The sequence below is a fragment of the Schistocerca serialis genome, chromosome 1, assembly GCF_023864345.2.
Source record: "Schistocerca serialis cubense isolate TAMUIC-IGC-003099 chromosome 1, iqSchSeri2.2, whole genome shotgun sequence".
Classification (NCBI taxonomy): Eukaryota; Metazoa; Arthropoda; class Insecta; order Orthoptera; family Acrididae; genus Schistocerca; species Schistocerca serialis.
Window position 1 is genome coordinate 93,902,437 of NC_064638.1, and position 72,089 is coordinate 93,974,525.

The following is a 72,089-nucleotide window of genomic DNA, read 5'->3' on the forward strand; positions in this document are numbered from 1 at the left end:
TTTTGCTTTGCGATCCAGTTTTCATACCTCAGGATAACGCTTCGCCTTCCAACCTACTTATAACACAACCTATTTTCTTTTTGTCATCCCAATGTTCCAGAAAGACACCCTGAAATTGCTGCTTAAAAGCTACAGGATGTACCTGTCCTTTTGCGGAAAAGCTGTGGAATTTGCACACACGCAGATACTAGTAATTTGAGGCTACTTGTTGTTTACTTCTATCTTTGGACATTTCCTGTTCTAACCATATCTCCAATCTCCCTTTTATTTCTGTCTCTACCTGACTAGCATATTCAGATACCTTTTTCAAATCAGTTTCTTGTACCTGCTCTCTTACCTTTCGCAGCTATGAATGAAGCGCTCCTGCATTGCTTTTACATGCTTATTCTGCATCTTGGACTTTCTCCTTAATTTTCTTAATGTTATCAGTTTCTAATACGTGCGCCATTGCGCATTTATCGTTTAAACCATCTACTTGCTTAGTTACCTCCATTACATCTGTCACTAATTGGCCTATCTTTGACTCATGTTTTTTAATCTCGGCAGGATTCTCACTCACCTGCCCCACTATCCCTCCTAGTCTATCTGTCATTTCAGCTTGGAATTCAGTTTTAATTTATTCAATTTTCCTATTGATAATTTTACTAAAACTACCCAGGGATTTGTCAACATATACTATAATATCATCTACCTTTTTGCTATTATCTTCAATTTTCTTATTAAATTGGTTTGCGAATTAGTCAAACTTCTTGTTATTTGACCTAATGTTATCGTCCATTTTCTGCTCAAGAGATTGAAACTTATCAACCATTAGGGATGGCAAATCACTTACACTAGGACTTCTCTTACTCATACTACGTACCGTTACCTCTGTGCTTTCATTCAGTTCCTGTTGACTACCCACAGGAAGAGTGTCTGCTGATGCTATACTATGCAAAACCCTTGACTCTACCAGGTCATTTTCATGATCTGTTCCTTGTATTTGTTCATGTGACAATTACTCCTCCTCCACTACATTACCAGTGTGTTCAGGTTGTAAATGCTGAACAACTTCCTGGCTGTCATCAGCCATATTCGGCTCATTTGCATTAATATCTCTATTCTGATCTAATTCCTTAGTCGCGAGATTTGCCACATTCTCCTCGGAAGTGTCACTGTTATTAATTTCACTTCTCTCTGGAGAATAAATCACGTCTCTGTGAAGCAAGTGAACTATTTTCTTATCTGCCATGGTGTCCAAAATTAATTCTTAACTCTATTTTAATTCTAAGTTAACATAGGATACATAATATAATATCAGCCCTGCTACATTTTAGCTCCTCTCACCTTGAATTATGCACTCTGCAAGAGCTGCTGAAGCGGTGTGATATGCTTCTGCTTGTGCCTCCTCCTGCCACTGGGTCTGGTGGCTTAGGCGCCCCCTATACTGCTGGGCTTAATCTTATGCAAAGCAGCCCATCTACTTCAGTAGTCTCATTGTCTGCGCTGTCTCAGATCGAGCCATCTGGTTACGACCAAGGGCATTGTTACACCTCCCTGCCGATCTCCATGAGCTGCCTCCTCCTTTGCACAAGGTCGATGTGGATGTCTGCTGGTCCCTTGGCCTCTGGGGTGTGTGGTGGCTGGCTGCCTTCGCGTACATTTCCTTGACTGACTTCCGAAACCGGTTACAACCACTTGTTACTGTGCGGCCACTCGCTTTCTGCTGTGTCACGAGTCACAGCTGCCCGAAATTTTTCCTCGTGCCTCCATGCTGCGCCAAGCTTGTTACACATAAACGTCACACACTAATTTTTACTCCTCGCTTTCTCCGCAGCACTGTTCTCTTATAACACCAAGTACATGTTCACTGTCTCATCACTGTTTACGCTATCCAAAATCACTGTTCATTTAATTCTCTTTTCCTACCTCACTGTTCCTCCCATTCACTGTCACAGTTCATGTTCAAGTTCTTTATTCACTGTTCAACACACAGTTCACCTTCATATTCTCCAGGCATATTACTTGCATTCCGTGATTTTTAGTATGCACATTCTTACAATGACTGCTTTGTGCAGACACTGTTGCCCGGCTTAGCAGGACACACCTAAGCTACCTCCGCACCAGGGATACCATGTACAGTGCCCTCTATGGCATTGTAGCGAGAAGGAAGCGACTCTGCCTTACTTCTCTGGTTTCTGTATTACTAACCTGGTGTCTTGCTGTTTCGGTAGTCCCTCGTGGCACAGTAGTAGCGCTCAGGCACCAGATTCAGTGTAGGTTTGTGGTCCTGCTGATGTGGGGTGTGTCGAGATGCCAATTGTTAAATGTTAACAACATTTTGTACTATACTCGGTTTAATAAGGAATACTTTGAAACACACATCACAGAATTTCCAATATGGCGTCTCTTGGCTACGCCATTATATTCAACCCTTTCAACACATTAACACATTTCTCACTTTCCATACTCGTGACAGACACTGCCCACGACACAAAGCATTCACTGATAACTAATACCTTCACCACCTACAGCTGGAATATTTACTCGCGAACGTTGTTTTGGAACCGCCCCTGGTTATTTGACCGTGCGTTTTGAGTGGCACCTCAGTACTGGGTGCCTATTCTCTCCACTATTTTGCCGATCGTTTCAGTACTCAAGAGCACCGAACGGTCTAGTACTCGAATTAGTGCTCCAGCATTATTCAGTATGCATTTCGGAAGCGATACCGTTCGGGTCTAGAGAACCGAAGCACTGTTGTCGGTTCGAGTCGCACAAGCCAATCAAAAGCAAGCTGCCGCAGATCCGTGCATGCGCACTGCAGCGCGCACAGCACCATGAACACAAGGCGGTTAGCAGACGACACAGGCGCGCGATTCTTGCAAGTACCGAAAATTGCGTTTACGTTGCCATAACGCATGACGCCGCGTTCCATCGAGCTGACGTGCCCGCCTTCATCGCCCTTGCCTCCTCCTTAACAGTATCAGGCGCAGTATATCCATTTCCATGATTCTCAGCTGAAATGCATAGAAATTTTTACAGTTTCCATGCACGCATAAAAACACAGCGTATTTGACTGTATTCTGCAGATTGTCGTAAATGCTGCATTATGTCATCTTATTCTCATTCACACTGACATCGTGTTTAGGATTTTACGTTTCGGAAAATGAGTATGTAATACCACATTGTACTAATACATCTATAAAAACACCCGAAAAATTGATTCCGAGAGTTTTAAAGAATAAGAAGATAAACAGAATGTGGTTATGACTCGCTCCTAGAGATCCAAATGATTAAGTAGCCCATTTCCATATATGATATGTCAACGATTTGGGTCTTAAAAACAAATTGGAAAAATGCATTTTCGAGAGCTCCTGCAGTTTGTCGAAGTTTATAACATGCATCTCATGAATGAAAATGTTTTGTATATGGTGCTACAGTCAAAAATTTTAAGGCAGAGGTCTTTCATGTCTGTCTACTGTGGTTGAGGATTCAATAGCAGATAAATACTCGTGAGAAGCAAGATTATGAAGATGGCTGTTGCTAGTTACATTCCCAGTAACGTAAGTTGTGCTCTTAGATTCCTGTCTAACCGCATAATCGGAAGTCGCTACACATTCGGAAAAAAATGGTGAATTATTTCTGACAAGAAAAAATATAAAGGTCACTGTCGGTTGTTTCACTTACAGCAATTTCATCCCCAACAATTTCGTATTTTAAACACACAGAAATCACGAGATCATTACGGAGGAAGTGCGCTCTTACAAGTAAGTAATAACGAATAATGCAGAAAAATCTTGACTTACACGAATAACAATGTCTCAGAACGTGTTGCATATATTAAGAAGAAAAAAAATTTTTTTGCGCCCAACTCGTGTTCTTTGGTATCGCATTCCCGCGCGCTAACCACTTGGCCACACCAAACAAGAGATACACAGTTCTCATTTGTTGTAGTATTATGTAGAGGAACGTAGGCTGACTTTGTTGCCAAACAGTGCTCCGTAAGTCATTAATGGGTGATAGTTTGGAAGATTTCCAATATCAGGCTTCACATAATTGCTTTCCATTGTTACTGGAAAGTTGTAAACATGTTTCGATAATTACTAACCTATTTGTGGGAAAAATTTCACAAAGGCACTAGTAACGTCAGTTCGCACGCATGTAATATGCGTAAGCAGAGCCGATGTCTTGATATTTAATGATCTTTAAACTCTTATTTGCATAAAAATAACACGCATTTTGAGAGAAGATTGACCGAAAACGTTTTTTTATGTAATCATTCACAGTAAAAACCTAACCTAACCATATTTCTAACAAAGGAAAACAGTCTATTACAAACTCACCTTCCAACTGGATGCATCCTCTGGTGATTCTTCAGTAACACAATCACTACATCCAAAGCTAAAACCGCTAAATATGTTTAAAATAACCAATTATAGGTGTACATAAACCACAGCTCACCGACGACAGGGGCAGACCGAAATCCAAAACCTTTCGTTACAATCGTCGTAAAATCGGTGGGAGAACCGTTTGGTAACAAGTCTCAGAAGCTTACTGAATAGGATATTTCGATAAAGAACCGAAAATGACATCACTACCGAGGCTAACCTACTACACCGATCGGTATGAACGATACAGAATAGGACCCATGGATTGTGAACCGGCAAACGGTATGTCCGCGTGAGCAAATCGGATCGTCTGCAGTGTGCTTTCTTCTCGACTATCGATGTATGTATAGTAAGTTGTGATCGATGTTGAAGATAATCACGCATGACTTTTTTGTGCTAATAATCTGATACATTGTTATGTTATGTTCAATGCGTTGACAGTACTGCTTGTATGATCGTATTCTGTTTTGCGAGCGATTGAAATTCTTTGTGGAAGTAAGTTGTTTACATACCTATCGTGTTTTTACGATCTGCGGGCATCAAGTGCTTTCAGCAGTGTTTTAACCAATTTTATCTTTTTGTACAAGTACATACTGCATAACTGCACCCCAATAGTTAATGCAAAGTTTCATGCTGCATTTATAACTAGCTACATTGTACAGTTTCAACATTATGATTTCTCAAACAGATTTTGAAAAATGCCATTGTCTTTAATAATGATACAGAAGGACACAGGCCTTAGTTTTACAACTATATTTCACCCATCGATCTGTTGTGGCGGTGGTGCTGGAAGTTGAGGTGTTGCATCTGTCAGGCGTTGAGCTCTTGACCATAAGGTGGGTGATGCCTCCTTGAAAATGTAAGTCGGCTTCACTCTGCTAAGAGACACTGTGGCCTGTTTGCCATTTTTTATGATGACCATCGTGTGTGTTTGTGTCTCTACACAGGACGCGATGGGGTCCACTATACGGTGGCTGCAGCAGTAGCTTGACGCAGTATGTATGTAATATAACGTGCGAATAACTTTGGAGGTTGTTGTGCACAAACGTTGTTGGGCAACCATGCCTGGAGGCCTTTGTGGGTTTGATTTGGCTTACATGTTCCAATAACTTGTGAAGGAACTCTGGTTGGTCGTTCCTTTCTGAAAGTAGACCTATGTCAACAAACTCCCCTGGTAGGCGCAGAGTCTCGCCATAAGCCAGTTCAGCTGCTGAGGACCCTATATCTGGTTTGTATGTGGCTCGTAGATCCAGCAGGACTATAGGTAGTGCAGACGTCCAAGACGTCCCATGGCACATTAGCGCAGCCTTCAACGTTCAGTGACAACGTTCAAGGATGCCATTGCTGGCCAGAAGATAACTGGTCGTTTTGTGATGGACGTAGCCATAGAACTTCGCCAACTGTGTGAAGAAATCTGTCTCGAACTGTCAGCGTCTGTCGATGGTGATATGGAGTGAACAGACGATTCTCGCCAGCCAGGTTGATGTGAAAGAGATGGTTAGTGTTTCCGTAAAGATGTTGTCCATAGGTACTGCTGCAAGCCATCGCGTATATCTGTCAGTCATTGTGAATATGTACTGCTGGCCATCCGATGCAGGAAGTTGTCCTACCACATCAAGATGAACATGGGCGAAGTGTGAAGAAGTGTCTGGAAACACTCGTATTGGGGTATGAATGTGGGGAGTGATTTTGCAAAGTTGGCACCACTGGCAAGTTCTCGTCCATTCGCAGCAGTCTCTTTCTATCCCTGGCCACACGAATCTTTGAGACACCACCACTAATGCCAGTGGAGCTTCGAGCTTGGGGATCGCCAGCAGTACTGCTTGTGCTAGGCTCTTTTTGTTTACTTCGAAAGCCGCATTCATCTCCTCGGTCCACTGCACAGGAGAACTGCTCTTAACCTTGGGACCAGCCAGTGCTGCGGTCAATGGCGCCTGTTGTTCGACAGTGCGTGGCAAATGATGGCGGTAAAAACTGAGCATTCCTAAGTATCTGCGTAGCTCTTTTAATGTAGATGGCTTGGGTAATTGCAATGTGGCTTTAACCTTCTCAGTGAGTGGTAATGAGCCTGATTAAGATATTCGATGACTCAGGAAATCGACTTGATGTTGGCCAAACACACATTTAGCTGTGTTTAACACCACGCCATACTTCTCAAAACGCTCAAAAACTTCTCTCAGGTGCTGGCGATGTTTCTCCTTCGACGATGAATACACTAACACATCGTCCAGATAGGCAAAACAAAAATTCAACCCGTGCAAGACAGAACCGATGAACCTCTGCCAGGTTTGAGCAGCATTACGCAAGCCAAAGGTCATAAACTTGCTTTCAAACAACCCAAGTGGCGTAATAATAGCGGTCTTTGGAATGTTGTCTGTTGCCACGAGAATCTGGGTATGCGCTTTTGCGCAGTCTATAACACTGATTACGGTGGTTCCATGCAGTACGTGGCTATAGTCTTTTAGTAGTGGCATTGGGTAGCGACCAGGCACAGCCCGTGAGTTGAGCGCTCTGTAATCGCCACATGGGCGCCAGGCTCCTCCCTTATTGGGTACTAAATGCAGTGCAGATGACCATGGACTACTTGAGGGTCGGATGGTATCTTCTCGTAACATCGTGTCGAATTCTGTTTTAGCAATGGCGAGGCGTCCTGGAGCCAATCGCCTCGGCTGGCAAGACACAGTCCGTAGTTTTTATGTGGTGGACCATATCGTGCAAAACTTGCTGTGGCGCGCCTCGAGGCCTCGTTAAGGTCGGGAACTCATGCAGCAGCGAGCAATACTCCTCGTCTGCAACCTGTATAACCTTGATGTATGTTCTGGCATCACGATGGTTCCCAGTGGTTGTTAAGTACGGTAACATTGTCTATTAGGCGGGAATTCGCTACATCCGGCAGGAGTTGATAGTGAGCTAATAAATCGGCACCGATTATTGCTTCGGCCTCGTCTGCTACAGTAAAGTCCCATGTAAATTGACGGCAGAGCCCCAAATTCAATTCTTCACGCCGCGTGCCATACATCGCGATTGCTGGATTATTTGCAGCAGACAAGCTAAATTCAGTGGGTGGCCTGCTACAGTGAAGTGACGCTCTCGCCAGGATACTAAGGTCGGACCCCGTGTCTATTAAATACTTCTGGCCTGATACTCTGTCAGTAATGAATAGGCGCCGGATTGTAGTTGAGTAGTTGGTTGCGCCTACGTCCGACCGCCGTTTGCATTTGGGTCGGCGCAGGTGCCAGTGCACTTTTTAGCCTGCTCACGAAATCTTCTGTGGTACCAACAAGTGGTCGGACCAGCATCTGAAACAGACTGAGTCGAGGAACGGCTCCTAGATCGTTTGCGGCTACGTCCTCTATAGCGACTAGGACCTTCTTGTGACGACAGTGTGCCAATATGTGGGTTCAGTGCATCAAATTTGGCGGACAGGGCGTCGTAGGCTGCTCGTGAAACAGGAAGGGCCACGGACGCGACACCACCAGTACTAACCTGTTGGTTCGGAGGGATGGCATCTTGGATGCTGTCGGCCAGTTCCGCAACAGTGTCCAGGAATATCTCTGTCTGCGATGCGACGATCGCCTTTACCCGCGGCGGCAGACGGCTGCTCCACAGCGTACGCAGAAGATTGTTGGGCACTGTTCCGATGACCACCTTGCTGCGGAGGTGACGCAGGTACTGAGACGGTTTTCTGTCGCCTATATCTTCCTGAGTCAGCACTTGTCTGATACGGTCTTCCTGCGATGCTGCAATAAGCTCAGCCTTTAATCTTTCGTTTGCATTCTCCGTCGGTGGTGCCGTGGTTATATCTTCACTTCGGAAGTGTAGCGTTGCTCGAGCTGACTCACTATTAATGCAAACTTAGTTGTATCCGCTGTAATTCTGGCATAGCAAAAGCTGGCCTCAACCTGAACGAACCATAGAACTAGATTATGTGACCAAAACGGTGGGAGGCGAACAGCCAGTCTCGATACTGCAGGCGCTTCCATTCTGTAATTAGTTTTGTCGCGGGACCGGTTTTCTCGGCGCGGATCACGTCGGGGTCACCACTGACGGGTATATTTTCGTCGTGTCGCACTTATTAAATATTCAAACTCGCACTGAGAATATACTTGAACGGTTTATTACTTGGTATTACAGAAAAAGAAGCACAGTTGCTATATGTAACTTGTAAACAACAAAACAGTAACCAAGGAACAGAATAAACATAAAAACAAAAGTTATAACTTCGAGGAGTAGGCAACAACATTATTCAGTTCTCCAAGCGGCGGATTCAAACTTGGCGGTTTACGCCATTCATTTGTTGTCGTGCAGTCACTGAATTCGCGACACATTACATATCTCGATAGTCGATATCTGTATTTATGGATGGCGCGAACGGAACTAACGTGTAAATACACAGCAGTCTACGTGAGTAGCGGTCGCAACAGTGTGAAAAATTCTCACCGCATTGTAGATAGCTTTCTGAAAAAAAAAAAAAAAGCCCTGCTGTAAATATTGGGAGTAGTGAAGCAGATATGTAATTAGAAGTGAATTTTTTATCTTGGACCCTACTGAATTTTTCAGTAAGGCGCGGACGTAAACATAGGCATTTCTACCAGTCTTTTTCCTACCACAATCAGATTTTATGCTTTCACGTGCAATAGCTTCGTCAGCCCACAACCAAATTGTTGCCTTTCAACCTAACCTGTACCTGGACCTCATGCGGCACTACAGATCATCCTGTTTCCACAACCAATGCTTCAGAGAGAGAGAGAGAGAGAGAGAGAGCCAAAGGTGATTAGCAAAAATTATATGTGTGTGTTAAAATTTGGCTGAAGAATTATCCGTTATTTTAGACATGTTTTCTATTGATGTACCTCCTTAGTGGTTTTGTTTTTAAATTGCTTTGCCAGTGGGGAGGATATTTAGCATGGCATCATTTCTGCTGCAGCTGTTATGTGATAACAACATTTTTATTTGTTTTGTTAATGCACTTTTCACATGTAATGTTTTGTAAATCCTCTGATGGAGAGCCTTCAGGGATGTGGAGCAACTGAAGTAATGAATTAGTAGCTAGAAGTATCCACTCCAGTAGATGCCAATAAATTATACAAACAATACATTGTGACTAATGCTAATCTGCTCACACCAGAAATTACAAGAATTACTGCACCTCTTCGTATACTACTGGACTGTTGTTTATACCAACTTCTACCAATCTTCAAGATTCTCCCAACTCATACGTCTTTAGTTTTGATGAAGTGTGTGCAAATATATGTAAGGGACCAGCATTAACTTTTATTTACCAAGTTCCAGGTCCATCTGTAACTTTGTGTAAGTATGAAAGACATTTTCACAAGGGTCACCCTTTGCAAAATTGGAAGTTCATAAAAAAAAAATCCAAAAGTTTTGCAAGCCATTGTTTCTTGAAATAGTGATGAAGTCCCTGCAACTTACCACCATGACAACTTGTGCATAATACAGAAATGAAGCTCAGTAAACCATGGCCAAAGCACAATTGCTCTTGCCATAAAACTTTGTCATGACAAGTTTTTCTCATATTTGTGACTAAAAGATGATGGAAACCTGAAAACTGCACTGTCTGTTTGCTAATCAGCAAGTTAATGAAACTTTCATATGAATGTCTTCACTATGTTATCAGAATTTAGATATAAAAAAATTACTGTACCAAACTGTGCCCATCATTGACAATGTATGGGATATCAACACCTCTGATTTTATAATTAACGCCACTGAATAAAATCATGTAACTCTTTCAGGAACACATATTTCAGTTCTGGTTTATTTCAGTTAAGGTGCAAAAATATGTCTTTAATTAGTAAGAAATAAACCAATTAATGCTATTAATCCTTGCATTGACCCACATTGGCTGTACCGCTATGTCAGGTAAATTACGATCTGAAATATTCTACCTACACAAGCTGAGTGTGAACCAGCTGCACCTACAGTCGCAAACAACTTTGCATGTAATTCACAAACTTTTGGAAATCAGACTCGAGGTCCATTTCTGTTTTGATAAACAACAAACATTTCTTTTGAAATTCTCACTTGCAAGTGGTTTTGTTTCTGAACTTTTTCTCTGCCTGCTTGAATGGAAAAATAGTGTGTCGCCTAAACAGATTTGACTAATTCTTGTTCTTGAATATATACCTTGCGTTGTCACCCACTTTGTTCCATGCTTACTGTTTTGATGCTTCTTTCACCATACTTTTTGAAAGGTGACCTGCTTCTATATGGACCAGCACTGAGGAATTGGGGCCAAAATGTGAATTATTCCATGCTGATTGGATGTACTCGACGTTTCATTACTTTCTTTGATCAATTGGTAGCAATCAGAATAACCAAGATGATGTTTGCTGTAGGTTACTCCAGTTCATTAGTATCAAGTCTGCCAAATATTGCAGTTTTCTTAATAATGAATCTTTCAGTTTACATAGCCCTTATTTATCTCTTGAACCAGTTAGCTGAAATTTCAGTGGTGAGTTTCCATCTGCTGGTAAGCTCATATTCTGAAATTCAGAAATATTGGTCTTGTGAGCTTCATCTGTTTGAAATGGAACCAACATCTGTGGCGTTTTCTTTGTGGAAGAGCTTTTCCTACTTGGTGGGCATAGTTTTTAGTTTGGTTTTATGTTGGTCATGGAGATGACATGGAAATTTATGTCGTCGCTCTTTGCAGCGGGCGAAGATATGTAATCTGCGGTCAAGTTCCTACAGTTACTTAGAGTGATTAAGCTCATATGTGTTTTTTGGGGTTTTTTGGGGCGGGGGGGGGGGGGGGCGACAGCCCAGATTTGTGATGGTGAATTTGGTTTGTGAGTGTTTTTTGTGATTTTATTTGTTTTGTATTGCAGTATGTATCGTATTGCCTATATTCACATTTGTGTGTGTGTGTGTGTGTGTGTGTGTGTGTGTGTGTATATAATTTTTTTTTTTTTTGGTGTCTATACTTGTAGACACCAACATCTCAGAATCTGTGGTTCTGATTTTGTTTGTCAGGAGAACTGGTATGCAGTACTGGTGTGTATTGTCACAAATCAAACTCTGGTTGTCTGTGTATATCGAAATTGGTGATCTTAGTTTTCATTAGTTGAAGGTTTTTCTTGTTGATGTTTGGTAATTGTGTTGGATTGTGATTGGAAGGTATCATGGATATTGGCTTAGGTCACATTTTTGATAGCAGTTACGTGAGTGAGTTTTGGTTTGTTGTACTGTGGACTTCGTTTTAGACAGATAGGGTAAGTGAAGGTTTGGATAACGGATTTGGTGTATTCAGTGTGATGGTTTTTGGTTCTGCAGGCATCTTTTCAGCTGAAATTTGCACTACCGGGTTCTCAGGTTGTGTATGGGATTCTGGTATTGAGGGCTTGGTAGGAGCTGTATAGGTCAAGTGAAATTTACAATACCAGTGGTTTTTAATTTTTGCCTCTTTTGGTTGTGTTGAATGTTAACAATTTTGTGTGCTTCATTTTTAGATTAATATTTGTTTTGGAATTGTGTCTTTATATTTATTGTTTTTCATTTAGTTTGTCCTTTCACAGCTGTCCTGCTAGTTTCATTCTGTTGCCGGAGGTAAACATTTTATGTGTTATTTATGTTTGCTTTTGTAACAAATGATGTCATGGTCACGATACTGCATATGCTTGAAGAGGGATGTCTATCATCTTGATGGTATCACAGGTTGATGAAACTGCAACTTTCAGTTTTGCACTCTGTAGGAGCTGTGCTTCATAATGAAAGTGGCAGGAGGAACAAGACTTTTGGTCAGGCGAATACAGGATCATAAATACAAAATCAAATAGGGGTAATGCAGGAGTAGCTTTAATAATGTATAGGAAAATAGGAGTGCGGGTAAGCTACTACAAACAGCATAGTGAACGCATTATTGTGGCCAAGATAGACACGAAGTCCACGCCTACTACAGCAGTACAAGTTTATATGCCAACTAGCTCTGCAGATGACGAAGAAATTGAAGAAATGTATGATGAAGTCAAAGAAATTATTCAGATAGTGAAGGGAGACGAAAATCTAATAGTGATGGGTGACTGGAATTCGGTAGTAGGAAAAGGAAGAGAAGGAAACATAGTAGGTGAATATGGATTGGGGCTAAGAAATGAAAAAGGTAGCCGCTTGGTAGAATTTTGCACAGAGCACAACTTAATCATAGCTAACACTTGGTTCAAGAATCATGAAAGAAGGTTGTATACATGGAAGAACCCTGGAGATACTGACAGGTTTCAGGTAGATTATTTAATGGTACGACAGAGATTTAGGAACCAGGTTTTAAATTGTAAGACATTTCCAGGGGCAGATGTGGACTCTGACCACAATCTATTGGTTATGAACTGTAGATTAAAACTAAAGAAACTGCAAAAACGTGGGAATTTAAAGAGATGGGACCTGGATAAACTGACTAAACCAGAGGTTATACAGAGTTTCAGGGAGAGCATAACGGAACAATTGACAGGAATGGGGGAAAGAAATACGTAGAAGAAGAATGGGTAGCTTTGAGGGATGAAGTAGTGAAGGCAGCTGAGGATCAAGTAGGTAAAAAGACAAGGGCTAGTAGAACTCCTTGGGTAACAGAAGAAATATTGAATTTAATTGATGAAAGGAGAAAATATAAAAATGCAGTAAATGAAGCAGGCAAAAAGGAATACAAATGTTTCAAAAATGAGATTGACAGGAAGTGCAAAATGGCTAAGCAGGGAAGGCTGGAGGACAAATGTAAGGTTGTAGAGGCTTATCTCACTAGAGGTAAGATAGATACTGCCTACAGGAAAATTAAAGAGACCTTTCGAGAAAAGAGAACCACTTGTATGAATATCAAGAGCTCAGATGGAAACCTAGTTCTAAGCAAAGAAGGGAAAGCAGAAAGGTGGAAGGAGTATATAGAGGGTCTGTACAAGGGCGATGTACTTGAGGACAATATTATGGAAATGGAAGAGGATGTAGATGAAAATGAAATGGGAGATACGATACTGCGTGAAGAGTTGGACAGAGCACTGAAAGGCCTGAGTTGAAACAAGGTCCCGGGAGTAGACAACATTCCATTAGAACTACTGACGGCCTTGGGAGAGCCAGTCCTGACAAAACTCTACCATCTGGTGAGCAAGATGTATGAGACAGGCGAAATACCCTCAGACTTCAAGAAGAATATAATAATTCCAATCCCAAAGAATGCAGGTGTTGACAGATGTGAAAATTACTGAACAATCACTTTAATAAGCCACAGCTGCAAAATACTAACGTGAATTCTTTACAGACTAATGGAAAAACTGGTAGATGCCGACCTCGGGGATGATCAGTTTGGATTCCGTAGAAATATTGGAACATGTGAGGCAATACTGACCCTACGACTTATCTTAGAAGCTAGATTAAGGAAAGGCAAACCTACGTTTCTAGCTTTTGTAGGCTTAGAGAAAGCGTTTGACAATGTTGACTGGAATATGCTCTTTCAAATTCTGAAGGTGGCAGGGGTAAAATACAGGGAGCGACAGGCTATTTACAATTTGTACAGAAACCAGATGGCAGTTATAAGAGCCGAGGGACATGAAAGGGAAGCAGTGGGTGGGAAGGGAGTGAGACAGGGTTGTAGCCTATCCCCGATGTTATTCAATCTTTATATTGAGCAAGCAGTGAAGGAAACAAAAGAAAAATTCGGAGTAGGTATTAAAATCCATGGAGAAGTAATAAAAACTTTGAGGTTTGCCGATGACATTGTAATTCTGTCAGAGACAGCAAAGGACCTGGAAGAGCAGTTGAACGGAATGGATAGTGTTTTGAAAGGAGGATGTAAGATGAACATCAACAGAAACAAAACGAGGATAATGGAATGTAGTCAAATTAAGTCGGGTGATGCTGAGGGAATTAGATTAGGAAATGAGACACTTAAAGTAGTAAAGGAGTTTTGCTGTTTGGGGAGCAAAATAACTGATGATGGTCGAAGTAGAGAGGATATAAAATGTAGACTGGCAATGGCAAGGAAAGCGTTTCTGAAGAAGAGAAATTTGTTAACATCGAATATAGATTTAAGTGTCAGGAAGTCATTTCTGAAAGTATTTGTATGGAGTGTGGCCATGTATGGAAGTGAAACATGGACGATAAATAGTTTGGACAAGAAGAGAATAGAAGCTTTTGAAATGTGGTGCTACAGAAGAATGCTGAAGATTAGTTGGGTAGATCACATAACTAATGAGGAGGTATTGAAGAGGATTGGGGAGAAGAGAAGTTTGTGGCACAACTTGAATCGGTTGGTAGGACATGTTCTGAGGCATCAAGGGATCACCAATTTAGTATTGGAGGGCAGCGTGGAAGGTAAAAATCGTAGAGGGAGACCAAGAGATGAATACACTAAGAAGATTCAAAAGGATGTAGGTTGCAGTAGGTACTGGGAGATGAAGCAGCTTGCACAGGATAGAGTAGCATGGAGAGCTGCATCAAACCAGTCTCAGGACTGAAGACCACAACAACAACATATGATATGTAAGTGTATATATGCAATGTAAATGGGAATTCTCTTGATGGAATTACTTCATATTTTTACACAGTACTCTAGTAAATATGTAGACTGACATACACAACATTTTTTTAAAATATATGTGGTACACAAACACATATATACTATACAGAAGAGAGACGCTGTTCACCAATTTCTCCAGAAGTTCTCGATCAATTTACTTCAAATTTTTACACAGTACTCTAATAACCTGTTCAGAGAGATGCAGACTACATATTTTTAGTATATAATGCATATGAATCTATACTACTATATAAAAACAAGTTGTCATTTAAATTTGTTACCAAAAATCTTGACTAGTTCTTGACCAATTTATTTCAGATTCTTACACGATACCCTAATAAATGTTCAGATGGACATAGGCCGCATATTTTTTTAAACACATGTTGTGTATAAATATAAATACAAATATCTAATACATAAAGGGGAAACATCGTTAGCAAAAATCTCAAGAAGTTCTTGAATGTTGTACTTTAAATTGTTACACCATACTCTGCTAACATTCAGATGGACATGGATTATGTGTTTTTTAAACAAAAGTGTACAGATTTTTTGGTAAAAAGAACTGTTAGAAAGAAAATGCTGTGCTGTGAAAATTGTGCAGTTTTCTATTCTTTCTAACAGTCAATTTAAAGTCAGATATCAGGGCATTTGAACCATTAGACAAATTGTTTCTTCCACATACATTATTTCTCAAAAATTGTATGTACAACAGTCTGCTGTTTTGTTGTATTTGTTGCAGTCAGTGTTGAGAAGAAAGAGGAATATTGTATTTATGGCTTGTCTGTTTATGATTCGAATATTACTATGGAATGTGAATCATGCAAAACTTTGCAGTTGTTCTCATTTACAAATAAAAACTGCGAGAAATACTGTCATTGAATCTACTGTCCTAACACATCCAGCAGCCAGAGAGGTCTCTCCTCCACCTCTTATATTAATGATCCCAACCAATTTACCCATTCGTTTTAAATGAATTCATTTCCCAATTGAGGATTTGTTTGCAACAACAATAAACAAGGCTCCAGGTCAGAGAGATGAAGAGGAGATGAACAGAACATTTGCTAGTTATTATATAAAGACAAGCCATTTTTTAATATAGTTAGCAAAAATCTCAGAAGTACTTGACTGATTTACTTCAGATTTTTACATGATACTCTAATGAACTTTTGAACAGACATAGGCTATATTTTTTAATATATATAATATAAAAATATATATACACTGAGGTGACAAAAGTCATGGGATAGTGATATGGACATATACAGATGCCGGTAATATCACATACACAAGATATAAGAAAGCCTTGCATTGGTGGAGCTGTCATTTATACTCGGGTGATTTGTATGAAAAGGTTTCCAATATGAAGAGAATTAACAGACTCTGAATGCAGTATGATATTTTGGAAATAGACGAATGGGTCATTACATATCAGAAATTGTTAGGGAAGTCACTATTGTGAGATCCACAGTGTCAAAAGTGTGCTGAGAATACCAAATTTCGGGTGTTAACTCTCACCACAGACAATGCAGTGCCCAGTGGCCTTCACTTAATGACTGAGAGCACTGGCTTTCATGTATAATTGTCAGTGTTGTCAGGCAAGCAACACTACTTGAAATAACTGCAGAAATCAATGTGGGACATATGATGACCATTAGGACAGTGCGGCGAAATTTGGTGTTAATGGGCTATTGTGTATTGGGGGTTTCAGATTGCTTAGGATACTTTATGTCATGTCGCCATGGCCACAGCCCTCCTCGCCTTACAAATGTCAAAGAACTCCACACAAATTTTGGGTAAAATTGCTTACTGTCATAAATTTATTCCAGGTGCAGCCACATTGGCTCATGCCCTCCACAAGTTGCTCCACAAGAACATTATTTTTGAGTGGGTGTTAGCCTGTGAGTGCGTGTTCAAGCTTTTGAAATCTAAATTACATTCAGCGCAATGTTTGGCCACTTTCCATTCAGGCCACCAATAGGTTTTGGCTATACACACTTCTCAGTATGGAATCGGGGCCGTTTCTCACATCGGTATGAGGGTGGTACCCAACACCCAATAGCTTATGTGTCAAAAATGCTCAACTTCGCTGAGCAGCGCTACTCCCAGGTTGAAAAGAAGGTGGTTACTATTATATAAGTCCTCAAAACATTTAATGTGTTCTTGTACGGGTCTAAGTTCCACCTCATTACTGACCACAAGCCCTAATTATCTCTGGGACTGATGACCCTGTGGTTTGGTCCCTTTATAACTCAAACCAACCAACCAACCCTAATTACTTCCATTGTTGGGCCTTGTTTCTGTCTCGCTAAACTATGAAATACATTTTCAACCTAAAGCGTGACGTGCTGATGTTCTGTCCTGGCTTCTAATGGGATTGGATCCTACTTTTGATCAGGATGAACTCATTTGTTTTCACTTTGGTGTTGAGGTGCAACTTACAGTGGAAGTGTTTCCTGTTATGGTTCCCTGGATCACATCAGCTATAATTGCTGTTCCAGTTTTGCTTCAGTTTGTTCACCTTGTTTGGCATGGTTGGGCAGATGGGCCTCCGTGCAAGGCTTCTGATCCTTTGCATAACTATTATGCCCTCTGTTACTGATTTATTTTATACAGGGCCGAGTTTACTATATTCACCACACTTTCTATGACTAGATTCAGTAGTGAACTTAAGATACGTTAATGGGAGTGCTTCTCAGTTAATAATGCAATAAGTGCATACTGTTGTAAGTGTCTGGTATTGGAATATTTTTGTGGCATCCATGGTGCTACAGTGCACAGTTCAGGAAGCTCTACATAGACCCATAAAGTTCTGCTGGGGAAACTACGAAGTTACGTTGTCAAAGGCATTTGTTTTGCATGTTCCAAGTCATATCTTAATAATAGACGAGAGTGTCACATTAACAAATGATATCACAGGAATGAAACTAAATACAGAGAGAGGAAACATAAATATGGTTTATCACAAGATTCAATGCTTAGCATACTACTGTTCTTGATCAACAGAAATGATTTTTACAGAACTCTTCAAAAACAGCCATGTTTTCTGATGACAACTGTTCTGACAGAAGGTCCCATTACATTCACAACAGGGTATAGCCAGGAGATTATTGGAACAGGCTTACAACTGATCGGCAACAAACATCTTGACCCTTAATACAAGGGTGAGTCAAATGAAAACCTTAAAAACTTTTTTAAATATTATTTACTGTGCAGAAATGGTACAAAGCTGTATCACTTTTCAACATAATCTCCCCCACACTCAATGCAAGTCCTCCAGTGCTTACATAGTGCATAAATTCCTTTAGAAAAAAATTCTTTTGGTAGTCCGTGCAACCACTCATGCACCGCGTGTCGTACCTCTTCATCAGAATTGAACTTCTTTCCTCCCATTGCGTCTTTGAGTGGTCCAAACATATGGAAATCACTTGGGGCAAGGTCTGGTGAGTATGGTGGAAGAGGAAGACACTCAAAATGGAGGTCTGTGATTGTTGCAACTGTTGTACAGGCAGTGTGGGGCTTTGCATTGTCATGTTGCAAAAGGACACCTGCTTGCAGCAATCCACGTCGCTTTGATTTGATTACAGGCCGCAGATGATTTTTTAGGACATCTGTGTATGATGCACTGGTGACAGTCATCCCTCTAGGCATGTAATGCTCCAAAATGATGCCTTTTTCGTCCCAAAAGAGAGTCAGCATAACCTTCCCTGCTGATGGTTCTGTTCAAAACTTCTTTGGTTTGGTTGATGAGGAATGGCGCCATTCCTTGCTCGCTCTCTTTGTTTCCGGTTGGTGGAAGTGAACCCAGGTTTCGTCCTTAGTAACGATTCTCGCAAGGAAGCTATCACCTTCTCGTTCAAAGAACCGAAGAAGTTCTTTACAAGCATCAACATGCCGTTCTCTCGTTTCAGGAGTCTGGCACCCATCTTGCAGACACTTTGTGAAACTGGAGCACATCATGCACAATGTGGTGTGCTGACCCATGACTAATCTGTAAACATGCTGCAATGTCATTCAGTGTCACTCGGCAGTTTTCCTTCACTATGGCTTCAACTGCTGCAATGTTCTGTGGAGTCACAACTCATTGTGCCTGACCTGGATGAGGAGCATCTTCCACTGAAGTCACACCATTTGTGAACTTCCTACTTCATTCATAGACTTGCTGCTATGACAAACATGCATCACCGTACTGACCCTTCATTCGTCGATGAATTTCAATAGGTTTCACACCTTCACTACGCAAAAACCGAATAACAGAACGCTGTTCTTCCCTGTTGCAAGTCGCAAGTGGGGCGGCCATCTTTATACTGATACTGCGACGGTACATGTGCATCTGCACTATGCTGCCACCTACAGGCCGTTCTGCATGCTGTTTGTAGCATGCTTACCAACTTACAGGATAACGGCGCGACATTTCGATTTGTTATTACAAATTTAAGGTTTTCATTTGACTCACCCTCCTACTACAAAAACTTATATTACGCAATTCCAAACACACACAAATAACATGCAGGCACTAGAAGTAGAGATCAACCGACACACAAAGTATGAGGTTCCACGTGTGTAGTTCCTTGGCATCCAGATGGATAATAAACTGAGGTTGAGTCGTCATGTAGAAAAGTTATACCAAAAAATCCTGTTCTGACTGCTTTGGACTCAGAAATCACTCTGTGTTTTGATTGCATACAACTTGATACTGTCATGTAGCATAATCTTCTGGAGCAACAACAAAAAAAAAAAAACAACATTTAGTCTACAAAATGGTGGTATCTTGCAGAGGTCTCTTCATCAATCCTGGTAGTCTTACAAGGGAAGACCTCAGATATAAGCAACCAATCTGACTAATATTCAGCAGGTCACTAATGTTCAACCTAAAATGAAAAACCCAAAGATATTGTAGCTTAACAAACCCCCCATTTTTGAGAAGACTGCCCCTAAAGTATACAATGCACAACTGACTCAGAACTGACAGGATCGATAGATAATTGGAAACAGAATATTTTTCATTATTATATATGGGTTCAGAAAATGCATGTTTTCCTTGAAATCAACAAAACAAACTGTGCAATCTTGAACATGACTTGACATTCAGCAACCTTATTTAAGTTTTAATGAAGAGTAAAAAAAGCCAACTGGTTGGACAAATTTTAGTGCATTGACTTGGTTTCAATATCAATTAGGATATGTTTGCGATTTGTACCCTTCACTTAAGAAAACTGTTACAATTTCCACTTATATATCTGTAAAACACAGATCAATGAAATAAAGTGAACAAGATATCTGGCTGAGAAGCAGAGAGCATGGGTTCGCTTCCCAAAAGCATTTTGCATACTTCCTTTTTCGTTTTTATTTTTCCCGTGTCAAAATTGGTAGGAACAGGAGAGTTAATAACTTAAGTAAGACAATAAGGAAAGTAAACTTCCCAAACAACTTGGGTTAGTAAAGAATTAAAATTTTAACCTCATTGTACTGAAATAATTCTGAGTCAGGCTGCTGTGAGTTCATCACAGAGGACCGCAGGTACCCAACTGCATGACATTTGTTTACTGCCAGGTGTGGCACAGAACATTATTTCAAGGCTTGAAAACTGCAATGTACTTCTGGAAACCCAGTAGGAATTGCCCAGATGTAGTGACTGATAGCATAATTCATGATCAACTAACAGCACTGATTTTTCAGGCAGTTTTATCGTATGCATGGTACGCATCAAAATTAATTCTAGGAAAAGAAATATTTTAAACTGTATCATACTGTAAGAGACAAACAACAGTATGGCCACAATGAACCAAAGTTTATTCTTCCTCCACATACAAGCGAACAATAGCTGTGAACACAGACACAAATGTAGAAACAATTCATATATTCATATAAGCAGTTGCTGACAGTAAGTATGAACACAGTATGAGAATATGTCCCAGCTGCACTGCACTTATAAAGAGGAGAGATCCGGTAGACGGCGTGGCGGATGTCTTGTGTGTACATGTCACATGGCCCACCGCATGCGGCCTCAAGTGGCCAGTCCGTCCAGATGCCTTTGGTGGAGTATTTGGAGTACAGACAGCTGCTTGGTGCCACGGTTTCTATCTAAGTATTATACATCAATGGCCTCTGCAGTGATGCCACAGGCAGAGGCAGAAGGAAATTCTGGGTTGGAACCAGTGAATAGGGGTGGAAGTGGCACAGTTGCAGACACCCCCGGGAGCTGCTCCCCCACAAAGTACCATAAGAGAGAACCAGCAACAAGGGCACTCAGTGTCAAGACCCATGACAAACTGTGCTGGCCGCTTGGTCGAGGGTGCTGGTGTTGAAGGATCCAAAAGCACCAGCCTAGCTGGCAGTAAAAATGCTGGTGGCAGTGAAGCATCGTGAGAAGGCTCAGCAGCAGACACCAGGGGGGGCTGGACCACAAAGGAGACATAGGAGGAGGCAACAACTACAAGGAGGGCAGGACCACCACCACCACAGCAGGGATGCCGTGGGAGGCTGGACAGGCAGAGAGAGGAGGTGGACCCACAGCCCTCGCTGTTCCACAGGGACGCAACTGGTCATGGTGGCACACCACCAGCCCATCACTGGCACACACCATACAGCGGCGGCTGACTCAGCAGCTGTGGACCATGGCCGTAATCCACTTGGTTGGCAGCTAAACTCCCAAGCCCAGTAACTAACCACCTTCCACATGGAGCAAGTTCGTATCTCACCATTGACTTCTAGTGTCAGCCGCTCGCAGCTGACGTCATCAAGTGTATGGGCCTGAAGATGATATTGTTACAACGTTGAAACTAGTTGCCAAAATAAAATCAACATCTTAAATACAGCTGGAGGAATTTCTTCATTTTTTATAGAGGGCTTATTGGTTTTCAGTAACCTAAAGGTTGTTGTAATATCTTTGGTAGTTGTTTTGACAAAATTGATTTCTTCTGATAGATTAGGCAATTGGGGTACACCAAAGGAGGAGGAACAGCAGCATCTAAATGGAGGACTACATTTCAACAAGCTATGACATAGGCTAGTCAAAAATAGAAACAATGATCTATCAAGTATAAAATTTGTTTCTTTTATTACATTTTATGACAACAAACTAGTGATTGCAGTCAGTGATGACCATCTTCAGGTCTGTGAAGAGAAAGGGGGAAACCAAGTAAAATCTATGTCTTACAATAAATTATGACATAATAAAAAAAGTATTACTTTAGTACATGTAGAATATGTGCACTTAAAATATGTCAAAGCATGCCTGTGTAAAATATATCGTAATGTGATAAAGTGAAAGTGGCATCGTTAAAAAATACAAACAAAATCAGCTAGATATCTTTCAACATAATTAAAAATACAGTGGGAAATGGGCAACAATGTCAGCAGAGTCATCATGTGAACCTCGGTTCATGAGAAAGTGTGGTACAGTTAGCACAAGAAATGTGTTTCTATTTCATAAAGTGTTGATACTGTTTACAATTTGACCAATATACAATTATACAAAATGCAGTTAAGTGAAAAAGTACAATTAGATAAAAAATTATTCTGGGCTTATAGGGTATATAAGCTTTTACAATAATAAAATGAAGTGTATTAAAACCATGAATGAAATGAAATTTTAAAATTATTACAAAGGGTATGGGCAAGTGACAATATGTAAAATTGAAATATTATAGCAGCAATTTTAGATAACCAGTTATAACATTCCCAAGTTCAAGCTTAAGGAGCAAATAAAATTAATAAAACAACTGGTGAGAAGAAACCATATGGGGTAAGTAACCTGCACCTTTGTTGGTGTGGTCACCAGAGTGTTGCATAGATGAATACTGATAAAAGGAGCACAACTGCCAACATTTCGATATGTCATGTCAAGAAAAGGACCCGAAACCGTTGTGCTAGCAAATTAAGATCATATAGCCAGTGACATACATCATACAGACAGGGAAAAGACAACCAAACAACAGGGTGATGCGAATAGCATAACAAGAATAAAGCATATATCTAATGTGCTGTATACTAGGTTACGACCAGGATAGGTATACATAATAGAGGCATAAGTTATTAATGTAGGATGTTATCAAAGAAGCATTGGGCACAAAATTGCATTATCCATTGAGTACTGTTCCTTACTCACTTTTTATTTTTATAAATTTGGAGCTCTGTGAACAAACTGAGAGCATTACCTTTCGGTGCTCTTTGGAGAACATGCGTACTATTGCTAATGCTTCCTTATTGTATGACGGGTCCCTGGGTCTCTGTTAAATGCATCCCCAAGGTAATTTTGTTATGTGGTGGTTATGTTCCTGTACAGCAGGCTTAAGAAACAAAATCTGAGTAGTTGCCAAACACATTCACCCAGAAAACAGAAACAATTAAGTCAGAGTAACAATTATTCCAATGCATTTTCATGGTAAAATGTCCCTTCAAATACAGACATGTTTTAGAAAATCTAATATTAGATGTGTTTTCCAAGTTAACAGCATACTAAAGTCACATTCCTACATAACACATTAAAACTTCATGTAAAATGTGGGTTGAGAAGCGCATATGACGAATTGTTAACTATGAGGTGTATCAGATTGACACTAATAATTGTGGTAACCAATATACCAGCCAAACTAGCTGATCTTTAATGCAATATTTAAGGAATTACATGCTCAGTCAATTTCCTCTGGATCCTGTTCTGTTTGGGAATCCCTGAGAATAAGTTATTTGATTGTTTAGCCAGTGAGATCACCAAACGGCTGACATTGGTAATAGAGATACAACACTGATATGTCAGCATGAATGAGACTTGTAATTGATCACAATTGTAACTATGAATGGTGGTTTACTGCTACCTCCAATAAATTCCATGTCATCAAGTAGACCGTTATCTAATATTCCTGCTGCTCTCCTGGAAGGAGTCCACTGTCTTATGTTGGTTTCATGTTGGTCATACCTATCTGATTAACAGTTTTATCCTGTGCAGTGAGGCACCCAAGCCCCACTACCACCCCATGTGGCTGCTGTGATGGAGATTTTCATGGAGTACTCCCTCCTACAGGCTCAGACACCTTATTCTCAACATCAACTACTGATGAAATGGCAGCCATTCAGGTTTTTCATTTTACAAGAAAATCTATGTCTACATTCATACTCTGCGAACCACCATGAAGTGAATGGCAGAAGGTACGCTCTATTGTACCAGTTATTAGAGTTCCTTCCCATTCCATTCACATATGAAGTGTGGGAAGAATGATTGTTTGTACGCATCTGTTTGTGTTGTAATGATTTTAATTTTATCCTCGCGACCCCTATGTGGATGATACACAGGAAGTTGTAGTATACTTGTAGCATCATCATTTAAAGCCAGTTCTTGAAACTTTGTCAGACTTTCTTGGAACAGTTTACATCTGTCTTCAAAAGTCCAGCAGTTCAGTTTCTTCAGCAGTTCTGTAACACTGTCCTATGGATCAAATAACAATATGGGTCCCACATATTTGAGCAGTATTCTAGAATGAATCGCACAAGTGATTAGTAAACAATCTCTATTGTATACTCATTGCACTTCCCCAGTATTCTATCAATAAACCGAAGTCTACCATCTGCTTTAGCCACAACTGAGCCTATATGACCATTCCATTTCATATCCCTACAAAGTGTTATACTCAGATATATGTATGAGTTGGCTGATTCCAACTGTGACTCATTGATATTATAGTCATAGGATACTTTTTTTTTTTCATTTTGTAAAGAGCACAGTTGTGCATCACTTTGAAATCTTATCAAGACCTGATTGAATAATGAGGCAGCATCTTTTAGATAGTAGTTCATTATTGACAATTGCAACATCTGCAAACAGTCTGAGGTTAATATTAATATTGTGTTCAAGGTCATTAATATACAACATGAACATCAAGGGTCCCAGTGCACTTTGCCTTCAGGGGCTCAGCATTCGTTTGCTGAGTACGGGCATGGCGACCCCATGGTTCCTGAGCTAGGGACTGGTAAGCACTGCTAGTCTCCTGTTACCATAAGCTCTGGGCATGCTTTAACAACCACCATATGGCACGGCAGTGGAATGGGGATCTTGGCTTGACCACCCAGATCACGACAATGGTAAAAACCTCTACAAAAAAACCTCTCAGTTTCAAGATGTTTTGTGCGCTGATGAGATGCTTGGCTGTTGAGGTGGAACAGTCATTAGCGGGCAACCTCTGGAGAACCTGCCGCACCTCAGTTGTACAAGGCTTACTCAGGCACGTGAGACTCTGTCTGGGTGGACCCTTGTTTCCCTAGCTGCTCATGGGACCGAGATGGAACCCTAGAAATCATCTTCTTCTCTTTCCAGTGGGAAAGGTGTACCGCATGGGTGTATTCACACCCAATCTTCCAAACAAATGAGGGAGGCTAGCCCTCCTGGCAGATTGCATCAGTTGAATTATAATAACAGGGCTCAAGGAGTCATAAATCAAAATGTGTTTTTGGTCATTAAGAGGAAGGAGGGGACATTTGAAAAAGTGTCCCTCTTCTATATCCATAAAGGCTTGGAAGGACTTGCTGGAAGCCTGAAGTCTATTAAGCGGCTGCAGAATGGTTCCCTACTGTTCGAGACTAACAAGGCAAAGCAGGTGCAACTACTTATGAAGACCGAAAAATTTGGGCCAACTGTTGAACTGCATAAATCCCTTAACTCTAGCAAGGGTGTGGTCACATGCCGTGACATTATGGGTATTGACGTAGCCAAACTTATATAGGAATGGGCACCACAGGGGTAGTGGACATAGAGGAAAGGATGTGTAGAAATAATGGAGAAATTGGGAAGACTACCACCTTCATGGTGACCTTTTTTTCTCCATTGTTGCCTGACCACGTCACAGAAGGTTCCCTCCGATTTAGGGTTAGGCCTTATGTACCTAACCCTATGTGGTGCTACAAATGCCAGCGTTTCGGTCACACAGTGCTGAGTTATGGGGGGGTGACGTGACCCTTGGGAAATGTGGAAAGGCAGCCCATGAAGCTGGGATTGACTGTCCATCTCCAGCAGTCTGCATTAACACTCTGAGAGCCACCCAGTGGGGAGCCGAGACTGTCCTGTTTTTGCAGAGGAACGAAAAATTCAGGAACTAAAAGTTACCGAGTGGATTCCCTATGCTGAAGCCAAAAAGGAATATAAGGCTATGAAACCTCCTGTCTTTACCACTTCTTATGTTTCCATGGCGCAGAAACTGTTCCTGAGGCTGATGCCTCAATGCAGACGTCCAGTGAACAACCATCCACCACCAGTACCTGTACTTGCATGTGTACATGCCAAGACAAAATGAGTAAGAATAAAGCAATCCAAGCAGCTGCCACATAAAAGACAGCAACAGTTCTGTAGTGACTGTCAAAAAGGCATATGACAAGCCGTGCCTCTCAATGCCTCCTTTCCCTCATCCTTGAAGGGACAGTGTGAAGTGAAAGGTTCATGACGTTTGGGTCAAAAGCTGTCACGAGTGGCATCAGATGGCATTCTTTCACAACTGACTGATGATTAGGAAATCACAGAGTTAGATGCCTTGGATCCAGCAGCTCCTCCACGCCTCCTCACTGTACAAGTGCTTCACCTCCAGCCCAAAGATAGGGGTAAATTAAAACTACATCGATGAAATGGCTCACATGCTACAGCAGAACTTCTGCACAACAACGGGGTTGTTCTCTGCCACTGATCTCTCACTTTCCTCTCCAGCTCTTGCTCACACTGCTCAATGGAATGTGGTGTATGCTTGAACGGAAGTGATCACTTCCTGATCTGGATTCACCTGCCAGATGAGGTGGAACCCGAAAGGAAACCTCCACGATGGGTGCTTGGTAGAGCTGACTGGACACTTTGTAGCCAGTTGGCCCAGTTCAAACATTGTGTGAATGTTGAGGCTTGGGTGTACCACATTACCAAAGTGATCCACCACACAGCTGCAGCATCCATTCTACAGTCCACAGGACAACAGAAGAGGCAACCTGTCCCTTAATTGAGTGCCGAATGCTACTCTGCAGTTAGGACCAGGCATGCGTCTTTGCGTAGGTTCAAGTGTCGGCCAACTGCAGAGAATCTTGCAGCCTTTTGGGTGGTGTGGCCAAAGTGTTGCTGAATTATTCGAGAGAGCAAGAAGAGATTGTAGCAACAGTTCCTGAAAACCATTAATCATTCCACCAAAAGTTCCATTGTGTGGGAGACCATCAGGAGAATTTCTGGGAGAAGAGGCAGGCGCCCCATGGCTGCTGTAATGGGAACGGCACTCTCCAAAACAATCCGCGAGACATTGCCCAGACTGTGGCGGCATATTTTGCCACAGTTACTGCAACAGCCAAGCAGGATCTAGGTTTCCAGTGCCATAGAGCAGTTGATGAGAGGTGTAGTTTGGACTTCCGGTCCCCCTCTGATGAAGATTATAACTGCCCATTTCCCATGGGGAGCTGGAATCTGCATTGTCGGTGGCTCGTGACACATTCTCTGGTCATGACAGGATCCATTACAGTACGCTGTGGCACCTTACAAGGCAATACAAAGATATCCTCCTTGCACTTTTTAATGTCATTTGTGTGTCAGGTCACTTTCCTGACTCGTGGCATGAGGCAATTTTAATTTCTCCTTTAAAACCTGGGAGAAACCGTATATGCCCAAATAGTGACTGTGGTGTTGCTCTCACTAGGTGCAGGGGGAAGACCTTTGGGCAGATGATCAACCACCACATGTCTGGATCTTAGAATCAAGGCAACTCCTTATTTGATTTCAGTGTGTGTTCAGGAGGTATTGCTCCACCTTTTACAACCTTGCTGTCCTGGAGGCAGCTATACAACAGGCTTTCCTATGCTGGCATCACCGTCTAGGTATATTTTTTAACACTGAGAAGGCTTATGATACTACTTGGAGGCACCTTATCCTGGAGAAACTTCACCAATGGGGTTTTTGTGGTTGTCTTCTCGTTTTTATTCAGTCCCTTCTCTCACCACGATATTTTGGACAGCAAGTCGGTAATGTCCTATCTGATTGCTTTGAGCAGGAGAACGGTGTCCCTCAAGGCAGACTTTTAAGTATGAATGTCTTTGCCGTAGCTATTAATAGCATTCCATCCATCATGAACAGTCCTGTCCAGTGTTCTTTGTTCATGGATGACTTCTCAGTGTTTTGCTCTCCTTCAAGCCATGCAATGACAACTAGTGAGTTGCAGCTAACTCTTCAATGTTTGGATGAATGGGCGCAGAAGAGTGGTTTTAAGTTTTCCACCAAGAAATCTGTGTGTGTTCTTTTTAAGCATTCTTATTCCATTTTAAACTTTCCTGAGTTGTGGATGAGGGACACTGTCCTTATTGTTGAACATGCAGTGAGGTTTCTGGGCCTCATATTTGACACTAAGCTTCTGTGGTTACCACGTCTTAAGGACCTTTTTTTTAAACGGTCACTTAAGACTTTAAGTATTTTAAAATGTCTTAGCCAAAGTACATGGGGAGCAGACAGTACTTGTCTGCCCTGGTTTTACTGGGTATTTGGGCGATCTTGGCTCGATTATGGGTGCACGGTGTATGGGTCTGTGAGACCTTCTTATTTAAAGAGGTTGGACGTCGTGCACCATAAAGGGATTTTGTTAGCTACTGTAGCATTCAGAACAAGCCCCATACCAAGCCTCTATGCAGAGGCTCGTGAGCCACCCCTTCATGCCAGGCGACAGCTACTTACGGTGCACCAGGCAAACACAACATTGTCCACACCATACACACTCGCCTGCCATACCGTTGCTCAGCCTCCACTGGAAAGGCTTTTTTGTAACTGGCAATAGGCAATGAGACCCTATGGGATCAGTGCACAGGATTGCCTTCTAGGGATGGATATGGCTGGTCTTCATGTTTCACATCTCGGTGGGAGCAGATTTCCATCGTGGCTTCTCCAGAGGCCCAGACTTATTTTAGACTTGACGAATTTTCAGAAACATCGTATGTCAAATTGGACATTTCAGTCTCTCTTTTTTAACATTTTAGATACGCATCACGGTCTCACAGTAGTGCACACTATGGCTCCAAACAAGTTAATTCCCTTGGCTGCTCTGTCGTGTTTCCTGACCATGTCACCAGGATTCGCCTTCCTGACAAGTATACCGTTTCCTCAATGGAGCTCCATGCGATCTTGAACACACTTCAGCAGATGCATCGTATTAGGGGCAAACAGTTTCTCATTTGCTCCAATTCCCCTCCCAGAGATCCGAATGGGGGACTATTTTACCTCTGGAATATTTTACCCAAGAGGACACACCACACAATAAAGCTGCATGCCCCAGGGAAAAATTATGGCCCCTTGCTTTCAGCGGTTCATAGTACCAGCACAGCAAGGCCGTTTTGGTTATTGTTACAAGGCCAGATCACTAATCATCCAGACTGTTGCCCATGCAACTACTGAAAAGGCTGCTGCTCCTCTTCAGGAACCACATGTTTGCCTGGCCTCTCAACAGAGACCCCTCTATCATGGCTGTACCTACAGTACGGCCATATGTATTGCTGAGGCACGCAAGCCTCCCCACAAATGGCAAGGTTCATGGGAAAGAATCATAATTAATTGATCATAATTTGAAGAAAGAAATATTGTCTACAGTTATAACGCTAGAAGAAAAAAAATACCTTCATTACTCAACATTAACACTTTCGCTGCAGCATCGGTGCAGACACGCAACTCTCCAGTGCGGCCCGGCAACGTGCGAGTGCGGGCCGGTAACGCTCCGAAATGGCAGGTACCGCTCGTAACTGACGCTCCTAAGCACACCTGAGCTACGGGATGACGTCAAAACCTTGTAAGATCTGTAGGATCGTGTTCTATACCGAATTAATGATGATACCTTAGATGCATTACTTCAAATAAGCTGCGACTGTATTGTGGTCATGTTTTGAAGTCTGTTTGTTGTCTAACACCCATAGGGGTCACACAGGCGTCATTCAAATGTTCATTAGCTGCCATTACGAACAATATAAGTTCGATAACTGACCACACAAAACAGAAGTTTACACGCTGTGATGCTAGCTTAGACACTGCAACTAGACTGAGTAATCCGATAATGAGCGCGGGCGCTTATAAGCGTCAGCTGCACTGGCTCATGGCTTGTTGTGATGCTTATAAGCATCAGCCACAGCGAAAGTGTTAAGCCAGTTACTGATTCAGTAAGGTGTTCAGTATTACCCACGAAAGCCTTATCACATACACAATAGTATAAAATATCTGACAAACAGCAAAATGGATTATGAATGTAAAATGAATTGCTTGTGTTGAACAAATTCTGCCAACTCTATAGACACACTTAAATTGACAACCTGTTGCACAGCAGAGAAACAGATTTATTTTTATTGTTATATTCATCTCACTGAGTGGTGACAGTGTAATTTGAAGCCATTGTGGGGTCATTCTACAGATAGACAGTATTGTGCAGCCACCCACACAAATTGTGTATATTTAAACTTATTTGTTCCATATCTTTTGACAGAAATTGGCAAATGATCTGTGGAAAATGGAATTAACCAAGACTTATGGTTCTGTATGTAAGTCTTTTTCCACTCTTTATTGAGTTTCATATTTTTACAAAACCATGTAAGTACACAATGAAATTTCAATTCTGCTGCTGTGTGTGCCTTAAAATAACACTCCTGATAGGTTAAAACTGTTTGATGGACAAGAATTCAAATTCTAATCTGTGCCTGTTGCAGAAGACAAAAACCTTAGTTGTGTGGACATTGCTTCAAATGGAAGAAAGAAAATTATGGGTTTTGTTCTGGTGTGTTACACCGTTTTAATCTGCATCATGTTTCATATGATTATCCGACCTCCACTATCGGGTGGAGAAATGTAGGGTCCCCCTGAATAGGTCAGGCGTGCACTACATGCCAGAAGCGGCTACAAGGTTAGCGGAGTACGTGTGGAGTGCACATGTGGGTTTTTTAGGTTAGAGAATTCCCTCCCTAGGCCCAACAAGACGCCTCCTGAGACGCGGCAAGGTAGGAGTAGGCAAAATGCAACAGGGAATAACAATATTAATGTGCTAATAGCAAACTGCAGGAGCGTCTATAGAAAGGTCCCAGAACTGCTCTCATTAATAAACGGTCACAATGCCCATATAGTACTAGGGACAGAAAGTTGGCTGAAACCAGACGTAAACAGTAATGAAATCCTAAACTCAGATTGGAATGTATACCGCACAGACAGGCTGGACAGTGAAGGGGGAGGTGTGTTTATAGCGATAAGAAGTGCAATAGTATCGAAGGAAATTGACGGAGATCCGAAATGTGAAATAATTTGGGTGAAGGTCACGGTTAAAGCAGGCTCAGACACGGTAATTGGATGTCTCTATAGGCCCCCTCGCTCAGCAGCTGTTGTGGCTGAGCACCTGAAGGATAATTTGGAAAATATTTCGAGTAGATTTCCCCACCATGTTATAGTTCTGGGTGGAGATTTTAACTTGCCGGATATAGACTGGGTGACTCAAACGTTCATAACGGGTGGCAGGGACAAAGAATCCAGTGAAATTTTTTTAAGCGCTTTATCTGAAAAACTACCTTGAGCAGTCAAACAGAGAACCAACTCGTGGCGATAACATATTAGACCTTCTGGTGACAAACAGACCCGAACTATTTGAAATAGTTAATGCAGAACAGGGAATCAGTGATCATAAAGCGGTTACTGCATCGATGATTTCAGCCATAAATAGAAATATTAAAAAAGGTAGGAAGATTTTTCTGTTTAGCAAAAGTGACAAAAAGCAGATTACAGAGTACCTGACGGCTCAACACAAAAGTTTTGTCTCAGGTACAGATAGTGTTGAGGATCAGTGGACAAAGTTCAAAACCATTGTACAATATGCGTTAGATGAGTATGTGCCAAGCAAGATCGTAAGAGATGGAAAAGAGCCACTGTGGTACAACAACCGAGTTAGAAAACTTCTGCGGAAGCAAAGGGAACTTCACAGCAAACATAAACATAGCCAAAGCCTTGCAGACAAACAAAAATTACGTGAAGCGAAATTTAGTGTGAGGAGGGCTATGCGAGAGGCATTCAATGAATTCGAAAGTAAAATTCTATGTACTGACTTGGCAGAAAATCCTAGCAAATTTTTGTCTTATGTCAAAGCGGTAGGTGGATCAAAACAAAATGTCCAGACACTCTGTGACCAAAATGGTACTGAAACAGAGGATGACAGATAAAGGCCGAAATACTAAATGTCTTTTTCCAAAGCTGTTTCACAGAGGATGGCTGCACTGTAGTTCCTTCTCTAGATTGTCGCACAGATGACAGAATGGTAGATATCGAAATAGACGACAGAGGGATAGAGAAACAATTAAAATTGCTCAAAAGAGGAAAGGCCGCTGGACCTGATGGGATACCAGTTCGATTTTACACAGAGTACGCAAAGGAACTTGCCCCCTTCTTGCAGCAGTGTACCGTAGGTCTCTAGAAGAGCGTAGCGTTCCAAAGGATTGGAAAAGGGCACAGACCATCCCCGTCTTCTAGAAGGTACATCGAACAGATGTGCAGAACTATAGACCCATATCTCTAATGTCGATCAGTTGTAGAATTTTGGTACACGTATTATGTTTGAGTATAATGACTTTTCTGGAGACTAGAAATCTACTCTGTAGGAATCAGCATCGATTTCGAAAAAGACAGTCGTGTGAAACCCAGCTCGCGCTATTTGTCCACAAGACTCAGAGGGCCATAGACACGGGTTCACAGGTAGATGCCGTGTTTCTTGACTTCCGCAAAGCATTTGATACAGTTCCCCACAGTCGTTTAATGAACAAAGTAAGAGCATATGGACTATCAGACCAATTGTGTGATTGGATTGAAGAGTTCCTAGATAACAGAATGCAGCATCTCATTCTCAGTGGAGAGAAGTCTTCCGAAGTAAGAGTGATTTCAGGTGTGCCGCAGGGGAGTGTCATAGGACCGTTGCTATTCACAGTATACATAAATGATCTTGTGGATGACATCGGAAGTTCACTGAGGCTTTTTGCAGATGATGCTGTGGTGTATCGAGAGGTTGTAACAATGGAAAATTGTACTGAAATGCAGGAGGATCTGCAGCGAATTGACGCATGTGCAGGGAATGGCAATTGAATCTCAATGTAGACAAGTGTAATGTGCTGCGAATACATAGAAAGATAGATCCCTTATCATTTAGCTACAAAATAGCAGGTCAGCAACTGGAAGCAGTTAATTCCATAAATTATCTGGGAGTACGCATTAGGAGTGATTTAAAATGGAATGATCATATAAAGTTGATCATTGGTAAAGAAGATGCCAGACTGAGGTTCATTGGAAGAATCCTAAGGAAATGCAATCCGAAAACAAAGGAAGTAGGTTACATTACGCTTGTTCGCCCACTGCTTGAATACTGCTCAGCAGTGTGGGATCTGTACCAGATAGGGTTGACAGAAGAGAGAGAGAAGATCCAACAGAGAGCAGCGTGCTTCGTTACAGGATCATTTAGTAATCGCGAAAGCGTTATGGAGATGATAGATAAACTCCAGTGGAAGACTCTGCAGGAGGGACGCTCAGTAGCTCAGTACGGGCTTTTGTTAAAGTTTCGAGAACATACCTTCACCGAAGAGTCAAGCAGTATATTACTCCCTCCTACGTATATATCGCGAAGAGAACATGAAGATAAAATCAGACAGATTAGAGCCCACACAGAAGCATACCGACAATCCTCCTTTCTACGAACAATATGAGACTGGAATAGAAGGGAGAACCGGTAGAGGTACTCAAGGTACCCTCCGCCACACACCGTTGGGTGGCTTGCGGAGTATGGATGTAGATGTAGATGTAGATAGTTCTAGGTTCACTAATAGAACCTGCAACCAATTGTTGATATCTGTGACAGCACAAATCAGTCAAAATGGCTTCCATCGTTCAGTGGAACATTAATGGGTTAAGGACCCAAGTGAAGGATCTGAAGCTCCTAGCACAGGAACGCCCAATATGTATCTGTTTGCTGCAAATACATTTTAAAGCATTTTATGCTCCTGTCCTACAGGGCTATACAGTCTATCACAAGGATAAACTGACTTGGGAGAGAGCCAATGGAGGTGTTGCTGTGTTTGTAAATCATGCACACCACTCCTGTGCTCTCTCCCTAGTTACTGACCTGCAAGCAGTTGCAGTTGAAATTCACACACATCAGAGGATCACAGTTTGCTTGCTGTATTTACCTCCTTCTGACGCAGTAGACTCTGAAGCTCTCACAGAGCTTCTAGAACAACCACCCTGCCTATTTCTCCTCTTGGGAGTCTTCAATGATCACCATGTCTTGTGGGGCTTGACCTCCACTTACCCTCGGAATCGGGCTACGGAGGGCTTCAGGACATCTCAAGAGCTGTGCATCCTAAACACTGGTACTTCCACTCAGTCCTGTGCTGCAACTGGCTCATTCTCGGCTAGTGACCTCTCTCTCTCTCTCTCTCTCTCTCTCTCTCTCTCTCTCTCTCTCTCTCTGCTCTCCAGCCCTTGCAGACTCCATTCAGTGGGAAGTTGTTGATGATTTTCATTCCAGTGACCACTTCCCACTATACTCCATTCACCGAAACAAGAGTCGTTCTGTAAACATGGCAAGGCGTGTGACCACAGCGCTGCCGTCGAGGGGTGTACAAGGCAGGGGCGTCAGAAATTAAAAAATGAAAGTCGTGTTTTTTATAATTTGGCACCTGAACATGATAAAGTGATCCGAGAACTACCTTCCGACACCTTTTTTTACATTACATTAAAATTTATTGTCACTGAAAAAGAGAAATATTTAAGTTTTCAGGAAAAGTTGTTTTTTCGTGTTACTCTGTATTTATCACGCCGTATCTCCTACACTGTGTGTTGCACAGCAAAATAATTTTATAATTGCCTTCAGTACTATAGTTGATGATGTCTGCAAATTTTCTGACCAATAGAGGCAGTAATAGTGAAGTAATAAATTAAAATCTCACGTCTGATGCAGAACTTTTACCAAATCATCGTCCGAAATATAGTAAGCGACAAACTTTTCCCCTTTAAATTTTTTTGTGGGGGTGTAAAGAAAAGTTTCATAAAGGTTTCAATTTAATTTTCTAGTTTGTTCGAATGCGATGGGTGCAACCGTTTGTCCTTTATGAGCAATGCATTGTGCGGTTCGCAGGTGCGGCGCTCAGTCAGTGTGACCGTCTCAGTTGCAAGTGTGAGCTTGTTAGTGGATGTTGTACAGCGGCGGTTTCAGGATATCTTAAGTTCATCTGTAAGGATGCTTGAAAGACTAGTTGTTGATTATTAGAGTAAGTATATGTGTTTGTAGTCATGCTGATCACTGTTTATGTGCACATCCAATAGCATCGCATGGTTTCTTATTTTTTATATTCACTTATTTCATTAGCATCACATACGGCTGTCCTCATTATGTCATCCACGGATTCAGCGAGCGAGGTCGACGTGTCAGTTCTGAGTCCACCAAAGAAGCGAGCAAAGAAGAAATCATTAAGTTCTTCTGAGAAGCACATGGTGCTTAATGTGTATAAAACGGAAGTGTTCCATCCAGAGCAGTCGATGAGTGACTGTTTCGAAAACAGCTGCAGCTACAGGTGTTAGACGTTCTTCAGTGTATCGTGTGATAAGTGAGTACAAGGCCATACTCTCTTTGAAGTCTCCCAAGAAAGGAAAATTACGACAGGAACTTTCTGAAAGTGTTGATGACTTCGATAGAAATGCGATACGAAGGAAAGTACACGAATTGCCAACAATTGACAAAGTCCTTACAGTCATGAACGAAGATGCAGATCTGGGCAATTTTTGGAGAACTACATTTTATAAGTTATTGAAAGAAATGAATTTTAAATATGTCCGGCATGGGCGCGATAGCATGCTAATAGACGGGGATAACACCATTTTATGGAGGCGGCGTTATCTTTGAACCATTAAACAGTTGAGAGATGACGGCAGACTCATTTATTATTTGGACGAGACATGGGTGAACGCAGGACATACCTGAAGTTACGTCTGGGTAGATAACACTATAAATTCCGCAAAACAAGCGTTTCTGTCCGGATTATCCACCGGAAACAAGGGCCCTCAGGTAAAGGGAAATGTCTGATTATCGCATGCATTGGCAGCAAAGCAGGGTTCGTTGAAGGATGTTTGTGGACTTTCGAATCCAAGAAAAGTGGAGATTATCATGAGGAGATGTGTGCCGAAACCTTTGAGAAGTGGTTTCAAGATGTTCTTCCTCGACTTCAGGAAAATGCAGTTATTGTTCTTGATAATGCGCCGTACCATTCTCAGAGAAAAGAAAAAGTTCCCAATGCGAATCCCAATAAGCGTGAAATATCAGAGTGGCTAAAATCTAAAAACATCGATTTCGAAGACAGTATGTTGAAGAAAGAACTTTTAGATATAGTTAAAAATCACATAACAGCGCACAACGAATACACAATAGATGAAATGGCGAAGAATGCAGGGAAAACTTTTCTCAGAATTCCTCCATCCCACTGTGAATTAAACGCCATGGAGTTAGTGTGGGCCAGAAGCAAAGGCTATGTTGTAGCGAAAAACAAAACATACAAAATGCTGGAAGTTAAAGTACTGCTAGAAGAAGCAGTAAGAACAGTGACTGCAGAGGATTGGAACAAATGCATCCTCCATGTCGTAGAAAAAGTGGAAACTCAAATGCGGAAATTAGACCGGATTATAGAGGAGAGAGAGGAGCGGTTTGTTATAAACCTCAATGAAAACAGTTCAAGATCGACAGAGTGAACCTTGTTTCATCCTTTATCATTATTATTACTGGTATTGTTATTAAAATCAACAATTAATTGTGTTTGAATGGAGCGTTTTGTTAGCAACCTAAGTGAAAATAAATCTGCTCCGACAGAATCAACTCAGTTTAACATTATTGTTAAATTTATTTTCGTATATTGTTTCCCAGGTTTCTCACAGTCCGCTGTGACAGCTCGGCAGCCAGTTGAACGCCGCCAGCTGCAAAGCGTGCGCCAAGGATTTTCCACACCCCTACGTATCACGTGAACATCGAATGCTTTCTCTGGAAATGAGCGTAGTCGCTCATGTGACACTGTTTATGTTTCATCCCAGCTCTCGGTGAATAGACTTTATGTATTCACGTACTGGATGGATCACAACCTGAAGACAAGCCGCCAAAATGGATGGCTGTGTTTGAACACCACAATAGTGTCCAAGGATGGGTGGACCACATCACACGAGTGATACACCATGCCACTGACTTATCCATCCTACAAGTCTTCCGGTCATCTAAGGAGTCGACATGTGCCTTGGTGGACACAATCTCAGGGTCTTTCGAGTTGCGAGCACCAAGGCTTGACGTGTCATTAGAGAGAGTAAGGAAAGGTTATGGCAAATGTTCCTAGAATCCATCAACCATTCCACATCTACTAAAGTATGGGAAGCCATCTGGAAGATTTCCAGTAAATACAGCTGTTTACGAATAGCAGCAGTACTGAAATTGGTGTATCCAAACAACATCCAGCCACATCTCTAAGACACTGGCTGAGCATTTTGCTAAAACTATTGCCAACCAGGATCTGGCATTTCATCGCTACTGTGGGACTGTAGAGAGGGGAAAATTGGACGTCAGATCCATGAATTCTGAGACGTACAACTATCCTTTCTCCATGTGGGAGCTGGAGTCAGTTCTGTATGAGACTTGTGATACTGCACCTGGTCACGACCAAATCCAGTACTGCGTGCTTCAACATTTGCCAGTGGCATCAAAGGAAATCCTCCTCGAATGCTTTAATCTCATATGACAGACAGGTAACTTCACCAACTCATGAAGAGAGGCAATTCTGATACCTCTCCTCAGACCAGGAAAGGACTGAACATGTCCCAGTAATTATCGGAGTTTTACCTTAACGAGGTGTGTAGGAAATACCCTAAAGTGAATGGTTGATTGTCGTCTGGTCTAGTTGTTAGTGACCAGGCAATTCCTTAGCTGCTCTCAATGTGGATTCCGAAGATTTCAGTCCACTGACGACAACCTGACTCTGCTAGAGGTGGCTATTCAACAGACTTTCCTTAGTCAGTATTGCTGCATCGGCATATTCTTTGATATCAGTAAGGTGTATGAGACTACTTGGAGACACTGTATTCTTGCACGGCTGCATCAACGGAGCTTTGTGGCCACCTCCCCATTATTGTACGGTCTTTCCTGTCCCCGCTGTTTTTGGGACCCAAGTTGGTAACATGCTGTCAAATCAATTTGAGCAGGAGAACAGTGTGTCTGAGGGCAGTGTTTTAAGTGTTACCCTCTTTGCCATAGCCATAAACAGTACCATGCCTATGATAAGGAGTCCTGTACAGTGCTCATTATTTGTGGACGATTTTGCTGTTTTCTGTTCCTCCACCAGTGTTGCAACAGTGAGCTGTCAGTTGCAGCTTACATCACTCAGGTTATAGGAGTGGACTGCAAAGGCAGGGTTTCAGTTTTCTGCAGAGAAGTGTGTGCGTGTGTTCATTTGAATAATTCTCATCATCTTTTTAATTTGTCTGACTTGCATATGAGGGACACCGTCCTACACTTTAGAAACTCAGTGAGGTTCCGGGGCCTAATTTTTGACTCAGAATTGTCATGGTTGCCACATCTGAGAGACCTGAAAGCCAGAACCCTCAAGGCACTGAACATAATCAAGCAACTTAGCCACAGGTCTTGGGGAGCACACAGGGCATGTCTGCTCCAGTTTTATAGGGCTTTCTTGCATTCGTGGCTGGACTATGAGTGCGGAGTGTATGAATCAGTGAGGCATTCTTATTCGAAGATGCTGTCCACCATAAGGGGATTCAGATGGGCACAGGTGCTTATAGAAGCAGTCCCTTACCCAGTCTCTGTGCTGAGGTTGGGGAACTGCCACTCACCATCCAGAGACAGCTCCTTATGGTGCAGGAGACATATAAGTTCCTTGCAACCCCGACTTTCACCCACATACCATTCTGTTGCTCATCCATCTCTGGAAAGCCTTTTTTGCAACTGTCCATGGGCCACAGTGCCATTCGGGATCTGTATGCAGCGTGTGTTGGAGTCACTGGGTGTGGAACAAGTACAACCCCAAATCCAAGGTTTTAACCATCTGCCATCCTTGTTACTGCAGAGGTGCAGCGTTGTTTCAGATTTAGTACAGTCCAGGAAAGATCGCACTTCTGCTTCTGATTTTAATTCCCTATTTTCTGACATTTTATTTGAGCACCACAACTATGTAGCTGTGTTTACAGATGGGTCTAAGCAGGGGAACACCGTTGATTGCTCTGTTGTTTTCCCGGATTGTGCACTCAAGATCGGAATGACTCCAGAATTTATGGTCTTTTATGCAGAATTACATGTGGTCTTACAGGTACTGAAGCAGATGCGATGTTCTTCCAGTGCTGAATATGTTGTCTGTTTCAATTCCCTTAGTGCCCTTCACTCTCTCCAACATTTATACCCAGCAGATAAAGTAACCCAGAATATCCAGGATGCTCTCCTCCAACTACAACGACTGGGGAAGAAGGTGTCTTTCTGCTGGGTACCAGGGCACATTAGTATTGCAAGGATCGAAAGGGCGGATCTAGCAGCCAAGGAGGCATGCCATGATCCTCAGGTATTTCATTGTGCTATCCCCCTTCGTACTGTCACCTCCCTGTTGAGGTACAAAGTCGTGTCAATGGGAGGACAAGTGGCTGCAAGTGACTGACAACAAGCTCCGTATCATGAAGTCTACAACTCAAGCCATGGCGTACTTCCTTCCAGCCACATCAATGTGATGAGTTTCTCCTTACTCATATTTGCATAGACCACAGCCGTATGACGCATGGATTCTTACTCCAGCAAGAGAACCCTCCAATGTGTAATGCTTGTGGCGTGCAGATCACGGTGTGCCACATTTAATTGGACTGTGATTTATTTTCAAATCAGTGGGCCGCAGCGGATTTGCCAATGGATCTGCAGTCCATTTTCAGTAATGTTCAAATGAATGCGGTTCAGGTGTTAAAGTTTTGTGAATTGTCCAATATTTTTGATAAGAATTTATGGAGGTGTTTTTAATTTATTAATAGCGTGACTGGCTCACTTAAGTATTTTGTAAGTGGTCAGCCAGTCACACTTCCCTGTGTTTTTCTTTTTGTTCTTCCGTGTTTTAATTTCATGTATAGGTACTTTTCCTCTTTCTAATTTGTTTTCGTGCATGTAAGATGGAATGACTGTGTGCTCACTATGAGTGCAAGAATGTGCAAAACTGAGTTTATCTCCACATTCGTTTGTTTTGATAAGTTTAAGGGCATTGATGACCTTGATGTCGAGTGCCCATAAGGTACACGCACGCGCGCACACACACATTCTGTCATCTGGAGTGTGTGTCTCTACAGCACTCCTATTTGTTACAGAAGCTTAATTTTTTTAACGTGTTCCAGTGCTGCGCGTTTAATTGTAAAATTATGCAGATTTCCCAGCACAAAATGATGATCTAAATATTGACATATTTCATGGAATAGACTGTACTGCTTGATTTCACATATAGATGGTGAAAGGTACTATGGTACTAGAATTCTCCACATCTTGAACAGCAACTTGTACAAGAGCAATATTCAAAAGCATGATAGTGTTGTGTGACATTGTTTTCTCATGGGAGAATTTTCATTACAATACTCTGTTATTTGACATTAAGAAACTGTCACTCTACAAATCAAGAAATGCTCCATGAATTACTATACCTAAGAAGATTAGGAGCATGTGAGTTCAGGCAGAATTGTGTGGTGGATTTATGGATACCTTAACTGTTGTTCTTGGAACAGACCAGTCTCACCAAGCAGGGTGACACAATGGTTAGCAAACTGGACTTTAATTCAAAAAGACCATGGTTCAGTTCCCTACGGAGCCATCTAGTTTTGAATTTTTCATTGTTTTATATGCCATGTTTTAATAAAAATGCTGGAATGTTTCATTTGAAAAGGGCACTGCTGACTTCCCCAATCCATACTAGTACACAGTGTCTAATAAACTTGAGCCACTGCCATGCAATACTTTTTAAAAGAGGAAGCCACCATTTGACTGTGCAGTATTATATTTATCTTTTGTACTATCCAGATTCAGCTGTCATGCCATTATCAAGTACCTACTATCTGCTTTGGATTGCCTTAACAGACATGACTTAATAACGGCATAACAACTTTAATCATTGTACTTGATAATGGCATAAAATCCAAAATCTGTTTTGTACAAAAGCCAAATATAATAATATACAATCAAATTGTCAGTGACAGAGCATGAGACAGTAATCGAACTATTATTAGTCTCAACTGAATGTTGTGTATTTGTTAGTAAACATTTCAATTCAGTAAGACTTTTCCTAAAAATGTGTTACATAATACTGCAAATATACATTTATGCTCTACCTTGAAAACCTATAGTGTTCAGTTAGCTCTCTTCCTGTTCCACAATATGATGATCAGGCTGTGTCCAAGCAGTAAAATTTTGAACTATGTGAGCACCTGACTGAATCCCAACTAGATTTATTGTTGGATCATTGTTTCCTCATCATTTTTACATAGCCAGCTTTCAAGAGTTCATAGATTAGTGGGACTAAGGTATATTTAGGTATAATATAATACTTTTTGTATAGATTCGGGTTCTCACAGCTGTTCACACAATGTACTATGTAAATTTTGTGTTATGGTTGTAAAGTAGCTTACCAAATGCCACATGAGAGGAAAAATTATATACTCATAGCAGTTCTACCTATTCCATGGAATACACAGAGTGTCTGTATAGACAGAACATGATAGTGCAGTGATTAGAATGACATGTTTTATGGATCTTGAAGATAGATTACGTAGCATTGTGCTGAGTCACGTGTAGCAGAGACAAGTTGGTAAATGAGGTCGAGCACTACATGTGGAATGTGTCGAGAGAGATCTATGACAAAGGTATGAGTATGATAAATGGCACAGTACATGCAAAAGTGTATTGATAGCACAGGTGATTATGTCAGGTAGTTGCTAAAAGTCCAGCCTATCCATAAACGTAACATTCATAGTCAATAAACGGGTTTTCTATTTGAAAAAGAAAAAAGAAAACTGGAGGCCTTATTTTTCAGACACACCTCGTAATTTGTAATTTGATGTGGCAGACAGGACAAGTTTCCCAGCTTGTGGAATGAAGGAATTTTGACACCTCTCCTCAAACCAGGAAAGGACTGTATATGTTCCAGCAGAGTACTGGTTGTTGCCTTAATGAGCTGTGTAAGGAAGACATTGGAGGGAGTGGTCAACTGTCATCTAGTCTGGATGCTAGGGACCAGACTCCTCCTTAGCCACCCAGAAGATGTTGATCTACTGTTGACAACCTGACCGGCTTTTGGCAGCTTTTCTAAGTGAACAGCATTGTCTAGGGATATTTTTTGACATCAACAAGGCATACAATAGAATAGTCTCCCAGGGAAGTGTTTTAAGTATCACCCTCTTTCTATAACCATTAATAGTATAATATCTACGGTAAGGAGTCCTGTGTGATGCTCCTGACTTATGGGCGATCTTGCAGTTTTCTGTTCCTCCTCCAGCTTTGCAGTATTGACTTATCAGTCAAAGATTAAAGTGAAGAGGTTGGAGGAGTGGACTGTAAAGATGGTTTCTTTTTTATTTTCTGCAGATAAGTTTGTGTGTGTGTGTGTGTGTGTGTGTGTGTGTGTGTGTGTGTGTGTGTGTGTGTGTGTGTGTGTGTATGTGTTGGATTTTAATCATTTCCATAATATTTTTAATTTACCTAACATTTGAAAGACCATTAATTGAGGTTTCTGGGCCTAATTTTTTATTGCAAACTGTAGTGCTTTCCAGATCTTAACAAATCCAAAGGCAAGGACCCAGAAAGCAAATATTATGTTAAAATGCCTTGGCCATAGTTCTTGCAGAATGGGCAGGGTGCCTCTGCTGCAGTTTTATGGCTTTCATGAGACTGTTGCTAGACTATGGTGCACAGTCTCTGGATCTGCGAGATCATCTTATCTGAAGACTACCTGACATTATCCTCTACAGGAGAGGGGAGGGGAGAAATCAGCTAACCATGGGTGCTTACCAGAGTAGCTCCATACCCAGTCTCCCTGCTGAAGCTGGAGAACTGCCGCTTGCCTTTTGGTGACATCTCATCATGGCATTTCAAGCTCATATGTTCCTCACTGCTGCCAGTTCACTAGCAACTGTAGTGTTGCTTGTCAAGCTATAGAACACCTTTTATCTTAGTGCCCACAAGCAACAAGGCCGTTTGGAATCTGTATGAGGCATTTGCTGGAGTCTCTTGGCGTGGTGCAAGTATAGACCCAAATCCAGGGTCGGAACTGGCTGCCACCCTAGTTATTGCAGAGGTCCAGCGTAATATTAGATTTAGTGCGATGTGGGAGAAGCACCTCAACTATATAGCTGTATTAATGAATGGATTTAAACAGGGGGATTCTTTTGGTTGCTCTGTTGTTTTCCCCAATCATGTCCTCTAGATCGGATTGTCTCAAGAATTCACTGTATTTGATACAGAATCAATACATGATCGTGAGGGCATTGGTGCAGATGAAATGTGTTGCAACTGCTAAATTCCTCATCTGTCTGTCCTGAATGTCCTTAGTTTTCTAAACCAGTTCTACCCTACAGATTAAGTGGTCCAGAGTATCCTGAATGTTCTTTTTGCCAACAAAGGTGTGATAAGGGAGTGTCTTTCTGCTAGGTATTAAGGGAAATGTATGTAAAGGCTGTAGTGGCACCAACGTTAGTATCAGTCCCTAGTGAATGAGACAGGAACTGAAATTGAGGGCAGCACAGCAAAAGCTGAAATGCTGAACTTCACAAAGGAAAACCCAAGAGAATTGCCCCAATCTAATCCTCATACCACTGAAAACATGAGTGAAATCAGTATTAGTGTCAGTGGTGTTGAGAAATAACTCAAATCGTTAAAATTGAACAAAGCTCCAGGCCCCTATGGAATGCCTGTCAGATTCTGTACTGAATTTGTGGTTGGTTTTGCCCCTCTTGTAACTATAATCTGTCATAGATCCCATGAACAAAAAACTGTGCCTAGTTCTTGGAAAAAAGCACAGGTCACACCTGTCTACAAGAAGGCCAGTAGAAGTGTTCCACAAAACTACCATCCAATACACTTTACATCAATTAGTTGTAGAATCTTAGAACATGTTTTGTGCTCAAACTTAATGAGGTTTTCTTGAACACAGTGGCCTCCTCAATGCCAACCAGCACGGATATTGAAAACTTCGACCATGTGAAACCCAACTTGCACTTTTTTCACTTGGCATACTGAAAGCTTTGGATCAAAGCAGACAGGTGGATGCAGTATTTCTTGATTTCTGAAAAGCAAGTGACTCAGCACCACATCTATGGTTATTGTCAAAAATTTGATCATATGAGATATCAAGAAAAATCTGTGACTGGATTGAGGACGTTTTACTAGGGAGTACACAGCACGTAATCTTTGATGGAGTAATTGTCATATGTAGAAGTAACTTCGGATATAACCCAGGGAAGTGTGTTGGGACCCTTGCTATTCATGTTATTTATTAATGACCTTTTAGACAATATTAATAGTAACATTAGGTTTTTTGCAGATGATGCAGGTATCTGTAATGAAGTACTATCTGAAAGAAGCTGCGTAATTATTCAGTCAGATCTTGACAAGATTTCAAAGTGGTGCAAAGATTGGCAACTTGTTTTGAATGTTTAAAAACGTAAAATTGTGCACTTCACAAAATGAAAAACATAGTATCCTATAATTATAATATCACTAACGTAAAATTGTGCACTTCACAAAATGAAAAACATAGTATCCTATAATTATAATATCACTGTTGGAATCGGCCAACTCATAGAAATACCTGAGTGTAATACTCTATAGGGATATGAAATGGAATTATCACATAGGCTCAGTCGTGGGTAAAACGTGTGGTAGACTTGGGTTTATTGGTAGAATGCTGGGGAAGTGCATCAGTCTGTGAAGGAGACCCATCCTAGAATATAGCTCAAGTGTGTGGGACCCGTACAAACAGGACTAAAATGGTATATTGAATGTATACAGGCAAGAGCAGCATGAATGGTCACAGGTTTGTTTATTCTATGGGAGAGTGTCACAGAGATACTGCAAGAACTGAACTGGAAGACTCTTGAAGACAGGCATAAATTGTCACGAGAAAGTCCATTAACAAAGTTTCAAGGCTTTGAATGGCTACTCTAGGAATATGCTACAATTCCCTACATATCAGTCACTAAGGGGTCATGAGAATAAGATTAGAATAATTACCACATGCACAGAGGCATTCAGTCAATCATTCTTCCCACACTCTGTATGTGAATGGAACGGGAAGAAACCCCAATAACTGGTATAGTGGGCATATCCTCAGCCATGTATTGCATGATGGACTGCAAAGTGCAGATATAGATGTAGACATATTTGTGCAGCTTTCTTTCAGTCAGTTCTTCATTGTAGGTAACTGAGTCATCTATCAAAAGTCCAAGTTTGCCATTAATACTACCTGCAAGGTAATATACAACATGAACAACAAGGATTCCAATACACTTTTCTGGTACACACCTAGAGTTACTAATACATCTGTTAAACACTCCATGCCCGAGATAACATACTGTGTCCTCCCTCCCAAGAAATCCTCACTCCACTCACATGTTTCGCTTGTCATAGGATGTACCATATCTACTTATTCAATGCTTGTGCAGCCTGCTTTGAAGGTTGTGGAATCTGATGTGAATATTGGTCTGTACAGAACAGATCAAGAGATATTGCCAGTATTTTAATGATTCCATTTGAGAATGTTTAGAAAATTAAGTAATGTGAATTGCCAGTTGCTTCAGTAATTATTATAATTACCCCTCATAACATTTCTTGCAAAATATGTTTTATTTTGAGTAGTTCAAGAGTGTTTTTCCAGACCCCCTTTGAACTTACAGGTCATGAATATGAAATGATATGAACTGTACTATGCACAGATGATGGACAGTCATTCTTGCAGTACCCCATATGTGAGCGAATGAGCGAAGATTTTAACAAAACGTAATAACGTTTTTGCGATATTATGCAACTTCTAACACACATTCACATTTATATGCTGAATATTGTTAAGACGATATCAGTTTGCAGAGCCACTGCATCTACACTTTTATATTTAGAGAAACTAGTGTGTACAAATTTCTTTTGATTTCATATCAGTGATGTCATTATATAATATTTCATTAAATGGATCACAGTTCTGCGAGTGAACTTGCACTGTCTTAGTGAATCATGTATCTGAAAAATCATTCTCTTGTTTCAGGATCTGGCTTCTGCAGAGATCAGGGCAAGTTAACTTATATGGTTTGAAAAAATGGATCGTGGGAAAACAACAGAAGAAATAGATTCATCAGTGGCTGAATTATTCAACTTGATGAATGATACTTTCACATGCTGCATGAGGAACTATCAAGCCTTACTGCCATACCTTGAGAAAAAGAATACAAGACCCAAAATATATCAAAAATTAGTGCATGTTAATATAATGCTGAACAAGTTGAATGAAGAACTTGTTGGACTTAGAGTTGAATATGTAACTGTGTCGTCACATGAACTAGAAAGTGAGGCCATTGTGTCTGAAAGAGGTAGGAAAAGAAAAACATCTGATGAGTCCATGGTAGGCAGACCTGAGACCAAAAGTATAAAAACAGAAGTACCATTATCCAGTAGCACTAAGTATTCCTCAGAGAATTTTGTATCAAAAGAAACTGAAGAAACAAGATATACCCAGGTGCAGAAGACTGACACACACAGGATGGAAAGTATAAAAACAGAAGTACAAGATTCCAGTGAAGTTGAAGATTTACCTGTTTTCCCCATTATTAATAGTGAGAATCCTACATCTCAGGCATCACTTGATACTAGAGATAATAGAGTGACTGTTTGTTTTGATGGTGGTGAGGACAGTGCATCTGTGGCAGATAGGCTTGTGAGGATTAATACATATTTTAAACCCATTGATACAATTACTCAGACAAAAAATAACGAAATGTGTCTTCCATTGCAAAATTCCAAAAGTGAGACTAGAGATCAAGAGAAATATGAAGACATTGGCAAACTTCTTAGTAAAGATCATAATACTCACAGAGAACTGGAAAGAGAAGTTGGCTGTGCCACTTCTTTCTCTTACCAGGCAGAAAGACCTTTCAACAATAAAGAACCACCTGTTCCTTTCACTGCTTGTGATAAGGAATCTGATATGTTGATGGAAAGGAGAGCAAACAGTTGGAACGAGGTAGAGAAAAGAGCTCATTCTCCTATAAGATATGAAAAAGATTGTGTACCTGTTCAGAGGTCAGTGGAACTGTTTAGTCCAGGACATGAACTTTATGGTGTGATAAGGTACGAGAATCGGAAATTGAAATGCATGTTGTGTGATCGTGAACTTGCCAATTACAAGGTAGTGTATGAGCATGTGAATGGGAAAAGGCATCAACGGAAACAAGCTCCCAAGAAAAACAGCTGTGCTAAAAAGCCTGATGTTTCAAATAATAGCTCTGTAAGTACAACACCTGCTTCTGTGTGTGCTACTGTTCCCTGCTCACTTGCTGATAGTGTTGCTATTGTGGACAAAAGTTATCAGTTAGAAGTAATGGAACACACAGTCAGATTAGACGATATGTGGAAATATTTTTCTGCACCACTTCAAATCAATAGAAAATATTTCTCGATTAATTCCGATGAAGTGATCTGCTCTCTTTGTAATCAACGTGTAGAAGAACGTGTACGCAGTGTAAAGATACATATTGTAAAATGTAGTCATCTGAAACGGATAAAAAGATTAAGAAGCTTAGAAACTGCTTGGAAGTCCTCGAATCAACAAATGTTGAAAGTAGCGGGCATTCTAGATGGCTGTATTCCTAAGACTCAGTTTACTTTGCAAAATGATGGGATTTTTTGTAGAGTGTGTCAATGTTTTTGTGAAAATCATACTGTATTAAATCATTTGACGAGTCAAATGCACTACAGAAAGTCACACAAAATGGAATAAATATAATATAAGAAAACAGAAACAGTAAATGGCAAGAATCTGTGCAGTTATAACATGTTATTTTTAATGTAATTATATTATTTCCTTTGGTTTTATGTTAAGATTCATTGGTTAAGGCATCAGGGCAGAGATTTGAGAAAATAGATAGAACAAATGGCACTTAATTAAAGAACTATTGATGAGGAGATATAAAGGATTTTCAGTCTAAGCTCATAGACAACAGTTTTTAACATATTTGGTCCAATTCATCTTGAATATATTATGTTTAAATGGCTCTTCCCTTGCCCCATAGTTTTTAAGTGCATGTTATTCTTTGTTGGGTAGTTTAAGTTAATTTTTATTTAACTGCTTTTATGTCTCATTGATCATACGTAAGACAATTTGTTATATGAGTTACATCAGGTGTTGAGGTAACCTTTTCTCTTGCTGGTGCACCTACACACCAGTCGACTATTCAAGCATCTTGTATGTATAACTGTTTTGTTTATCTATTCCACATTCTGTTATTGAAGAGAGGAGTTGCTGAATAGGAATGCTTTTATTATTTTTGTTAAGTTATTTGTTTATTTATTTAATTTTAAAGTGGAAAAACTTGAAATTAGTAGGCAGGTGAAGTACTAGGGCTGTTGAAGAAATGTCTGATCTTACTTTTTTAATGTTGAAAAGAAGACTGTTATCAGGGTTTACATTCTCTCTATGTGTGCAGGCATATGTAATGCAGATGCCGCCACCCCCCCCCCCCCCCCTCCACCCCTTCCACTACCACAGAAACAACTGGTCACTGGTTAGCTGTTGATAAGTGAACTGGTGTAAGTAATAGTTGTAGGATTTTAATTGTGGGCAGAATGGCAGAAAAAGGGGAAGAAATTTGCATCAAATTTTGTTTTAAGTTTGACGATTCTCTGATAGATACAATCTGCAAGATTCAAAAAGTGTTTGGGGGCAAAGCAATGGGTACCACATAGGTAAAGGAGTAACTACTTCAAAGACGATGGCCATCAGTGAAGAGTGAAGCATGTTCATGTAGGCCCTCAACACCTGCAAGAGGTTATTAATAATCACGTAAGGACCCTGGTGATGCAGGATAGATGCATCATGATCAGAGCACTTGCAGACAAGGTTAAAATTAGTATTGGATCAATTCAGTCCATTTTAATGGAATATTTATATCTCAGAATACTCTCGGCACAATGTGTGCCGAAATTGCTAAGAACTGAGCAGAAGCAACTTTATTTGGAGATTGCACATGGCATGCTGGATACTGTGAACATTAATATCCAACGTTCTTAACACAGTGGTCACTGGTGATGCATTCTAGGTTCATAGGTATGACCAAGAAACTAAGTTCCAGTCATAGCAATGGAAGCATCCACTGTCCCTAAGACCCAAAAAAGTGAGGCAGGTCTGCAGCAATGTGAAAGTCACGTTGACCAGCTTCTTTGACTCCAGTGGCCTGGTCCATAACAAGTTCAACCTAGAAGTACTAATGTCAATAAGGAGTAGTACAAGGAGGTTTTGCTTCGCCTTCGTGTAGCAGTGAGATGCAAACGGCCGGACTTGTGCGGAGCGGGCAGTTTAAACCTCCAACACAATAATGCACCCACTCATCATTCTCAAATAATTCAAGTGTTTTGGCCAAACACAACATGGCTGTGGCCGTCAGCCTCCATGTTCCCCTGAACTAGCATCTAGTGACTTCTGGCTTTTCCTAAACTGAAAAAGTCCCCAATAAAGTGACCAGATTTCAGAACAAGGAAGACATTACACAGAATTCGATGGAGCAGCTGCGCAACATACTAAAAGAGGGTTTCCAGCAGTGCTTCCAGCAGTGGCAGCAGTGTTAGGAGAGGTATGTACAAGGTGAAGGGGACTGCTTTGAATGTGACTAGTGTCAATTAATTGTATCTGAATAAAGATTCATGTTATAAATAAAAGTGTTATTTTTTGAACAGTCCTCATAAAATTTTATAGCTGGATTCCTTTCTAAAGCAGGTTATGATGGGTACACTACTCCTACTCCTCCTCCTCCTCCTCCTCCTCCCATAGCCTTGGCCATAACATCTATTCACCATCAGTCCACGTCACTCGCATTGTACACATTGAATTGTTATGTCCAGTCATTCATACTGAGTAATGTGGCGCAGAGGTTAAGATGCAAGACTCACATTTGGGGAAAGTGAGGTTCAGATCACCATCAAACTATCCAGGTTTAGATATTAATCACTTGTCCTAAATACAACAATGAATCATTTGAAAAAGCTGTGGAAGATCTACCTCATCATCCTCTTCCAATCAGACACAGCGAGATGGCACAGTGAATAGACACTGAACTCATATTAAAGATGACAGCAGTTGAGATTGTCATCCAGCAATACAGATTTGGTTTTCTGTGCTCACTTACAAAAGGTAACAATCAATTTCTGTAACCAGTATGAGTTTTTTCTCCATGTCGAATGCTGTCATCACTGACTGGCCATTATATCCTGATCATTCTTTCTTCTCATCCTTCCTGCAGTGTTGCCACAGGTCCTGGAAATAAGGGAATTTCAAACACATCAGGGAAATCTGGTAAATAGCAGGGAAATAAAAAAAAAACAACAGTGGAAAAATCTCATTTTTGTCTCAGTAGATGAAATAGTTTGTTTACCGCAGTGTCATGCATCGTCACTGGCTGGGTGCAGCTGAGTACGTGTGCTGCTTCCCTACTCCATCATTACCACTGCTTCTCTCCTTCCTACCACTCCCCTCAGCTTGCAGTTAGTGCTGCCACTTTTGCCACTAGCCTAGCAGCTGCCGACGAGAAGCTGTAAACATGAGGACTGGTTTGTTTGGATCTGATTCTCAGAGACTGTAGACGCAGTGGCCAGAGACGGCGGTCATGTGTGCATGAATTGTGTCTGAGTGATTATGTGAATGTGTGTGCACTCTTGTTTTATGACAAAAGGTGTGGCTGAAAATTTAGTTGTGGGAGAGTGATTGTCTTTTCTGTGTGCCTGTCTGTGGCTTAGCAATCGTCTTTACAGTGAGTTGCTATCGATCATCATTATTGATTCTCAGAGTATTTGAACAAGCTATCTGTTGCATGGATGGTCTCATTTCATCAACATGTTGTCTGTGGCTCGTGAATAGCTGGCCACGCAAGTGGATTTCTGCAATGGGCCAAAACCACAGGCCATTTCTGTGGGTATCTGTAATGGATTGGACCTGCCGATCTGAAGCCATTTGGTTTCCACCAATGTGCAGGTCCTGCCTATCGGATATAGTCTAACCAATCTGCCCACAGGCCAAGTCTGTTTGTGTGTGGTTTAATACAGCAGATTTTCATGGTTTATCCGTGGACCCAGTACAGCATTGCTCCTCAGCTGGCAGGCCAAGGGCAATGGATGTCATGAATTGTAACATGTCTCACTGACTGTATGTAGTACAATGTGGCATTTGATAGACATGTTATTTGTTCTAGTACAGTTTGGCATTTCAAAAGTAGTTTATATGTTAGAGAGTATGAATGGTAAGAAGAAGAAAATTGTGTCAGTTTCTGGTGGTTTGTATGGTATGTACTCACATGTTTATCGAAGGAGAAAAAATCACAAAATACCTGTAAAATAATAAATATAACACAGTGGGTAATAACTGACAATAATGAACGTAATAGAACCAACATTTTATTGGTGGCCATCTATAGTGTTGGTTTACACACTTCTTCCCCACCTTATACACTTCTTTCAAGAGGCCTACTTTTTTGTGAGGTTGTTTCTGAAATCAGTGAAGGTATTTTCAGCCTGTCTTGCGACTCCAAGGAAATGCGTATTTTTGTCCACAAATGTGTTTTGTTTTATTGAAATAAAATAACATCAGTGGTCTGAATGAAACACACATACCATTTGGCTTGCTTTATCCATCTAAAAACTGTTCATTACAAAAGATGTTGATGTTAGTACTTAAAGTTTTTTCTCACAGCAGGAAATGCCATCTGCTTGCAAGATTCAGATATTTCCTTGTTTGCACTGTTGTTTCTTGTACCATAGCTGCAAAGACAGATTGTCAATTTACCCTTGATACATCAAAATTTGTCAGGGAAAAATGCTAAAACTTGTCTGAAAATCAGGGTAATATTAGGGAGTTTCACTTGGGGGAACTTTTGGCAACCCTGTTCCTGCCATTCATACGTTCTATCTTATTTATGTATATTCATCTCTTTGCTGTGTGTGGCCTGTTTCCTTTCTACCTTCTTAAAATTCCTGCCCCCACCTTCATTCTTCTTCACCCACTGTCTTCAGCAGACCTGGCTGCAGGGATTTTGCCACCCCATACGAAAATTTTATGTGCCTCCCCCCCCCCCTCTCCCCCATCTCCACCCTCCCCCTCTACCTGCCACCCTTCCTTGCATTTTCAGACATAGCCAACTTGGTCAATGTTATGATACCTTATTTTCACATATTACACTTACTTGTACATCTTTTTGACATGAATACGGTTTTAAGACCAGAACCAGTTATGGGACACCAGTCAGTGAAACAGAAGTTTACAGTGTAATACATCTTGAGCTATAATTCCAAAATTAATTATGTCAACCACAATTAAGTTATATCACTTCCAGAGTATATAAGTAAAATCTGCTCACTTTTTTTCAATCCCTGAGCAGAGAGGAGCATGTGATGTGGAGGGAGGAGCACCATGACCATCATGAGGGGAGTAACAAGCAGGGAGTAGTTTTTGCAGTACTTTCAGAGCGCCCACAGTTTGCACTTCATACCAATTGCTCATTGTCGCGTAACCAATACGTGAGAAAGACAGGTTTTGTGAAAGTGTGTTTATCTTTGTGTGCAATATATATTTGCAGGACATACAAAGACAAAGAAACACACATACAGCTGTTCCTTGTGCAGTGAATGACTGTTCACTGGAGTGCTGAATAGCGATAGATCTCATACCAATTGCTTGTTGTGGTGGAAATGACACATCGGTAGGACAGATTTTATGAAAACACATATTTACATACACATTTATCTTCACATGCAATACGTATTCATAACACATCACAAAGACAAAGAAACAAATGCACCCCTCTTCACTGTGCAACAAACGACTATTCACTGGAGTACTGAACAGTGGTAGATTGCTTCATTGGCAGAAGATGCAAAATTTATGAAATGTCCCGAAATACATCATCGAGTTCTGAGTAGAACTTTGGGTCTGAGGGGACACGAACAAAAAAATGTGAAATAGCCCCTCCAAAATGGTTTTGCACAGGCAGGTAACAGTTACAACTTAAACATATGTTTGCACATTTACCTAATATCACAGATATTTTTTTGATTTGGCATCTTTGAACTCCTGTATGACACTTTGTTGAAATCCAAACATTCAGCTAACTCATGTTCAATCGATGGCATTGCCAGCCCACACAGTTGTACCTGACCCATTGTTGATCTCACGTACGTTTCAAGCATTTTAAGCTTCAAAAAACTTGCCACAGTCACCATCTGCATTAGTAATAATTCTTTAGGCTACACTTACATTAGGCGCAAAGCCATACTCTTGTATGAGTTTCAAAATTGCAATTGGTTTGTTACAGGCTTTACCAACATTGAGACCAATTTAAGTTCGTGTTTAAAATTGACACAACTAATTTCCTTAGCCTGTCAGTGACTAAAACTGTCACACAGTTTGTAACACTTGTCACTTAGAATGTCAGGTGGCATGTCTTTGATTTACTAATGTTGTAAAATAAATCAAAAGGCTCACCTGGGCATTTAAGCTATTGAAGTCGCTGACTAAGAGGGCATGGTATAACGTCCACTACTTTAAAGTAAAAATCTATTTTGTACTGCATTTCGGGATGTTCAATTCTCTCATCTTCCCCTTCATACTGGAACTGTTTCTTCTTTTGTATCTGTGTTGTACCTCCTACAGTCAAGTTTTGTATATCGAGTTGAGTTGCCACTTCGATAGCATGTGGTAGGTAACCATGGAATTTTAGGTCCTCCATGAGCTTCTGAAATACTCTGTTGTCTTTTTATGTAAGCCAATAGCTTTCAATTTATCTGTAATAATACAGGGTGTTTCAAAAAGAATATACATTTTACAAAGTATTATTTTGTCCAAACTATTGATCGCTGCGACTTGGCTCGACTGTTGGAGTAACGAATACATAGTGTGGTTTATATTAATACCTCTAGACATCAGTTGTCTTTGTTTTGCTTGGTAACCATCATATGTTTAAAATGGCTACTCCACAACAGAAATCATTTTTTGTTCTCGAGTTTGTGAAGTGTAATTCTGTGATTACAGTGCAGAGACGTTTCAGGTTGAAGTACCAATTTGATCCTCCGAATGGGTGGAACATTCGCAGATGATATCGATGGTTTCTAGATACAGGATGTGTATGTAATGGAAGGAGTCCTGGCCGCCCTCGTGTTCCTGAAGAAAATGTTGCATGAATTCAAACTGCTTTCCAACATAGTCCTTCAAAATCAACTCTTCGTGCCAGTTGGGAATTACAACTGCCTACAACAACAATTTGGTGTGTTTTGAGACATCGGTTGGTTATGAAACCGTACAAGTTACAGCTGTTACAAGCTCTTCATTCTGATGACAAATGCAAATGTGTGGCATTTTGTAACAAGATTCTTGATGCTATTGACAATGATTACACTTTCGCACAGTGCATCATGTTTAGTGATGAAGCGACTTTTCATGTTAGTGGTCAGGTAAACAAACAGTGTTCAAATTTGGGGCCTACAGAACCCATATGCAGCCATTAAACATGTCCGAGATTCGCCGAAAGTCAATGTGTTTGGTACAATATCTCAATCATCTGCTTATGGCCCATTCTTCTTTGATGGGAACACGATTAATGGTCAGCAGTATCTTGCTATGTTACAAAACTGGTTGTTTCTGAGGCTGCATGAAGACAACTTTATTTTTCAACAAGATGGGGCACCCCCTCAATGGAGTCGCCAAGTGCGTGAATATCTGAATGAAACTCTACCGAACCATTGGGTTGGTGATCAAGGAGCTGGCGACTTAGCATGTCTCAGCTGGGCTCCACGGTTGCCGATTTGACACCCTCTGACTACTTCCTGGGGGTTTCCTTAAAGACGTTTATGTACCACCACTCCCACAAAACCTGGAAGGGTTGAAGAACCAGATCCGTACTGCCAAAACATCAGTGATGAAGGACATGCTTGCCTGAGTACGGGAGGAACTTGAGTATTGATGTGATATTGTTTGTGTTGCTGGTGGAGGACATTGGACATCTGTGATCCACACTTGAGAGGTTCTTGAATTGTGTATAAAGTTTCATATTCGTATGTCTTAAAGTTTAATAAATATGTGCATTCAAAATACGTATATTCTTTTTGAAGCACCCTGTACTTTGTAGTTTTTTTTCTGACACACAACAGTTTATTGGGTGAGCATCCTTTTTTTTTGTAATTTAACTTACATTATCACGTGCAAATCTGAATAAAACAAAGAAAGAGACCATAAACAACACTGCACAAAGACCATATCACAGTGATAAGAAATGTCTGCAAGACTGAATAATTACATTACAGTGGTCAAGCCACCTTTACAGTCCAATCCCAACCCATTCTTCAAAATTTGGGAAATTTAATAAAAAGTGACAGCCATGGATTAAAATACGGCAGTGAAACTGGAACCTGTGAACAAATCGGACAAGAGAAAAGACTATAAAAGTCACCTGGGGAAGGGGGGAAAAAGATCAAGTATAGAGTAAACAGTACCTCAGCTGAAGCTACGGCTCGATGGAATGCTGTGACTGCTATACTTGAACTGACAAGGTACCAAAATATAGGCATGCACCGAAGCATAAATAACACCTGATAAACTGTAAGGAAGCAGCAGGAGGCTGGACATACAAAAATAAAAATATTAATAAAGATAGCAAATGTCATGTGAATATCTCATAGACATAGGGATAAAAGCCTGGAATCTGTCGTAGGCCATTTATAAACAAAATATTTAGAATTAAAAAAATTAAAAATTCGTATAGTTTTTAAAAAATTAGAAAATAGAATTTCTTTTAAATTTTCAAAAAGGAGAATGGTCCTAATAAAGGCACCTAAGAAGATGAGGTAAGGGAGAGAGGGCGAATGAACCAGGCTTTTCATTTAAGAAATCCAAGTTAACCGAAATGGCTTTATGACTTAATTCAGTTAGAGGATTGTGTGTTTGGTCTGAAGATTTTCTTAACACACAAAACATATCCAGCTCTCCAAGATATTAAGAATGTTACCCTGGCATTCCATATGCAGAACTGTAAGACCAGATGTAATATTAGAAACTGACTGACCCATTTTGGATAAACTCAAGGCAGAAATGGAACCCAAATCAGAAGTATGTTCCCTAAACCTAACTTCTAAGGACATTTCAATTTGGCCTATACACTTAGACTGGTAGCCATCACAGGTGATGTCGTAAACACCTGATAACTTATGGAGCTGCCATTTCATCATCTCCTTGTGTTTATACCACAGTTGTTTATTCCTTGGAATGAAATATGCTAGGACAATATATTTTGTAGCCAATTGTACACCCACTGTGTGAAACCATTCCATAGTGTAGAATCCTGTGATAAGAAACAATCCTAGGGCCAATCTTCTGCACGTGGAGTAATGTAGTTGAAATATCCTGTTGACCCTGGGTAGGAGCAGTGCTAAGACTCTTTTCCATTTTCTTTTTTAAAGGTGCTTGTTACTATTCAGGACAAAATCAGCGTGGTACCCATTAGATTGTGTATGAACTAGATGACCCTATATTCGTGTTCGTAGCCATGGGATGTTAAGTAATTGATAATGCATTGATCAGAAAGCTGCCCTTAGATGCTATAGAGGGTGCGAGGAAGAGCTGTGGATAACCAAATCCATGGTTCCTGGTGTCATATAAATGTCATACTCAAAAGAATTCCCTGTCATATTTACCGATATGTCCAAAAATGGTAAAGTCCTATTTACACTATGTTCAATTGTGACTTGTATACACTTATTGAAACCATTTAGATGATGGAGGAAATTGTTAGACTCAGGGTGGAACACTTTTATAAAAGAAAGACCTCGTTGAGATAGTGTGACTGTAGCAGTAGTTTACTGTATACACAGGTAACTCACTGGGAATCCTATGTTCTAAATAAGTCATAAAAATGTTTGCCAAACAAAACAACGAAGGGGAACCCAATGCTGGGCCACAGCTCTGAATGTATATGTCAACAAAATTGAAATAGTTGAAATTTAAAAATAAATCCAGGAGCTGCAACACATCCTCCCTCTCTTCTAGTGGTCTACCCCTCTAATGCCTGATATTGTCCCTAGCAACATTTTTAACCTGATCCTTGAGAATACTGAAGTACATGTTTTTGACGTCTAATGAGACCATGGATATACCTGGGAAGACATGTAGACCAGAAAGTTTGCTAATTCATTCCCCTCTGTTAGAGATACTTAGATGACCTGGCAGTTGGGAATTTGTACCTAAATACTCAGCTAAAAATTTTTCAATGAGATTAGCTGGTCCACTGTTTGCTTTAACGATTGGGCATATCAGAAACTGAGGCCTATGTGTTTTCACAACACCATATAATCTAGGAGGACTGGCATTCACAGGTACCATAATACATCTTTTATATTGGCCAAGGAAAACTTTTAAGGATTTATGTCTTCTTTATGCTAGCTAGATATTTACAGGTTGAGTTAAATCTACTTTTTGTGATATTGTTGTCTTCAAAGAACTGTTGCACTTAGCTTACGTGATGCTCTTTGTAAATAACTACTGCCACTTTAGACTTATTGACACATAATGAAAGGATCTTTGTCTGACAATTTTTTGTTAATATTAACTACAATACTGTTCCCTGCAGGAGACAATTATTTTATTAACATTGACTGCCACTTCATTGTCCATCTAGAGCTGAAAAAAAAGGGCTACTAATATATCAGTGTGTTGTGAGGCAGCCAGGCATTAATTGTGGGCCAGACAGTTTCATCTAGTTCTGACCAAAAACAACATCAGTTAGATTTAAAGTCTTAGGGCCAAACTGAAACTCACGTTCAGTAACAGAATTTTCGCCATGGTATTTCGACACATTTAAGAGTTTGTTCAGTTGGCATTGGAAGGGTCTAGTTAGGCCATTTCGTAGTTTTTTTCTGACTACATTAATGTGGAGTAATTTATCATAATATATGACAACTGAACAAGGAATATAAAAAGATAACATTTACAAACTGCTAGCCTCATGTGCAACCATTCTGTTCATCTTTTCATCCTTGCTTATTTCAACCACTGTTTCATAGACCTCTTCTATATCATACTTAAAAGTGACAATTGCATCAGTCCTACTTTCCCATCTCTTTGTACTCAATGGCTACAATATTAGGACAGATATACAACCATTCAAGGCTGCCCAGCATCGTGTAGATGTAAAAAAGAAGAAATAAATCTTTCTTATAAAACAACTGAGTGAAACTGCGAAGCGTCATTCACAACTAGATTTTGCGAATGACTACTGCAGGGAACATAAAATGCCTTAGCATTTGTGTCTAAAATCTGCTTTTGCATTCCTGTGTTCTTGCCTTTCATATTAGAACTGTTTTCATAGCTTTTGCCCTTCATCTCTTCCAAATCTCTCTTCATTTCCTCCAACTGTTGTAAGACTACCTCTGTAAGCCCCAAACAAGAGATATCTTTTACAGATGCACAGCCAGTAAAATGTTCACTACTATTTATACAAGTGTCAATGTGAGTACAATTGGCATTAACGAAATGCATTATCATTGTCATTTGCTCAACACCAGAAATATCTGGAGTACAGTCCAAAAGTATACTGCAAGAGGCGACTGTTGGGTGGGTGGAAGTAGAAATGGTTCTGTGTCTGCAGGGTTTCTCCCAGTTTGCTCCTTGCCAGATTGCCTCAGAAGGATGGTGGTTATGTGTTGTCTCCAGTAGGCTCAGTGAAAGAAGAGTCAGAATTAGTTATTTATTCCCACAAGTTACAAGCAGTGTCTTGACTCACTGTTGATATGGCTGTCAATGCACATTGAGGAATCATGTTGTAAGCAACCTTCAGTCCACTCAAGGTAGCTGACATCATTTCCTTGCCAGCTGCTTGCTGTGACAGTTGCCACCCATGGTGGCTTCACACTTGCTATACCATGACGCTGAGTCAGAGAGTGAAGGCAGTGAGCCTGTTGCACTTACGCATGCCAATTTGGGAGAATGCACTGTCCCCTCCCACTCACCGCCATTCTTCTACAACTGTTGAATCGCGATGATGGTTGTCATGTAGCCATGTAGTATGGTGATCCTGGCCTGCTGATTAGGTAGGCCATGGCCCATCTGCCAAAGTGCCACAAATGCTGCTGCCCTGACCTGGCATTATAGGGAAGATCCACAAATTCACCCATCTGTAACAGCGACACGCTGTGGTGTTGAACTCTGCGAGTGGTGATTATGGCAAGATAGCCATCTTTCCCTGTAGCAGCTGTTGCTCAGTAGTGTGCAGGAAAGCTACAAAAGACTGGTGCCAGATGTCACTTTACTGTAATTGAGTGTGTATGTTATGCATGCCTTTGATCCATCTGACCCACTGCCTTATGAGCTAAAATGCTGGGGTATTTATGGAGTGAAGCAGTTGCTAATGTTTACCCGATGCCACATGTCATGACTGTATATATCTCACTGTTACGGAGGTGTCAGTAGTACTCACTCTCCCATGCTTACTTAATGAGTTTGTTATAGTATAGGACTGGTTCACAAAAGCTCTTGGCACATGTCCTTGCATTAACAGAAGCATTTCTTTCATCATGTAATGAAGATGATGTGAGCTTGTCTATTTACCGTGGCTACTGCATTTCTGGTGAGGTCCGCTGTCTGGCTCACCAGAAGTGCTGACATCATGTTTTTCCCGGACCTAGTCTCAGTGGCAAAATGTTATTCTTCATGTCTCCCTCATGTCAACACCGCCGTAATGTAAGCAACAGTTTCACTGGGACTTTGCAAATTGTAGATGTTTGCTGCCTTGTACAAGGTTGGCATGCAACAATACTATAATATTTAGCAGCTTTCAATGAAGACATTATTTTATTTTTAATTTTTTGATGGAGAATGTGAATTATTTCATTTTGTGTGTTTTTCCCAGATAATTATCAGACATATTTTCAGCACGAGTTGCTCTTCTTGTATGTTTACTGGGAAGTGAATCAAATTTTCCAAATAATTTGACCAGCTTTAAGAAATTCTCATTGTCGTGATTAAACACTTTGTCAAAGCTCCTCTTAAAGGAAGACATTGTATAGCCAAAAGATGAGAATTGCCATAAGGCATTCGATTACACCTTTTCACGCTTCTGGAGAGCTTCACTCCTTCTGGTGTGAATCTAAGTGCACTTAGGACCTAATGAGGTAGCTAATATCTCAGAAATGTGCTACCAGTTAATGTAGCCACCTGGACTGAGTAATATTTTATTGTTTGAAAAGAGTTTTTAGCAGAAACAAAAAAGTCTGCACCTTTTGAATAAACTAACCATTTTGTCTGAACAGTTTCACCATTGCACAAACTCTGAATGTATAAGAGCCGATCAAAAAGTTTCCGTTCAAAGGCCATGCAGTCCAAAATTGATTTTTGGGTTGTTTGGGGGGAAGAGACCAAAGAGTGAGGTCATCAGCCTTATCGGATTGGGGAAGGAAGTCGGCCGTGCCCTTTCAAAGGAACCATCCCAGCATTTGCCTGGAGCGAATTAGGGAAATCACAGAAAACCTAAATCAGGATGGCTCGATGCGGGATTGAACCGTCGTCCTCCCGAATGCGAGTCCAGTGTGCTACCATTGCGCTACCCCACTCGTTCCAAAATTGGTATGCCAATGAGTGAGCCTCGATGTAATCATTCCACCAATGCACCAGACTGAAGATACCCTATAACACTAGCCTGCCATGACACAAACTAATGTTACCCTCTGAGAGAATTTGGGAAGTTTTGACTGCATGTTTGCCTAATGAATGAAAGTATCGGACTGTAATTTTGAATACAGTGCAATTAATAGAAAAACTAAACATGCTTTAACTTTGGGGTTAATGAAAGTAATGAAATTCATATACGAATGAAAAGTTGAAAGTGTCACCAGCCCAATTAGGTACATTAATTTGAAAATATATGTTTAAGAAAATTGAATATTAGTTGTTGAAGTGACTTTCATTAAGATTCCATTTGAATAGCACACAGGATACAAACAGACACAGGGCACTCTGAGCTGTGTGTAGCAGTAGTTACCAGTTATGCACGTACTAATAATCACAGAAAGCAAAGTCATACCAAACTCTCACTAATAAGAGCTACACTCAATATTGTTGCTTGTATCATTACTGAAATATTCCTGCAAGAACTGCACAACTAAAATTGGCCAGGAGGGACTTCCGACTTCACTGACATATAAATACCACAGTTGAAATAAATAATATCACAATCACACTGTTTATGCTTCCATTTATAGAAATATATCAGATTTCCTTAGCGGCAATAATATTCCAATTATCTTTTTAATATGAGAAGAATATGGTGGGGACACACAAACTGATATTGTCACTAGTCAAACTCTATGATTATTTCAGCAGCAAAATTCAATTCACTTAAATTAAATTCTTCACTTCACTTGGAATAATTTATGGTTTTACTCTTTTCGAAGCAAATTATTCAACACTGAGCTCAATTACCTTCAAAAATTCGTTCATGATAGTGGTCAAAGCTAAATTAAGTTTCAAATGATTATAACTTACTTGCCTTTTTTCATCCCTTGTGCAGCAGGTAGACAGTAACATTTACACTGTGTGGCACTGAGTTTTTGCACATTTAATACACAGAAATAAATTACTAATTTGTCTGAAACAGGATACTCTGTTTCCTGAACACTTAGGAGAGGATCCTGCATATGTTCATTATTAGGATAAAGATACAGTTCTAAACACAAATTTATAGCACTTGGATTATTATTAAATCACTCACGCAAATTAACTAGTCCATGCTCTGATACATATCTGTATGCATGAAGTTGGTGGAGCACTGGCGACTTAGTGGTGCCAAGCAACGTGGCGACTAACTGTACTCACGGCTCTTGATGTTTGAATGCTCTTTACAATTTCTTCTTGGCAACGTATTTTTAACTTGTTAGAGCCATTCCTTATTGCCAAGAGTACCATGCAACAGCCAAATCCACATCCAAGACAAAATTCCTTCCAAAATGGCTTCCGATTGCCTTCCTTGGCACCCTCGATGTGTACCGTGCAACAGCTAGCCATTGACTGCATATCGTTTCCACCAAGTAGCCACCCAGTTCAACTGTTAAAACTACCTTTTACATCGCACCAAGCCACTTTTGTTGCGGAGGGACTTCCCTACATCTTTTACATTTTACAAGTGCCCTAAGCATGGACCAGCTTCCAGTATACAATGTTTTTCTTCTAAATATGCACATATTATAAAATTTCATTATTTTAAACATTATTTAGCTTTTTCTATACATACATTACAGAACTCTAAATTTCCTGTCACAAAACAATGACCTTAACTAACAAAGAACACATACTCCATAATCATAGATACACAGTTACCTAATATGAACCTGCTACTAATCAATATAAGTGTTACAACCCATTTGGTGCAACATTGTGTCCTGCTCTGTGGAGAAGTCTGTAACTGCCTGCTTCACATCCTTGTCTGACAGAAATCATCAAGCCTTCAAGGCCTTTCTCAAGGGATCAAATGTGTGATAACCGTAAGGAGAGAGTTCAGGACTAGAGGGCAGGTGCTCGAGTGTCTTCCACTTGAGTTGGTGCAACCTTTGTGTTATGACACTTGTGATATGGGGCATGTGTTATCATGAAGATAAACAGCACCTTCTGTTGCAGTTGGTGGTTTTCAACAGGCATGATGCCACATATATGTTCTTCATTCTCTGATGGGTATCCACTAGTGTTTGTATTTCGACAGCCAAGAAAAGAATGACAACATGTTGGCCCTTTTTGGATGCATTTGGTAGTAACATTGCTGTAGTTCATGTTTCTGCATTTACTGCAGGCACATTGGAAAGATGTGAACACCACACTAATCCCTCGCCTACATAACTGTATTTACATACCCATATTGGAGTTATATTGCATTGCATATATGCTGCAGCATTGCTCTCGAACAGAAATATGTTGCTGGCCCATACAATTTTTAGAAGTAAAGCAATGATTAGAATCATCTTAGGACATCACTTTACTTAGGACAACTGCCAAATTCAGTTATTTGTTCTGGAGAGCCTTTTTTGACTACACTTGTCCTAACATAATCATTTATTGTGTCGGGCAATTTTGTATGATCTGAATATTCTGGCATTAATATTTATTTATTTCTCATAACTTTTTTCACTGTTGTAGGTATTTTCAAGCTCACATAGGTACATTTCAAGTACTGTGTAGATGCTTCATATAAATTGAGCTGGCAACAATGTCACTAGCAAGATTTGCTATTTTAAAAGAGGTACCCAAGGTGACCAACTCCCGCACTCCATTTGTCATCTGTTTCACAGTAACACAAGATAATTTTCGGTAAGACACTAGATTTTATGAATAATTTGTTTTGGTGTATATAGACTGAAGTTGCAAGAGAAAATTTTTACCAAGGCCGGGAATCGAACCTGGATCTCCTGCTCACTAGACAGCCGCATTAGCCACTAAGCCACCTCAGCACAGCAGTTGACACAACTGCACAGATTACCCTGGCACACCTCCCTCCTCGATCCAAATTATCACTGCTGCCCATGTCTACTTTAAATTCCCCTTTACACATGAATGGAACTGCCAAGAACGTCCATGTTCTGGAAGAGCACCTCAGCATCAAATGTAGATGGGGGTTCCTGGCTGAATCCCAGGTGCAGGTACTTATACAAATGAAGTGACTTAATTTCAGAGGCTGTACTGGTAGCATATAGATATGATTTTATATATATGGATCGAAGTGCTGAGTGAAAATTTGTACCAGGGCCAGGAAATGAACCCAGGTCTCGTGCTTGCTGGGCAGGTGCATCAGCCACTAAGCCACCTTGGCACAGTGGTTCACACAACTTCACAGATTAACCCTGGCATACCTCCGTCCTTCATCCAAATTCTGACTGCCGCCCCAGTCTACCTTAAATTCAACCTTACACAGGCACGATGGTCAAACTTAAAGTAGACTGAGGTGGCAGGGAGAATTTGGATTGAGGGAGGAGGCATGCCAGGGCAATCCATGCAGTTGTGTGAACAGCAGTGCCAAACTGGCTTAGTGGTTATTGCAACTGCCTAGTAAGCAGGAGATCTGGATTAAGTTCCCGGCCTTCCTACAAATTTTCACTCCCCCACTTCAGTCCATATCTGTATGAACCCAGCAAAGTCTGTGAAATTGTGTCATTTCATTTGTAATTTGTATTTTCAACTTAATCTCACTTTTCTTCATTTCTGCAAAACTTTGTCTTATTTAATTCATCGTGCGGGTCTCCTGCATTGTCCCCTATGCTCCTCGGAGTATGGGACATCATAATCATCATCATCATCATCATTTGGAATCATGTTAAAATTAAAGATTATGCCACCCCAAAAAATCTGCTGCCCTGGGTGACGCATGGTCGCTTTCCCCTAGAGAAGGCCCTGATCTTCAGTCATTATCATTCTGTACTCTTGTATCATACTGCAAAAAACGTTTTGATTTCTAACAACAATTTTCAACAATCACATTCAGACATAACCTGAATGTCAAGTCTGTTATGTAAGTTATAATTATGTTTTTTGTTTTGTTTTTGAATAATTGTTGGCAATTGAAAACCATCAGATTAAACTAATATTTTTTCTCCTCAAACTTCTAGCCAGGGAATTGTCTGTGGTATATAATAAATTTTGCAATGTGTATCTTATTTGTGATGCTGTTGCTAATGTAAACCCTCCTTACTCCCTAAAGTTCATTCTTTGTATGAACAAAAGGATTGACTTAAAATGTGAAATAAGAATTTGGGTTGTATGGCATTTCTTGTGTAATTTGATTACATCTCAAGATTCCAAATTCTTTATTTTTAGTGGAGACAAATTGGTATTGTCACAGTTGGTCATTAAAAGAATGGAAAAGTGAATATTGCGCTAAGCAAAATGGGTCTAAATACAGTCATAGTGGATATGTAGAACTTCTAAAATCAGATGTAATTCTTTTCTGCAAATTCCTTTAGAAGGAGAAAAACAGGGTACGTAACAGTTCAAGGTTTTCATTTTCTTGACAACCTTGCTGAAAGGTTTCAAAACTCTCAGTATTTCCATTATTTTTTTAGAAAGTAGTGTATAATGTTGTGACAGCTGTATTTATTGAACAATTGAAATTACAGTGAATGAGACAGTAAGGAAAAGCAGTGAATAAACCTAGGCAATAATATGAATCAAAATTTGTCAGAAAGGCAAACTAATACCAGAAAATGCTTTAGATGACTAGTTCATACACAAAGATACAATCAGTCTAATGCAGCAGAGAATAGACAATACCCTCTGCTCACATGGCCAGGCCTTTTTATCACTTCAAGTCGTCAAGCAGCAGACCATGTGGTAGCAATCAAAGGTAGACGTAATGCTAGATGTTGCGTAACAAAAATAATGCCACCTGGTACTGGACAGGTGCCCTTGAGATGAGGCATAGCAGCTTTCAACTCTTTTGTAGTACTGATTGTGTGTGTATTCCACATGAACACAGGTGAAAAATTAAAATTATATCAGCAGATATTGTGCATCTCATGTCCACTATCTGACCAAAAGTATAATGGCATCCCTATGTAATGCGAAATTGACCACTAGATGTCATGAGACGCAGACCAGCCAGTATAAGAGGAGGTGGGGGAATATAGTGTTGTCAGCGAAGAGACAGTAACAGCAGAATGGATCAGTAAGGAGAGCCCAGTTGTGACGTTTGCCAGCTTTATTTATTTGTCGATAGTCCATGGTGTTGATGTACTGCATTGTTATACTGGCTGAAAAATGGGGGGTGGAAGCTCAACACTGACTACTGTAAATGATGTAGCCAACAGTTGCGTTTCACAGTTCTTTACTTTCACTGTGCACAACCTCCAATATTACACAGTTATATGGCCAGGTAGGTTAGAAAATTTAAAAAGAGAAATGGATAGGTTAAAGTTAGATAAAGTGGGAATTAATGAAGTTCGGTGGCAGGAGGAACAAGATTTCTGGTCAGGTGAATACAGGATTATAAATACAAAATCAGATAGGGGTAATGCAAGAGTAGGTTTAATAATGAATAGGAAACTAGGAATGCGGATAAGCTACTACAAACAGCATAGTGAACGCACTATTGTGGCCAAGATAGATACGAAGCCCACACCTACCACAGTAGTACAAGTTTATATGCCAACTAGCTCCGCATATGACGAAGAGATTGATGAAATGTGTGATGAGATAAAAGAAATTATTCAGATAGTGAAGGGAGACGAAAATTTAATAGTCATGGGTGACTGGAACTAGATAGTAGGAAAAGGAAGAGAAAGAAACGTAGTAGGTGAATATGGAATGGGAGTAAGGAATGAAAGAGGCAGCCGCCTGGTAGAATTTTGTGCAGAGCGTAACTTCATAGCTAACACTTGGTTCAAGAATCATGAAAAAAGGTTGTGTACATGGAAGAGGCCTGGAGATACTGCAAGGTCTCAGATAGATTATATAATGGTAAGACAGAGTTTTAGGAACCAGGTTTTAAATTGTAAGACATTTCCAGGGGCAGATGTGGACTCCGACCACAATCTATTGGTTACGAACTGTAGCTTACAACTGAAGAATCTGCAAAAAGGTGGGAATTTGAGGAGATGGGACCTGGATAAACTGACTAAACCAGAGGTTGCACAGAGTTTCATGGAGAGCACAAGGGAACAATTGACAGGAATGGGGGAAAGAAATACAGTAGAAGAAGAATGGGTAGCTCTGAGGAATGAAGTAGTGAAGGCAGCAGAGGATCAAGTAGGTAAAAAGGCGAGGGCTAGTAGAAATCCTTGGGTAACAGAAGAAATATTGAATTTAATTGATGAAAGGAGAAAACACAAAAATGCAGTAAATGAAGCAGGCAAAAAGGAATACAAACATCTCAAAAATGAGATCAACAGGAAGTGAAAGTGGCTAAGCAGGGATGGCTAGAGGACATTTTTAAGGATGTAGAGGCATATATCACTAGAAGTAAGATACATACCGCCTACAGGAAAATTAAAGAGACCTTTGGAGAAAAGAGAACCACTTGCATAAATATCAAGAGCTCAGATGGAAACCTAGTTTTAAGCAAAGAAGAGAAAGCAGAAAGGTGGAAGGAGTATATAGAGGGTCTATACAAGGGCGATGTTCATGAGGACAATATTATGGAAATGGCAGAGGATGCAGAAGAAGATGAAATGGGAGATATGATACTGCGTGAAGAGTTTGACAGAGCACTGAAAGACCTAAGTTGAAACAAGGCCCTGGGAGTAGACAACATTCCATTAGAACTACTGACAGCCTTGGGAGAGCCAGGTCTAACAAAACTCCACCATCTAGTGAGCAAGATGTATGAGACAGGCGAAATACCCTCAGACTTCAAGAAGAATATAATAATTCCAATCCCAAAGAAAGCAGGTGTTGACAGATGTGAAAATTACCGAACTATCAGTTTAATAAGCCACGGCTGCAAAATACTAACACGAATTCTTTACAGACGAATGGAAAAACTGGTAGAAGACAAACTCGGGGAAGATCAGTTTGGATTCCATAGAAATGTTAGAATACATGAGGCAATACTGACCCTATGACTTATCTTAGAAAATAGATCAAGGAAAGGCAAACCTACATTTCTAGCATTTGTAGACTTAGAGAAAGCGTTTGACAATGTTGACTGGAATACTCTCTTTCAAATTCTGAAGGCGGCAGGGGTAAAATACAGGGAGCGAAAGGCTATTTACAATTTGTACAGAAACCAGATGGCAGTTATAAGAGTCGAGGGGCATGAAAGGGAAGCAGTGGTTGGGAAGAGCACCTGAATGGAATGAACAATGTCTTGAAAGGAGGATATAAGATGAACATCAATAACATCAAAATGAGGATAATGGAATGCAGTCGAATTAAATCGGGTGATGCTGAGGGAATTAGATTAGGAAATGAGACGCAAAGTAGTAAATAAGTTTTGCTATTTGGGGAGCAAAATAACTGATGATGGTCGAAGTAGAGAGGATATAAAATGTAGACTGGCAATGGCAAGGAAAGCGTTTCTGAAGAAGAGAAATTTGTTAACATCTGGCATGGATTTAAGTGTCAGGAAGTCGTTTCTCAAAGTATTTGTGTGGAGTGTAGCCATGTATGGAAGAGAAATGTGGATGATAAATAGTTTAGGTAAGAAGAGAATAGAAGCTTTCGAAATGTGGTGCTACAGAAGAATGCTGAAGATTAGATGGGTAGATCACATAACTAATGAGGAGGTATTGAATAGAATTGAAAAGAAGAGAAATTTGTGGCACAACTTGACTAGAAGAAGGTATAGGATGGTAGGGCATATTCTGAGGCATCAAGGGATCACCAATTTAGTATTTTAGGGCAGCATGGAGGATAAAAATCATAGAGGGAGACCAAGAAATAAACACACTAAACAGATTCAGAAGGATGTAGGTTGCAGTAGGTACTGGGAGATGAAGAAGCTTGCACAGGATAGAGTAGCATGGAGAGCTGCATCAAACCAGTCTCTGGACTGAAGACCACAACAACAACAACATGGCCAGTTCACTATTGGTTAACTGTCGATAAGCCTCATTAATAGTTTGCAGGCAAACATCAGCATACTGCTACAATAGTTTGCTGTTGAACTTCTATGAGTAGTAAATACCTAACCACACAGTACTTTCAGAATAATAAGGTACGTGTGACACTATTTTTTCAATAAATTGAACAGACAGTATCATTGTTTTAACACACAGCCTATTGATGTTACACTAATTCCACTGTTAAGTTAATGTATTATTGTTACTCTAACTGATACAGACTTCCCGTCGGAAAATCGGCCGTGGACTGATGGTCTCGGGACCAAAAATCGGGCCTTTATATCCTCACAATAATAGGTACTGAAACAATACACTGTTTGATGTTTAATTTACAGAAATTACAATTAAAACATTACTCATTCAATTAACTGAATATCTCGAAAGAATTGCTCCTTTTTAATAGTTTCTTCTACCACAAAGGCTAGGCCGAATTGTTTGTTTAAATAATGAAATTAACAGATATAGTTATACAAACAATGGTTTTGACAAATCTGATAATTATTTTGGAATTGAATAGGGCTGGCTTTGCTAACATGTTTTCGAATAGTGCGAAATAAATACTTAAAGAACCCTAGTAGTACTTCTTCCAAATATTTATAATTAGTATAGAATTTACAATTGTTTATAAGTCAACAATAGAATCTAAGTCACGAAAGAAGTACTGATTTCTCCATATAACAAAATATATTAACTAGGAATAGTCAAAATGAATTAGGAAATTGATTACATACACAAAACTAAGCACAAAATTAGATCTGGTGCTATATTCTTTCAGACTGAGGGCCAACCTCTCTTTTATGGAAATGCAGATTCTACTCAAGTATGTTAATGGTAATTAGCCAAAATTGAAAATAAAATGAATTTAAAGAGGCAGATGGCAAAACAAGAGGGTAAGTAAAGAGATCCCTGCTTGCTTCATCACACAGTGACTTCAAATTTGCCAGTATCAAAGTCATCAGTGAACCCAGTGTATTGGAATGAGTTGGAATCTTGACTTCACTCCATGCGCTTCTCTGTGGTTTCATCCCTTGAGGAAGAATGGCCTGTCATTTCTCCACTCTTCAAACACTTCCCAAAATAATTGTTGGTGGTGTGACTGTGAAATGGAAATGAATAAGAACAACTACAGGTAAACCAGACCAGGCAAACCTCATGTACTGGTGCTGTCGAGCATTGTGGAGGAAGTTCCAAAGTGCTGCAAGCAGTCCAGCTAGTATAATGACCATGCATAGAGAGTTAAAAAGTATGAGGTACAATGACTGAGCAGCTCCTCATAAACCACACATTTTGGTAGTCAGTCTTAAGTGACACTTCAGGTGCTGCAAAAAGCAATGCCACTGAGCAGTGGATGGCTGTAAATGAGTGATCTGTAGTGTTTAATCATCCTATACCCTACTGCAAACTGAGGGAAGGCTTTCGATTTTATGAATGCGCAGAGAACATTACTTGCCATCATGTGTAGTGCCAGCAGTGAAATATGGAGGTGGTGTTACAGTATGGGAGTGTTTTTTGTGGTTAGGATGTGGTCCCTTTATTGTGCTTAAGAAAAAGCCGAATGTGAATGGATATGAACACATTTTACAGCATTGTGTGCAGTAGAGGAACAGTTTAGAAACTACGATTGTTTGTATTAACATGACAATGTATACTGTCATAAACCAGCATATGTGAGCCAATGGGTTGTGGGCAATGACATTCCCGAAATGAACTGGCTGACCCAGAGTTGACCTGAACCCAGTGTATTGGAATGAGTTGGAATCTTGACTTCACTCCACGCCCTCCTCTGTGGTTTCATCTCTTGAGGAAGAATGACCGGTCATTTCTCGACAAAGATTCAAATACTTCATTGAAAACTATCCTCATATACAAGAACTCAAGAGCTTCACCATTTTCAGCAGTCTTCATTGGCTTCTAAAAGATATCTGACTCTGTAGAAGAATTCTGCATGTGTTCAGTGATCTCTCATGTGCAGAGCTCTTATCACCTGGCTGCACACTTCCCCTACTGCAACACCATGCTGTCTGAGTCTAGGAGGGGGAAGGGTGGGAAATCGCAAACATGGCAATTTACACCGCAATGCAGCCGCACGCAGAACACTGATGACTTGCATGCAGCTTTCGTTCATATTTCTCACCAGCATATATCTGAAACAAAGCAAATTTTCAGTATTACTTAATTATTTTTGGTGTACTGAACATAATAAAATTTGTGTCTGGTACAGACTGTTTGGCATGTGGCCAGATCAAAATCCTTTCACGCACATGCGTTGATCTAAATATTATCATGTTTACAACCTCATTATGGACAGATGGAAACTTTCTGAGGAAAGTTTAGTTGAACTCCTGGATAATTTTAATTATAAGGCTTTGTTTTTTAAACAGAATTACATAGCAGATTGATCAGTTCCATCTGCACATGCAGAAGGATGCTTTCAACTAAGTTGGCAAATAGTATCTAAAACAGCTTAAAAACAGGTCCTCAAAACATTTAGAAAACTATCGTTGTAATTCTTACAGTGCTGCAATGAACTCCTCAAAATTCAAAGTTTCTTCAAAGCAAGTGATCTTAGGGGAATGTACAGCTCTTCTGTCAGAAATTGTCCCTTTCACAATGCAATTTTCTTTTACAATGCTTCCCCATCCAATCAGAAATAAGTTGTTTCTCACAATGCAATGTCTTACTGTCAGAAGTGTGCAATCAAGTCCACTTGAAGTGTGAATTCTGCAATCCATTCCGGATATAGTCCAGTGAAACTGTCAGAAAAAAAGCCTGTACCTTGCAAAAGGTGGGGTAGAAGATTTTATTTTTTTGACTCGTTCATATTGTTGGAAAGGTTAGAAAACCAAGTTTTGCCAACAAAATTTCTCTTGGGAAAACTTTCTGCAGTCAAAAAACTTCGAAAATTTCAGACTTTTTTCAGTTTTTTCAAAATATCCGTTTCATTTGCTCCTATTGCTTTGACGTCTATTTTCTTTTTTAAAGAACACAACATTCTCTACAAATTTGATTCTTACCATTTTTTTCTGCTCCCACTATCTAAGGCACTACAGCACATCAAAAAATACCAATTTTTCAAATTTCAGGCAAAGTGGCAAATTACGTAATTTTTGAACACTGTTATTTCATTTTCTATTTGTGTAGTATAAACATATTACTCATCTTGTTATTCATTGGAATTTACCATCTCGCTCTGCTGCAGGGCCAGGACAAACAGCATCATATTCAGTAACTACGAACACATTCACGTCGGATTGCGTGCAGTTTATTTGTGTTACAATATGTAATACGATTGCAAGCAGGTGCCGTACATTTTCTACAGTTGATTGACGTTAATGATCAGTTATAAGAAAA

At 40.4% G+C, this 72,089-nt stretch overlaps 1 protein-coding gene across 2 annotated transcripts; it reads left to right on the forward strand.

Annotated features, from left to right (window-relative positions):
• Positions 1 to 8,717: 8,717 nt before the first annotated feature.
• On the forward strand, positions 8,718 to 49,787 carry LOC126462588 (uncharacterized). Of its 2 annotated transcripts, none has more exons than XM_050096085.1 (2): positions 8,718 to 8,771; positions 46,174 to 49,787. In XM_050096085.1, the coding sequence occupies exon 2, from the start codon at positions 46,225 to 46,227 to the stop codon at positions 47,899 to 47,901; it is 1,677 nt and encodes a 558-aa protein (XP_049952042.1). In that variant the 5' UTR covers positions 8,718 to 8,771; positions 46,174 to 46,224; the 3' UTR covers positions 47,902 to 49,787. The 2 variants fall into 2 exon arrangements, with proteins under 2 accessions (XP_049952042.1, XP_049952041.1); XM_050096084.1 differs by having other exon boundaries at positions 8,740 to 9,137.
• Positions 49,788 to 72,089: the final 22,302 nt, after the last annotated feature.

Coding starts and splice junctions, on each gene's coding strand:
- LOC126462588 (XM_050096085.1), top strand. CDS start 46,225: ATGGATCGTGGGAAAACAACAGAAGAAATAGATTCATCAGTGGCTGAA.